At 43.5% G+C, this 67,581-nt stretch overlaps 4 protein-coding genes across 6 annotated transcripts in view; 3 read left to right on the top strand and 1 right to left on the bottom strand.

Moving 5' to 3' along the window:
* The window catches only part of abcb6b (ATP binding cassette subfamily B member 6 (LAN blood group) b), a 24,285-nt gene extending 3,356 nt beyond the window's left edge, over positions 1-20,929 (top strand). The window contains exons 4-18 of the mRNA XM_068573073.1: positions 650-765; positions 893-1,014; positions 1,307-1,416; positions 1,941-2,006; positions 2,122-2,247; positions 2,568-2,644; positions 2,799-2,862; positions 4,843-4,928; positions 5,350-5,407; positions 5,739-5,843; positions 12,617-12,791; positions 12,889-13,001; positions 13,617-13,711; positions 18,682-18,750; positions 20,775-20,929. Coding sequence (XP_068429174.1) covers positions 650-765; positions 893-1,014; positions 1,307-1,416; positions 1,941-2,006; positions 2,122-2,247; positions 2,568-2,644; positions 2,799-2,862; positions 4,843-4,928; positions 5,350-5,407; positions 5,739-5,843; positions 12,617-12,791; positions 12,889-13,001; positions 13,617-13,711; positions 18,682-18,750; positions 20,775-20,889 — 1,497 coding nt within the window. The 3' untranslated portion in view covers positions 20,890-20,929. The remainder of the gene's footprint in view (positions 1-649; positions 766-892; positions 1,015-1,306; positions 1,417-1,940; positions 2,007-2,121; positions 2,248-2,567; positions 2,645-2,798; positions 2,863-4,842; positions 4,929-5,349; positions 5,408-5,738; positions 5,844-12,616; positions 12,792-12,888; positions 13,002-13,616; positions 13,712-18,681; positions 18,751-20,774) is intronic.
* A 4,044-nt stretch (positions 20,930-24,973) lies between these two features.
* On the bottom strand, positions 24,974-38,784 carry si:ch211-67e16.11 (uncharacterized). Its single transcript, XM_068571824.1, has 8 exons — positions 37,186-38,784; positions 35,512-35,766; positions 32,006-32,248; positions 30,638-30,808; positions 28,611-28,742; positions 28,185-28,351; positions 26,186-26,452; positions 24,974-25,673 (listed from the first exon to the last, which is right to left on the bottom strand). The coding sequence occupies exons 1-8, from the start codon at positions 37,478-37,480 to the stop codon at positions 25,497-25,499; spliced, it is 1,707 nt and encodes a 568-aa protein (XP_068427925.1). The 5' UTR covers positions 37,481-38,784; the 3' UTR covers positions 24,974-25,496.
* Positions 38,785-40,026: 1,242 nt separating this feature from the next.
* Positions 40,027-53,729, top strand: ttll4 (tubulin tyrosine ligase-like family, member 4). Its single transcript, XM_068572915.1, has 21 exons — positions 40,027-40,160; positions 40,978-42,134; positions 42,406-42,877; positions 43,186-43,354; positions 43,452-43,528; positions 43,622-43,685; positions 45,108-45,232; positions 46,263-46,373; positions 46,585-46,661; positions 47,203-47,397; positions 47,537-47,619; positions 48,149-48,277; positions 48,415-48,537; positions 48,652-48,750; positions 49,314-49,448; positions 49,535-49,672; positions 49,846-49,942; positions 50,590-50,800; positions 51,096-51,163; positions 51,320-51,390; positions 51,742-53,729. Exons 2-21 carry the CDS (start codon positions 41,592-41,594, stop codon positions 51,923-51,925), a joined length of 3,171 nt encoding a protein of 1,056 aa, XP_068429016.1. The 5' UTR covers positions 40,027-40,160; positions 40,978-41,591; the 3' UTR covers positions 51,926-53,729.
* Positions 53,730-56,391: 2,662 nt separating this feature from the next.
* Positions 56,392-65,007, top strand: prkag3b (protein kinase, AMP-activated, gamma 3b non-catalytic subunit). Of its 3 annotated transcripts, none has more exons than XR_011077308.1 (13): positions 56,392-56,567; positions 57,984-58,050; positions 58,826-58,932; positions 59,050-59,131; positions 59,256-59,314; positions 59,473-59,518; positions 59,615-59,669; positions 59,841-59,967; positions 60,540-60,705; positions 61,258-61,295; positions 61,704-61,850; positions 62,380-63,022; positions 63,981-65,007. XR_011077308.1 is itself a non-coding variant. In XM_068572558.1 (13 exons), the coding sequence occupies exons 1-13, from the start codon at positions 56,472-56,474 to the stop codon at positions 64,010-64,012; spliced, it is 1,083 nt and encodes a 360-aa protein (XP_068428659.1). In that variant the 5' UTR covers positions 56,392-56,471; the 3' UTR covers positions 64,013-65,007. The 3 variants fall into 3 exon arrangements, 2 of the variants coding, with proteins under 2 accessions (XP_068428659.1, XP_068428658.1); XM_068572558.1 differs by having other exon boundaries at positions 60,573-60,705; positions 62,380-62,473; XM_068572557.1 differs by having other exon boundaries at positions 62,380-62,473.
* Positions 65,008-67,581: the final 2,574 nt, after the last annotated feature.

Here is a 67,581-nt window from a genome sequence, read left to right as displayed (position 1 = left end):
GACCCAACGAGTCCCTTTGATGAACACGAGAATCCCTTTGATTTTGGAAAATCTGATCTTTTGGGTTGAAGAAAACTCAATAAATATGTTTTCCAGCTGCGCCGATGATTCCAGTCGACACGCCGAGGTTCAATCTGTCAGATTAAACCTCCGTTACAAAGGTCAGCTGGGTTATGCATTCATATTCTCTATAATCTGTATTTTATATCCATCTATCTTATCTATCTTATCTATCTATCTATATGTGTATATATATCTCTCTCTTTCTCTCTCTATAGATGGATAGATTGATCTATATATCGATCGATAGATCGATCGATATATATATATATATATAGATAGATATGTATGTATCAAGTAGATGCAGTAAAAAGTGTACTATTTCCTCTGAATTGCAGCGTATAGAAATATATAAAGCAGCGAAAAATGTAGTTACTCAAGTGAAGTACAAGTACCTCAAAATATACTTGAGTGCTTGTACTTTCCACGCTTTGAAGACACGTTAACAAAAGTCAACGTGCAATGTCCTGGTGAGTGATGTTGTAGTGGTTGTGCTGGTAATGATGGTCTCTCTCTCTCCTCCCTTCCTCTCTTCTCCTCCCTTCCTCTCCTCCCTTCCTCTCCTCCCTTCCTCTCCTCCACACTTCAGGTGTGTTTGTTTTCTCACCTGCACGGCTTGTCTCTGCGCTGGCACCTGGACAGACGCACCGGAGACGTGCTGAGGAGCGTCGACAGAGGCACTTCCTCCATCAACAACCTGCTGAGGTCGGAGTTTCCTTCTTCTTGGTCACACACACACACACACACACACACACACACACACACACACACACACACACACACACACACACAGACGTTTAGTGGTAATCTCCTGGTTGTTTTCTGTCTCCAGCTACATCCTGTTCAGCATCCTTCCCACCGTCATCGACATCATCATTGCCATCATCTACTTCGTCTCATACTTCAGTGTCTGGTTTGGACTCATCGTTTTCACCTGCATGGTCCTCTACCTCAGTGAGTCAGAGTGTGTGTGTGTGTGTGTGTGTGTGTGTGTGTGTGTGTGTGTTTCCAACAGGAAGTGAGTTACTGCAGTCTGCCCCGTCTATTTTAACCTCAATATGAATCACTAATCATTAAGAAAAGTGGAATCTGAGCACACAGACGTGACATATAGACGTATTTTTAGGAGTCGGTGTGACTCAGGTGTTGTGTTATTGGGTTACTGTTTTGTGTAGTGTTTCAAAACCTTTACATAATGTAAAAAACATAAAAAGTCCTGTGTAAAACGTATGATATCTTGAAACAGCCTGCACCATCCTGATCACAGAGTGGAGGACGAAATACAGGCGAGAGATGAACGACCGAGACAACAACGCCAAGTCCAGAGCCGTGGACTCGCTGCTCAACTTTGAGACGGTAGATGGCGCTATATGTTTCCTATTCCTTTCCTGGAGTTATTAAAACGTCTGTAGAAACGTCTGACGAGCAAGATGTCACTGAGGAAGAGGTTGTGCGTCACAATGACGTCACCCATTGGTCTGTGTACTGACACTTTGAAGCAAAGGGTTTGCCATTTTGGCCGGCGCCATCTTGTTTTTCTGCAACCAGAGGAGACAAGAGAGAGTTGAACTAACTAATAAATCAACAGGGAAGTAGAGTCATTTATAGAGACTTCTATACAACCAGTGGAGTCGCCTCCTGGTGGTTAGGAGAGAGAATGCAGCTTTAACACATGAAGCATAGACTTCTATACAACCAGAGGAGTCGCCCCCTGGTGGTCAGGAGAGAGAATGCAAGTTTTAAGGCACTCAGCTGTGTGTCCCATGAAGTTGTACTTTATGGGACGTCCATTGTGATGTTCCAGTGTTTTCCCGATGTTTCTGGAAGGCTAAACACCTGGAATGTTTGCAGATGTTTAAGGATTTTATGTGTCTTCACAGGTAAAATATTACTGTGCTGAGGATTACGAAGTCCGCTGCTTTGAGCAAGCCATTTTGAAATATCAAGTAAGCTTGAAGAGTGACATCATACGGTCGGACAGCATTGTCTGAACCTGGCACGCTTCAGGTACAAAACCATGTGTTGTCTCTATTTCTTATTGTGTATCTTGTGTTTGTGCAGCAATGTGAGTGGAAGAGCTCGGCCTCCCTGGCTCTGCTGAATCAAACCCAGAACGTCATCATAGGATCAGGACTCCTGGCTGGATCTGTGCTGTGTGCCTACCTGGTCTCTGAGGGACAATTCCAGGTATCTGTGAAGCTGCATTCTCTCTCCTGACCACCAGGGGGCGACTCCTCTGGTTGTATAGAAGTCTATGCTTCATGTGTTAAAGCTGCATTCTCTCTCCTGACCACCAGGGGGCGACTCCTCTGGTTGTATAGAAGTCTATGCTTCATGTGTTAAAGCTGCATTCTCTCTCCTGACCACCAGGGGGCGACTCCTCTGGTTGTATAGAAGTCTACGCTTCATGTGTTGAAGCTGGTTTTACTATTGTTTTACGGCTGATTTCCAGTAAATCTTGATTTATAGAATATGTTCAGCAGATGTTTGTGTTTCCTCCCCCTCAGGTCGGAGACTACGTTCTGTTCGGCACCTACATCATCCAGCTGTACACGCCGCTCAACTGGTTCGGGACCTACTACAGGTGAGGAGCCGGGGGCCCCTGAAGGTCTTTTGTTCCTGTTCGGGCTCGGCTTAGAGGGCTGACTTTGAAACAACAATGATGTATTTAAAACAATTATGAATATTTTTTGTTGTTGTTGTGGTGTGTGTGTGTGTGTGTGTGTGTGTGTCTGCAGGCTGATCCAGAGTGCGTTTGTGGACATGGAGAACATGCTCACACTGCTGGCGGAGCAGAAAGAGGTGAGTCAGGAATAAAAGATGAATTATGTATTAAATGTACATTTTATTCTGTTCAGACTTTGTTCAAAATGTTTTATGACACAAACTATTTGGAATACAAATAGATTATTTATTATTATTATAGATTATTTGTATTTTATTTGCTTGTCCAATATCATTATTTGTCATAACATTGGGTAAATATAAAATTTAGGTTTGGCTGTTATTTTTTTTTAAATCAACACGAGAATAATCTACTATTGCAAATGCTGGAATAATAATTACAGATTAGCATTATCTGACATTAAATATATAGGATAGTGTGTGTGTATACATTTTTTTAATAAATACATTAATCATATATATATATATATATATATATATATATATATATATATATATATATATATATATATATATATATATATATATATATATATATATATTACACTAAAATATTTCTCTAGTTTTTCTGATCGCTCGGCTCAGAGAAACTCTCAGTCAGAGGTCGGCGGATTAGGAGATCAACAAGTGTTTGTCTGTGACTTTGTGTGTGTGTGTGTGTGTGTGTGTGTGTGTGTGTGGGTCCACATCCACAGAGTCTGCATGTATGTCTGTGTGTACGTCTGTCTTTGAGTGTGTGTGTGTGTGTGTTTCGGTGGGAAAAGGCGTCCTCCGGCTGCCCCACTAAAGGCTCCTGCATTCACTGGCCCTTGATATGCTAAACAGCCACATGAATGTGGACAAAAGCATTAAGAGCACCTTAAAAACACAGCGGCTCTTTTCTTTGGCTTGGGAAGCTGCGGGCGAGGGGAGTCAGGGAGTCAGGGCGGAGGAGGAAGAGGAGGAGGAGGAGGAGGAGGAGGAGGAGGAGGTCAGAAATGAGTAAGTGATCGGCCCCAAAAAAACAGTGCAATCAAACTTTGCTGGTAATATTTAGTAAAAAGCTGATGATTACGTCGCATTGTCTGCATGTAAGGGATGAAGATCTAAGGAAGCGAGGAGGTGAGGAAGGAGGGATTCATGAAGGAGGAGAGGAGGTAAAAAGTAGAATATGACAGGAGAAAGAAAGAAGAGGGAAATAATTATAGTATTACACTGTAAAAAACAACAACGTAAAAAAACGGGTTAAATGGCTCCCAAACAAAAAAATGAAGGTAAAAGATCTTCATTCAAATATTTATGGACGAGATCCATAAATGAATGGACATTTTAGTTCAGGTTTTGTAGTGAAACAATATTACTTTACTTTTTTCTGAATTTTTATGATCAAACACCTTCAGTAAAGGACCTACATGTAATTTAAGAAAGCAATAAAAAAAACTGTGTAAACTGTGCTGATAATTTTTTTCTATAAAAAATGTAATTTCCTATTAATTGTATCATACTTACAGTTGAGTTGTTAATTTACAGTAAAATGGCTTTGTATATAAAAAAAAAATACGCTAAAAATGTGGTTATTTTCCATAAAAATTCAGATTTTTTTACAGTGTAGCTTTATCGTGTAAAACGCATCTCACTTTCTCCTCCTCGCCGTCTCTTTTCTCTCATCTATCCTTCTTGTCTCCTTTCATCCTTCCCTATCTCCTCTTTCCTCCCTCTCCCCTCTTCCTTCTTCTTCATCTTGTGTTTCTTCCTCTCCTCCTCTTCAATAACAACAAAAAAATTAACCTCTGGTCCTCGTTTTATGACGTTATAAACAGCAGTTGACAGACATCTCAACCCCGCGTGCTTCCTCCAGAGCTTTCATCCGCATCACATGGTCTTCATCAAACCTTTTATCTGTGTTGATAAAAGAGAAAAGAACTCCATCTGCTGATGAAGGCCATGTGATGTGGATGAAAGCACCGGAACAAGTGAAGATTTATTTGACTGTTCTTCTGTTTTTGGCTTCTCGACTATTTTGGGAAACACATTAATCTTCCACGAATCTTATCGCTCCTGTTCCTTATCTCACTGACCCTGGTTTCTCCTCCTCTTCCTCCTCCTCCTCCTCCTCAGGTGCAGGATGCTGAGGATGCTCAGGCCTTGCGTCTCTCAGCGGGTCAGGTGGCGTTTCACAGAGTCTGCTTCAGCTACGTTCCCGGGTTTGTAGCCGACGACGGATCTGCTTCCACTTTTCCCGTTTGATCCGAGTCCGTTCCAATTTGCTCGCGACACAAAGAGCGAGGCCGGCAGAAAAACAGCTGTTTGCGTCCCGTAGCGCCATGTTGTTTTATCGTTAACTCTGTGTTTTCTTTGTTGCGTAAAACCTCCTAATCAAACCCTGAGTGTCAAAATCACGCATCTGAAAACAGTTAAACGAATAACACGATCGTGATCTGAAAAGATGTTTTTAGGGCGGAGGACATTTTGTTTTCAAACGTTTGTGCTTGATTTCTCTTAAAATCAAATAACTTTTCAAGAAGAAAAGACGCAAGACGAGAAGGGAGTTAGTTGTTGGACCTGATTGTTGCTTTTGTGTGTGTGTGTGTGTGTGTGTGTGTGTGTGTGTGTGTGTGTGTGCAGCACTGAGATTCTCAGGGACGTGTCCTTTACGGTGGAGGCGGGACAAACGGTCGCTTTGGTGAGTTGTCCTTTTGTTTACGTCTGTTGTCCATCAAATCCAATTGTCACTGTTACTAGATTTTCAAAATAAAATCTTTGTGTCACTTCCTGTATCTCCAGTGACGTTCATCAGCAACGTAAAACAAATACTACAGTAGAAATACTCTGCAAGTGAAAGTCATCCAACATTTTCAGTGAAAGTACAAAAGTACTCGCATCAAAATAAGTGTGTGTGTGTGTGTGTGTGTGTGTGTGTGTGTGTGTGTGTGTGTGTGTGTGTGTGTGTGTGTGTGTGTGTGTGTGTGTGTGTGTGTGTGTGTGTGTGTGTGTGTGTGTGTGTGCGCGCGCAGGTTGGTCCGTCTGGATCCGGGAAAAGCTCCATCCTGCGTCTGTTGTTCAGATTTTACGACTGTCAGAGTGGAAACATCCACATCGACGGGCAAGACATCACCAAGGTAAAGAGCTGTGGAGAGAGAAGCCGCCGAGCGCAAGAAAGCTGCATTCTCTCTCCTGACCACCAGGGGGCGACTCCTGTGGTTGTATAGAAGTCTATGCTTCATGTGTTAAAGCTGCATTCTCTCTCCTGACCACCAGGGGGCGACTCCTCTGGTTGTATAGAAGTACATGCCTTATGTAGTAAATTCTGGTCATTTAGAGTCAAACAGACCATAAAGCAGTGGACGCTTTAGGGGCGGGGCTACAAGGTGATTGACAGGTCTCTACCAGAGACCTCTCTCTCTCTCTCTCTCTCTCTCTCTCTCTCTCTCTCTCTCTCTCTCTCTCTCTCTCTCTCTCTCTCTCTCTCTCTATATGTATATATATATTGATGTAATAAAGTGTCACAACTCCTTTGAGTTGTGTTTTGTCTGACTTTCTATCTCCCCGATTCTGTCTATTTTCATTCTTTATTTCCTTCCTTCTCTCTCTACACACACACACACACACACACACACACACACACACACACACACACAGCTGGGCTGAGTGTGTGAGCTCCTGTCACGCTGTGAATAAATCATAGTAAAAGGCTTTTGAATATTGCAGCAACGTGTCCAGACGCCAGATGTGTGTGTGTGCGTGTGTGTGTCTGTCAAGATAACCCAAGTTATTGCCGTTGTAGCTCAAAAAATTCTGTTGATCGTAAAACAAAGGTCAATAAAAAGCACATATTTGTGTCATTACGGTCAGGTGGACGCGTCGAGGTTTACGAGGACGTCGGTGGATAATTATCCAGCAGGAGGAACGTTTCTAGTCAACACACACATGTGGTCGCCTCTTTAATCAGGATTCAGCGTTTGTTGTTCATCAGTCTCGCCCTTCTGCTTTTATTTTTTTAATGCCAGTAAGAACTATAAATATTTAGCGTCTGTCTATCCTCTTCCGCGCCTTGTAAGCGGCTCAGAGGGAGAGAGTTCTGGTGTCGGATGAAACCCAAAGAATCCGCTGGTTCCAACCAGTAACGCTCACAATCAGAGCTAATATTAGCTTCATTATGTTATTGGACTTTTTTTATTTTAGGCTGACTCACTTACAGTTTTACTATAATAATAAACAAATAAAAATGTTTTAAATAAAACAATAAAAAAAAAAATAAAAAAAAATAATAATAATAAAAAAATAATACAAAGTAATACCACCTAATAAAATAAATTATATATAAATAAATAAATTATATATATAAATTATAAAAAATAAAATGATACAAAAATATATATTAAATAAATAAATTTAAAAAAACTTTCGCCTAAAAAAACAAAACATGAAAAAGGGTTCTTTGGGTTCCCACAAATCCCTCCCTGGCAGACATTAACAATATGTTACATTAAATTTGATTTGTTTATGAATGCCCAAATCTCACGACCAATGGTATCAACCCAAAAATTGCTGCAACAACTTATGAGACATAATTGATGGACTGCCCTTCATTTACTTCCATCTAAATGTTCTGAGCCCTTATAGGTGCCTAAACAAAACAGCGTCTATCACATATGTTTGACAAGAAGACCTTTTATTAGCTGTATTCAAATGAATATTCACGTTCCCAGCTCACAAATGACCAAATCACAAACCAGATCAGTTTATGGCCAACAGGAACTTCCCCCTGACAAAAGGCGCCAATGCTCGTGTTGTTCAGAGAACAAAGCCGGTAAAGACAAAGGGAAGAAAACGGCAATAACTTTTAATGGCTTCATGAGCTGTGAGTTGTTTTTCATTCACAATGCAGGTGAAAACGAACAAACATAATTAAAACTACTACTAAACACCGGCGGTAAGTCCCTGAAACAAATAATCAGAGCTAAATAGATGCCAGAGGTGTTTGTGATCAATAAATAGAGAGAAACTGGATCCAACGATCGGTCGTGAAGGTCCTGTTACAGAACGAGGGTGAGGGAGGACGAGGAAGATGTTGCGCTTCGGGGGTTTGATGCCAGCAGTTTTTACACACCATCTGCTTCACCTTCCTGTTGACCCTTCATTTAAATGTCACGCGCTTCATGTGTTGCTCCATAAATTCTTTTTTTAACGCGTCACTAGAGCTCATTGCTCATCGGCCAGTAAAAATAAATAAAAAAGAATTAACTATGCACACCTGCTCATGAGTCCAGGGACATCTTTAAAGGAACAGTCTGGCACCTTTAGGGACATTCATTTGCAGAAATGTAATATGCATAACTATGTTTTCACTACTATATAATGGCATGAAACTAAGAATCGTTATGTTTTCGTTGGCTTAGAAAAAGCACTTAATGTCTAGAAGTCCTGGAGACCATGCGGCTTTTGGTTTGATACTGAATCTACCTGAAATAAGATCTGTACGTTTAACAGATTATAACGCTTTTCATATCTTAAATAATGTGGTTGCAACGAGTGGATAAATTAGACATGCAACCGTTTGTTCATGGCCGAACGTTAGCTCTTTAAAAATAACGTAAAAGAGAACTTCTTCTGTGAACATTATCTTGCTGAAAAACCAAAAAGTTAATATTATAAACAGATATATTACCTATATTACCTATTTTCTGTAATAATCCCAATTCCAATGAAAAAAACACCCAATGTGAAGATAAAGCTTGAGTCAGCACGTGATTAGCCTAGCTTAGCTTAGCATAACGACTGCAATCGGGGGGGAAACCGCTAAACAAGCTTTTTGTGTTTATATGAAACAAACTAGATTCAAAGAGTTGAAATGTTTTAAACTCTGGACAGTCAAGCTGTTGTTTTTTTGACATTTTGCTAAGCTGAGCTAAGCTAACACTTTCATCGAGTTTCATATTTAACATCAATCTTCTTTGTCTAACTCTCGGCAAGAAAGCAAATAAACATATATGTCCTAATTTAGAAGTAGAATCAGTCTGGTAGAAGTTTACTTTTTGCACTGAAACAAAAAAAAATCAATTTATTTCATGCAGTTTGAAAAAAATCAAGTTTTTCTTCCAACATGTGGTTGAGCGCTCACCCCTCAGGGATGCCGAGTGTTGCTTCTTCAACTGAGCGTTGCATTTTCTTTCATCCACTACGGATTGAAATGTTAACCAATTACTTTTATTGCGATGACAAAAGGCTCTGCGATGAGTTAGCTTGTTTTTATGGATGAGTCTGAGTTCCAGCTGAATCTGGGAATAGTTCCGCTTGTTGCAAACAGCTGCTTCTAGATCAGAGGAGATTTTCTTCACGGCTGTTTTAAAGGAAAGGTTTAGATTTTTACCAAAAAGGTCTTAATGCGTTCCTCACGTTGCCATATGTGCTGCATTTAGAGAGTTATGAATCACTGTTATGATGCCTCCTCTTCCCCAAGCTGGCCATGGAATGATCCTCTTGCTACCACACTAACGAAAAGGGGAGAAGCGGCAAAGTCCTGTGCAAAATTTGCATTTAGCTGAAAGCTAAAAATGAGGTAGTTTGCGTGAGCCATGTCTTTAATCTATCACAATGTTCAAGTTATTTCAATACGTCTGTTCATGTGATTTGTGAGCGTTTAAAATGATTCGAAAAAGTCTTCAAACTAAGTAAAACTTCACAATAACTCAACAACACTTTTCAAGAGAGAAAAGTAGACTCATTTTCTCATAGACTTCTACACAACCTGAGGGGTTGCCCCCGGTCAGGAGAGAGAATGTAGCTTTAAAACATGAAGCATAGACTTCTATACAACTAGAGGAGTCACCCCCTGGTGATCAGGAGAGAGAATGTAGCTTTAAAACATGAAGCATAGACTTCTATACAACCAGAGGAGTCACCCCCTGGTGGTCAGGAGAGAGAATGCAGCTTTTACACATGAAGGATAGACAACCAGAGGAGTCGCCCCCTGGTGATCAGGAGAGAGAATGCAGCTTTAACCCATGAAGTATAGACTTCTATACAACCAGAGGAGTCACCCCATGGTGGTCAGGAGAGAGAATGCAGCTTTAAAACATGAAGCATAGACTTCTATACAACCAGAGGAGTCGCCCCATGGTGGTCAGGAGAGAGAATGCAGCTTTAAAACATGAAGCATAGACTTCTATACAACCAGAGGAGTCGCCCCATGGTGGTCAGGAGAGAGAATGCAGCTTTAAAACATGAAGCATAGACTTCTATACAACCACAGGAGTCGCCCCCCTGGTCAGTAGACATAATGCAGCTTTAAGACATGAAAAATAGACTTCTATACAACCAGAAGAGTCGCCCTGTTGAGAGTAGAGAGAATGCCATTTTAAAACCCTTTGGCTTCACTCGGCAGAACCGGAGGTCGCTGTCTGGTCAATATATTCATACTTGTTGTTGTTTTGTAGTTCTTTACGTACACCCAAGGCTCTTGAGACGTCTGGGGCTTGTTGTTCTCCGGCCGCCGATCAGCCGCTCTGCTTGTCCTCGCACATGGCCGCCACATGTGCTTGAACCGTGTGACGAGTCCGTCTCCGCCGGCCCCGACACCGCAGGCCGGTGGTCGCTCACTGAGCGCCGGTGTGAGTCATCTGTGCGCTCTCCAAGGGCGTCCTCCAGGTTTTCCTTTGTTGTATTTTGGTATTTTGTATTCTAAGGCATGTAAACAGCCGGTTTTTATTTAGCTTAGTTCCTCTTCCTGTCCAGCGAGATGTTGGCGACCACCGCTCATCGCGTCATGATGTCATTCGGTGACACACCGTCCTGTTTGTCAGCACATCAAAGCAATTGGAGAAACTTTCATCAATAACTTTGAGCAGAATTGTCAGAGCGGGACGGAGAGTCGCTCCAGATCCAGGTTTGAAAAATAAGGAATTGTTGGGTTTGCTTTGCGCGAAAGACTGGAAACGAGGTGACGCTGCTATCCCGGCTGTCCCGAGGTTCACAACATCTGCCGATTAGCATCTTGGGTCCATGTTCACAGCTGTTGCGGCAAAGCCGCTGATCTCAACTTCCGAAAGGTGCGGCGACCTGAGGGTTCAGTCGCTTGCTGTTGGAGCACAGCGGCTCCTCAGAGCTCACTAAAACACGAGCTACGAGGAGTAAAAGTGACGGACTATTTCTTGATTCCCTGCAGTCCTTTGACTAATAAGTGTCGTCAATTTGTGTCATTCGTCCCGGTTTTTAAAGGTGAATGCAGGACTCAATTTTGGACTGAGGACAGATGTTTAAAACTAAATATCTGGCCAGATCTTGAACTAAATATCCAGCCAACATGTCCTTCTTTCTACTGCACGTCGTCTTTATATTTGCTTCTAGAAAGCAGGTTGGGTATGTTGTAGAAAACAGATGTAGTCATTATTGTGTTGTGTGTGAGGACAGCTGCCTCTTTCTAATATTTTGTCTTTTGTTCGACTGTTGATGTCTCAATGAAAAACATGAAAAGCATTTTTTTTTCTTCTTTCCTTTCCCCTCTCCATCTGTGCGTTTCTCTCTCTCCGACTGTCGGGTGTTGGATCTCTGTCGGCACGTCCGGATCAGAAACATGTGCCGTGTTGTTCTTCACTGGAATAAATACCAAAAAGTAAACGGCAACAATCAAATTAGGGGGAAAGCGAGTGATTAGCAGCCAAGCGCCAGGGCTGGCGCAGGAAATGGAATTTGTATTGTTGAGTCTACGGAGGAGAGCTTTTCCACAGGAAGCGCTGCTCTCTGGCCCGAGAGTCACCGAAAAACCGGAAATTATTTCTAGAGGGATCAAGAGCCAGATTTATGAAATGATGAGAAGCTTCTTCTTAAATTAGGGGAACCGAGCTGATCGGACCAAGCTGGACCCTTCCAGTCTGGACCATCTGGAGACGTCACTGCGTTTTCATCTGCAAACAAAGCCAGCAAACAAAAGTTTTGTCTTGCACAATATTTTATTTAGTTGCTCCCGATTTCACTAGTTTGCCGGAGCTTCACTCATCCTGTTACCTGATACTTTTTTCCTTCAAAATTTTAGCATGCTGCTTTAACACATGAAGCCTAGACCTCTATACAACCAGAGGAGTCGCCCCCTGATGGTCAGGAGAGAGAATGCAGCTTTAACACATGAAGCATAGACTTCTATACAACCAGAGGAGTCGCCCCCTGGTGGTCAGGAGAGAGAATGCAGCTTTAACACATGAAGCATAGACTTCTATACAACCAGAGGAGTCGCCCCCTGCTGGTCAGGAGAGAGAATGCAGCTTTAACACATGAAGCATAGACTCCTATACAACCAGAGGAGTCGCCCCCTGCTGGTCAGGAGAGAGAATGCAGCTTTAACACATGAAGCATAGACTTCTATACAACCAGAGGAGTTGCCCCCTGCTAGTCAGGAGAGAGAATGCAGCATTTAAGACACTTCCACATCCGTTTCACTTCGGCAGAAACGGAGGTTGCCGCTTGGATGTCAATGACCAGGAACTGTGTTTTTTAAGTACTTAAAAGGCTCGGCTGACTCTGCGTGGACATGTTTGACATATCGGCGTGGGTTTAGTCCTCGTGCTCCAGTGTGTGCATGATTAAACAATAAGCAAGAACACGGGGCCGTGCAACTGAAATCCGATGTGGGGAAGTGAAGAGAAGGTGAAGTCTGACTGAAGAGACGGGGACAGAAACTGGTTCAGGACGTCTGTGACCCCGGGCAGCATGCATTATATAGTGTAGGATGAATTAAGCCATGCAACATTCATACAGACGTATGCTGTGTGTATGTGTGCGAGGGAGAATAACCCGCCCGTTACAACGCGGCCCATGTAGCGAACGTGAAGTAAAGGCTGGACGCTTAATTGAAAGAGTCTTCTTTCAATGCTCACTGTCCCCGTTCCTGTGTCCCGAGGTGCGTCAGTCCTCGCTGAGGTCGCACATCGGCGTGGTTCCCCAGGACACGGTGCTCTTCAACGACACCATCGGCAACAACATCCGCTACAGCCGCGTGACGGCCGGCGACCGGGAGGTGGAGAGAGCCGCCGTGGCGGCCGACATACACGCCAGGATTCTGGAGCTGCCTCAGGGTCAGGCCGGAGTGTGTGTGTGTGTGTGTGTGTGTGTTTGTGTGAGTGTTGGTGTGTGTGTTGGTGATATGAAGACGACCGTGTTTTGTCCCGTCAGGTTATGACACGCAGGTCGGGGAGCGAGGACTGAAGCTCAGCGGCGGGGAGAAGCAGAGAGTGGCCATCGCTCGAACCATCCTGAAGGATCCTGGGATCATCCTGCTGGACGAGGTGGGTCACAACACGTATTTTAACACTCTTTTAGACACACCAGTGGCATTACTCCCACTCTGGCCGTCCTGAATATTTATTAAATAGCAATTTTTAAAGGATTTTTGAATGGATGGTAATTTAAAATATATATATTTTCTAATCTCACGTACCCCTGCAGTGCCTTCACGTAACCCCATGTGAGGACCACTGCACTAATCTATGAGAGAAAGTCATTTGACAGGTGTAAAAGTCTTGTTGCGAAAAGCACCACTATTAATTGTGTGTATGTTTTTTTTGGGAAAGACTTCTTTCAGCATTATGAAAACATTAAAAGATAAATAACCGACAAAAAAAACCTTATTGGCTGAGAGCGAAACCAAGAATTCGTCGAGTAGTCGACTAAGAAGCCGAAGTCACACACTTTCCTGTGTAGTTTGTACAAACACGAGCAGTTAAGAAAGGATATCAACAACAGGACAAACGGCAAAACCCCACATGCAAATCCAGAAATATCTCGAGAACTTTCTAAGTTCTTGGTACCTTTTTGAGTTCTTTCATGTTCTGCCTTGAGGTAGTTCAGCTGGTTGCAACCATAGACGTTCTTACGCCGATGTACTGTGTTGGTTCCACCAGGCCACGTCTTCACTGGACACCCAGACCGAGAGGAACATCCAGGCCTCGCTGGCCGAGGTCTGTGCCAACAGGACGACCATCGTGGTCGCACACAGGTGACGATGACAACAGTAACGTGACGGTGTTGAGCAGGTGATCTTCATCACCCTGAGCAGACCATTCATTTAGCATGTTAGCATTTGCGAAATGCTAATTTGGAGAGGCGTCGCCTAAAGTCTTTACAACTCATCCTCAGGGGGACATGAGTTGATAAACCACATTGTAGGGCAATCCATCCAGTGGTTGTTGAGACATTAACACTGAAGATATGAAGAATTTCCAAAATCGAGATTCAATTTTTCAGCTTTAAAGTCATATTTTCTCTTTACACTTTTGCCTTATGACAATGGTGCCTCATTATATAATGTCGTATGTAACTCATGGGTATGTATCTGATATGCAAGTGCCTTTAAAATGTGAATTTAGGAAATTATGGAAAATCAAGAAAATTACCTCGTGGTCCAGAGGGTTAAAAGAAAAACCACAGATATCAGCCTCATGGGGGCGCTAAAGGACAAGTTAGCAGATCGGTAAAGTCAGTGGGACGCACCCTCTGGGGATCATGAATACCATTAATTACCAACTTTTTAGAACGATCAGAAACGCACCGCAAATATACATAAAAGGTCCGACAGCGGTCTGTTGCATTGTGAAGAATTAAAGCTGTCATACACGACCGATAACTGAAAAGAAGCAGGAAGAAATGAATCTAATGTGAGTAAGAGAGAGATGAAAGGAAACGGACAGGTGATGGAAGCGGTGAAAGGAAAACGGGATTAGAGCGGACACAAAAGGAGGGATGGAGAGATTAAGGGAAAAGCTGATTGGAGGATATGAGGTGACGCGCGATGACAGGTCGACAAAAGTAAAAGCAACAGATGTCGGGTTATTCATCAGTCTGAGTGAGTTAGAAAAAGACTTGAAAGGCCCCCGGACTCTCGTGCTGCTGATTCCTGCCTCGGGTTTCATCATGTCCTCTGCGGTCCGGTGCACAGGGGTTATCTTTTGTTCATTAACGTTATTAAAACATGGTTTCTTTTGTACGGAAGAAGGCTGCTCGAAGTGGGTTTAAAAAGCTAAAAGCTAAAAGCGCCACCACAACAAATGAAAAAACAATTTGAAAACAACATTTTGTGAAACAGATTTCTGAATTCCTGTAAAACAGGAATTCATTGAGCTGTATTTAGTGCTTCATGTTGACCTTTGTGGCTTTAAGAAACAGTCCTAAAATTAAAAATATATATATATATATTTATCACAGCTCAAATCTATGGAAGGCCGTTTCCGGTACAAAAAAAAAGAGATAATAAAGTTGAAATTATGAGATAAAAGTCATAATGAGATTTTAAAAAAAATCCTAATTATGAGATAATAAAGTCATAATTATGAGATAGAAAGTCATAATTATGAGATAATAAAGTTGAAATTGTAAGATTAAGTCATAATTATGAGATAAAAAATCATAAATATGAGATAAAAAGTCATAATTATGAGATAGAAAGTCATAATTATGAGATACAAAATCATAATTGTGATATAATAAAGTCTAAATTATGAGATAAAAAGTCATGAAGCCACTGAAGCATATGCGCAGTTACTATTTCATAATTTCCACTTTATTGTCTCATAATTATGACTTATTTTTCGTGTTGGAAATGGGCTTCCATACGATCCTGACTAAAAACACATTTTTAGACATTTTAGTTCATCGGTTGCAAAAGAGTTTGACGTTTGCTTACATTTAACTGAAATAGTCTCACATGCGGCTTCATTTGATCTCAATAAACGTTGCTCCAGGTTACAGCTGAACTTACAGAAAAATGTAAATATACTTAAAATATGAAGCAATGTGCAACGTAATAATAATACAAATACTCACCTGTGAATAGAAGTGACCCCAGCTGAGCCGTCTGAGCTCCTCTTTATTGTTATGTTGTATTAATCGTCTCTCTTTTTTTAAAATGACTTGTCTGGTGCTCATCGTGATCTCACGTCGGCCTGCGACTCGGTGAATCAGTCGATCCTCCGGCTTCTTAATCTTTCAGCAGCAGCAGATGGAGTCTGCTCTCAGGATCAGGAATGTGTATTGACTGTATCGGCTCGGCCTTAAATGAAATGAAAACACAACGTTGAGCTGGAATTTCTCTTTTAATCATCTTCAGTTATTGGATGGAGCGAATTATTCATAGTCGGCTGGTGCAAGTCTGGATGGTAACACTTACATGAGTCGTTTTACAAATATTTCCTTTTCCTAATACGGCACATTCTTTGACTTTGATTGATTCCTGCACTCGCCCCCTAAAAATTACTTTGTCTTAAAAAAATGCAAAATGGAGTTTTGAAAACAATAACCAGAGTGTGTTGATGGATATCCTGTTTCGAGTTAAAACATTTTTTATGAGCTTAACTTTGCGCTACAACAGCATCTGTATGAAAGGCCTTTTAACAGCAGACATTTTGACTTTCTGACATTTTGAAACCAGCCCAGTCTCACTAATATAGATAAATATATAATATAATAATATATTAATGTATAAATGACACGAACATGTGTCATGTAGCCGGCAATATCCACGCCGTTCAAGCTTTTGACGTGTCAATACGTCTTCTTGTCTGTACTGACTGCGATGTGAACTAATACTAATGAGGCACGTAGAATAAAAAGTGAGAGATTAATTATGGAGGTCGAGTGTCCCAAAAAGTTGAGTTATCTTCAGGATGTTCGTGTTGGTTTTCTGCGCTTATGCTACGCTGACTTCGGTAAACATACTTAACTTTTAGCCCAACCAGAAAGTTTTTTAAAACCAACTGAGTGGGTTTATGGCGAAACAAATGGCGCGTGAAAAGCTTAAAATATATTTTTTTAAATGCTAAAATGGCGTTCAGTTTATATGAGAAGAGCTTGGAAACACACGTGTTACTAACGACACTGACAAAGGGCTTTGTTCCATCCGCACAATACCAGCGCCCCCAAGAACTAAAGCAGCTATTCAGACGTTGTGTCACCGCTGTAGCAAGCTAGCGCTCCTGCTAGCTCCCTGCTATAGCAAGCTAGCGCTTCCGCTAGCTCCCCACTAGCTGCTGCTGCTAGTGCTCGCGTCCACGCTCGACGAGTCAGCGCTGGTCCCGCTGCCTTCGGTAGTTGTCGGAGAGCTAGCAGGGAGCTAGCAACAGGGCTAGCTGGCTACAGCGGGGAGCTAGCGGTGACACCTACCGACGGTACTAACGGCTTATAACTCAACTTTTACGGTACATCTGAATGCAAATCAGCCGTCTTTAATGTCATTCAGATCCTACGATCGCTCCTTTCCGGCAATGACTTGTAAAATATGTATATTTATAGACCGAAAGGCTGAAAAACATTGTATTCACTTCCTGTTGTGCACCTCCCTGGTATTATGTAGAGGATGGGTTTGTGTCATGGACATTCACGTCCGGCATGGAAAGATGGATAACACAAGTTGAAGTGATCTTCATCCCTGGCTGCATCCCAGGAGGATGAAGAGGAGGAGGAGGAGATGCGCAGTATAAAGTTGAGCATAACCTTAAAACCAGGGCAGGGACGACTGACCGTACACCGCCTGCCCGCCTGCGCCGTTTCCTCCCAGGCTCTGAATGAGCGGGATAAAAAAACCTTTGACGTCTGCAGTCTCCGGGGAGAGATATTTCTACCTTTGACCGAGGTTTTCCATCAAATATTGAAGGTGTGGACGTCCAAAGATAGCCGCGATGAGACGGAAGCAGAGTGGTGGCTCTGCTGAAGCTTGAAGTGACGCTCAGCCGTTTGGAGAGGCATGAGCTCGACGCTTTGCAGGAGCAGTTTATTTAGTGTTGTCCTGCTCCGATCTGATCAGTCTGAGAACAAACTCACGGAGGGAAAAGAGATGTTTAGTCACATCGCAGCGTGACGAAGACTCCACAGGTGAAGACATTAACTCATAGACGTCACCATGAAACTACACCAGCTCACAAAGAGGATTTATTGTAGCACAAGTTTTATGAAATGCTATGTTCAATATGCAAATGAGGGGTGAATTTAGGAGGAATCTACAGACGCAAGCAGAGAAAGTAGTGAAATAAACACCTGCATGTTTTCTGTCCTGGAGTCTGAAAGATGACATGGTACGGAAGCAAAATAGCGCCAAAATCTCCAAAATAACCAAGGCATAAAAACTTTATTTTTCACCCCGTAGCGGAAGAAAAAACACACAATTTTCACATCCACAGACTTTAGGTCGCAATACAAAGTCGAGTCCGGAGCTGAGAGTCTTTAATCAGACTCTCCGGTCATAAATATTAACTTTAATAATTTACAGACAGGTTCATACGGAGTTCTCCAACCCAGAGTAACATACTCAGCTGTGTGCGTGTGTGCGTGTGTGTGTGTGTCGGTTTGTGGTTACTCAGGAATGACTGTACTTGTGTTTTGCTTTCATTTGACAGCTGAACATATTTAACATCTAACCGCGTTACGACTCTTTCAGCAGCGAGGAGTCTGTTTCCTCGTTTCCTCGTCTTATCCTCCTCCCTCTCGACCTGAAGAACCACATTTTAGTCCGTTAGCCTCCTTTTTCGGCTCGTTGTAAAGACGCCAGACAGCTTTTACGCGCGTCTTAAAGGAGTATTTTGTGTTTGTAGCGCTGGCCGTTAAATAAACTCTTTAATATATCGCAATAACACCGTAATTCGTAGATACTCCGAGAAACTAGTTTGTATGTTATGCAGCAGATTTAAACCCAAAACAACGGTCTTTTCCTTCACCTTACCGAGTAGTTTTGATGTCTGACGGCTGTTTTTTGGAAAATGAGAACATAAAAACAAGCTGAAATTGAAGAAATGTACGAAAAATCTCAACAGGATACGTTGCTTTGATTCATAGAAATCACACCAAAAAATTGTGAAGTTTAAAGACACAGGACTTTCACCCAGGAGACCTTTGTTGGTGGCAAACAATAACGTGAGGAATTTAAAAAGAGTAACTGTGTGTGTGTGGGGGTGTGTGGGGGTGTGTGTGTGTGTGTTGCAGGTTGTCCACCATCGTCGGAGCGAACCAGATCCTGGTGGTTCACAACGGGCAGATAGCAGAGAGCGGAAGGTACGGTTGGGTTTTTGGCGACGTCTTTAGGACATTTTGAACAGCCACTGACGCGTTTCTGTGTGTGTGTGTGTGTGTGTGTGTGTGTGAGACACACCTGAATGATTGTGTGTGTGTGTCCTAAGTGCTTCCAAATTTGTTATCTGTAGATCAAAAGCTCAGAGTGTGTTTTGTGTGTGTGTGTATGTGACCCTTAAACCTCTCTGGTGTCTCTATCAGCCCCAGAGGCTGATGGACAACATCTCACACACACACACACACACACACACACACACACACACACACACACACACACACACACACACACACACACACACACACACACACACACGCGATGGAACTGCCACTTAACTGCTGATGCGTACAGTCCTTTGATATAGGAGCTGGTAATGAAGACTTCCTTTCTCACACACACACACACACACACACACACACACACACACACACACACACACAAACACAAACACACACACACACACTCTAATACGTAAATTCAGTTGCGGATGAGCGTATTGACCCTCGTAATCGATACAAGCGCCCTGATGAGACGAGTGGGTCGCGTCTGGCTGTGGTGGAGGGTAAACACCTGCAGGGACTTTGTTTGCAGGTTCAAAGCATTCATCTTCTGATCGACGCTGTGATGTGTAAACACAACACCCCCCCCCCCCCCCCCCCATTCAGCCTCCGGTGTCTGAAGTACACACAAGTTGTGCCACAAAGTGTGGGAGTGGATCAGGACTCGTGAGACAGGAAGAGGCAGGGAAAAGTCGGACATTTTCTTTTTTTCTTTTTAATTTTGCCCTGCTGGCTTTTTATTTAACAGTCACTAAATGAGCTGCTACTGGCATTAGCAACAAGTCCTCTACCTAAACCACAGAATATAAAATATCAACTCCCAAAACGACACACATGACCGTGAGCTGGGAAACGCTCGCAGTTTTAGAGACGAGGTTAACGTTGAGAATGAGAACTGAAACAAAATGACTGTGTTTGTTGTTTTCTTTTACTTGGTTTGTTGTTTCTTTTCTTAAACAAGTTGGTTTCACAGCGGCCTCCTGGAAGAAAGTCTTTTTATTTGTTTAATTCATTTATCCACCCAGACATCCCTCTTTGCATTGTGGGTAATGTATGATCCCTCTTGCATGCGTTTTGCTTTTTTTGTGTGCCAATAGTGTGGGACAGCATTGCTTCATCAGTGGACTCTTTTAAGACAAGATGAACCTTAACGTTGTGTTTTTTCTCTTCTTCTTTTCTTTTTCCTTTTCCTTTCTTTCGTCTTTCCTTGACCTCTTGACCTCCGCCTTTCTGTGTCCATGTTTCTCTTCATTTCTCTTCCTCTTCATCAATCTGTTCTCACTCTTTCTTCGTCTATTTCCCGCTCACTTTGTCCCGTATCCTCATTTCTGACCCTCTCTCTCTCTCTCTCTCTCTCTCCGTCTGGAAGTCCAGACAGTGACACACTTGTGGTTTTTACTAATTCATAGTAAAGTTCGTCGAAGTCTGCAGGAGGATTTCGTAGCGCTCAACTTTGTTTTTAAAGCCGCTCTGGTGTCACAAGACATTACGAGTGACCACCGTCTCCTCTGCCTGCTCAAGAAAGCTCAAAGACTCAATGTCCTTTTTTGTGTTAGATAACAAAATAATAACACAAAAAAACATGTCGCAGATGGCGTAACGTCTCGTACAAATTGTATTCACGAATGTAAATTTGTTACACGTAGCGCTGAGTCTCCCCCATTGTTTTTTTAAAAGGTTAGAGACACGGTGTTAAATTTACAATTACATTTACAATAGAATATCAAATTTAAATAAAGTGCACAGACAGACAACATGACAGTAGTTTGAACGTCATAAACGTCAGTGTGACTTCCCTCTCGAGCGTCTGTATTCACATTTAAAATGTGTGTCTTAGAAAATGTGATTGGAAAAAACAGATTTATGTAATATAAGTATTTCAATTTACCGACCCTCTTTCTTTCTTTCTTTCTTTCTTTCTTTCTCATCCCGTCTTCCCTGTTGTTCAGACACGAGGAGCTGCTGGTCCGGGGAGGTCTGTACGCAGCCATGTGGACCAAACAGCAGGAAAGTCAGGACACGCAAACAGAAACGCAGTCGAACGATCAGACTCCAGGCTCTTGACTTTAAACTGAGCACAAAGTGTTTTATTAAAATGTATTCAGGAAACAACACACATTTTTGTTTGCTTGCAGATGCAAAACATCAGACATGACAAAGTCGCAGCCGTTGTTAGACGATGACATAGAAACTGAGCTGTTGGCAGCAGCTGTTTTTTTGCTATTTTTAACTTTCTCTTACTGGTTTTCACACGGTGGACTCAGTGTGCCACGTCAGGGTCAACTACTGTAAGATGGTCATATTGATTTTGTAGTGTTATAACAATAACACCAATAAATGAGTGTTTTTTAGGCAATATTCTATACGTTTAGACTTAGCCTACTATTCTCTGCAATCCCTTTTTCTTTCTGTTGGTGGCGCCAGATAACACGCATGCAAAAACACGAGAAAAAAGGAGTTTCACGCAGCGTTACTAAAACTTAAGCTGCAGAAAAACAGCAGCTAACAATTACTATACTTGCTACCATAGCGTTGGCCAGCTAACCACTACTAAAAAAATGTAACATTAGCCAGCTAACGTTCACTGAAACGCGTAACGTTAGCCGGCTAACCACCACTAAAAAACGTAACGTTAGCCATCTAACCACCACTAAAAAAAGTTAGCCAGCTAACCACCACTAAAAAACGTAACGTTAGCCAGCTAACCCCCACTAAAAAATGCTAGCCAGCTAACCACCACTAAAAACCGTACTTAGCCAGCTAACCACCACTAAAAAATGTTAGCTAGCTAACCACCACTAAAAAACTTACGTTAGCCAGCTAACCACCACTAAAAAACGTAACGTTAGCCAGCTAACCACCACTAAAAAACGTAACGTTAGCCAGCTAACCACCACTAAAAAATGTTAGCTAGCTAACCACCACTAAAAACCGTAACGGTAGCCAGCTAACCAACCACAGCTGCGATGCTAAAGACTCGACTAAATGTCGAGGCGCTTGTGAAGATTGTGTTACTGAGATTGTTTTGGCGAAAACATCCTGGATGGGCCGGTGTCAAAGGTCACTGTTTGGAGTAAATCTATATCAGCAGCCTGAGGGCCAGAGAGAGGAAGACAGATGGGCGGTCGGCCGCATCTCACGAGTATCGCTACCAATAAAAGCCTCTGAAACCACAACTGTGTCCCTGCGTTTCTCTGGAAAAGGATATTTCACTTTTTAGCGGCTCTGCTTCTGGACTTCAGACATGCACGAAACAATTTTATGTTGGTTTAATGCAGTGTGCAAAAATCCAGGAATAGGAGTTCAAATGTCTTTAATCCAGGGTCTCACAAAAAGCCACTGGATACCTTCTCTTTTTTTATTCCAAAGGTCCTTTTAGGTCCACAAACACGAGAAGACCGGCTCGCTTCCTGCCCCCTCGCGGCTCTTTCTACCTCGGTCATTTACGGCGGAAATGCACTTTTCATATTTAATGATCAAATGTTTTTTTTTGCACTTTGAATAATGAAAACTGCTGAGCATTAGTAAGCTTTAAAAAAAGACATTTTTAGCAACAAATAATTGTCTGGTCATTTTTAGAGACCCGCACCAAAACCATTCTGATAAGGAGGCTTTCAGGTCAATCAACACAACTAAAACACTTCCAGTGAAACGATGACAACTGTAAAAAATAGACAGCTTAATAGGAAACAGTTACCTCCTTTTATTTCAGTTAACATCCAGAACAGGTTTTGATATATGAAAGTATGTTTTATTTAAATTAAATACAGACAAATATACATTATGTTGTCTTTAAGTTGATGTTTTAAAAATAAAAAATATGCTCTTCCATTGTTCTTCCAACTGAACTCCGACTCTGAGTGACTTTTGATAATTTTCCTCTTTTTTTCTTGTAAAAGGTCAAACATTTTTAAGAGAAGGACTTGTGGAACCTTGGACAGCTAAAATATCTCCTTCCCTACCTTTGCTGCTTCATGTTTGATGAGTCTTCATCAATGTAAACCCGCTGTGAAAGGGTTTAAGTTGTAAGACGGAATCGCAATTATGACAATGATCTGAACACGGCATGGAAACAACCTGTCAATCACAAGGTAGCCCCGCCCCTAAAGCGTTATGGTCTGTGAAGACTTGAAACTAGAGATTGAGACAAACTCATGTTTACAATGTTTACTGAGGGAATACATCAAGAGAGAAGTAGTCACTTATATAGACTTCTATACAACCAGAGGAGTCGCCCCCTGGTGGTCAGGAGGGAGAATGCAGCTTTAACACATGAAGCATAGACTTCTATACAACCAGAGGAGTCGCCCCCTGGCGGTCAGGAGAGAGAATGCAGCTTTAACACATGAAGCATAGACTTCTATACAACCAGAGGAGTCGCCCCCTGGTGGTCAGGAGAGAGGATGCAGCTTAAAAACATGAAGCATAGACTTCTATACAACCAGAGGAGTCGCCCCCTGGTGGTCAGGAGAGAGGATGCATGTGTATTCTCTTCGCTTTTCAGCTTGCGGTCAGCATCAGTTCACGTCTCAATAGCTGGGCGGTGAAGCGAAACAGGAAAGTTTCATATTTTCTACTTCGCTCTATTTTGATTTGCACAGAAACTCCACCAGACAAATGAATCTCATGTCCTTCACTGGTTTCTAAACGTACTTTATTGACTAAATGTTGTGAATTGCTGCATGCAACTAGAAACATTTCTGCTAAATTACATCTCATATTCTGTACAGGTCATTACACCAACTGTGAATATTACGCACATTTTAACTTGCTGGACGTTTCGGTCCAGAATGTCCCACGCGTTGGACAGTTGTGTCCTCGACTCCCACCTCGAATGAAACACATCTCTAAAATGTAAAACAGATCGGTACAGCGACGGACACCAGTACAAAAACACAGCAGGGAGGGACTGGGATGTACAGCGGGGCCGTGGCGTGTGTATATATATATATATATATATATATATATATATATGGAGGAAGGACGGGATGTAATGTACAGACACACACATCACAAAGTACCACCGCACGTAGAGGACGACACGGACGTTGTTAGTGTGGAGATGGGTTAATATTAGAACATGTGCATGTTTCATGTGATGCCTGTCTATGCGATTGAGCGCACACACACACACACACGCACACACACGCACACATACACACACACGCTTGCAAGTTGTGCCCTTATTAAAATGCCAAAGCCAGTCTGTGTAGCAGTGAGGGCAGTCTCAGTGCTTCATATCTTAATCATGATCACCGCCAACCAGTTTCTGTCTCTCGTTTCATCATGGCCGCCTCTCTCTCTCTCTCTCTCTCTCTCTCTCTCTCTCTCTCTCTCTCTCTCTCTCTCTCTCTCTCTCTCTCTCAGGTTAGGACGCATTAAAAACTCCTCCATCTCCTAAATTCTTCAAAATACACTTCGGCACATCAGACACCACTTTTCTTCTTTTTTCTTTTGACATCTTCTATTTTGTTCCTGAAGGTTTGGTTTGCAGGCTTCCTGTTGAAATCTTTGTCGAGTAGCAACTTTGTTGCGTTGCTGTTGTGTCTTTCTCACGATGGCAATAGACTTCCTTATCCTTAACTTGATGTAAATTGCTACAACACCGAAACTATTGCGAGAAGAGACGTATGGTTTAAAAAAAATCAAAGTAACCGTTAAGTTTAAGTCCGAGTCCACGGGACTCGGACAGCGTTCTCCTGGGTGAAAGTCCCGTGTTTGTTCGAGCCGCCTGAAGAGGATTACCTCACACTCGTCAGTTGTAACAACGTGTGTGTGTTTATACTGCAGGATCCCTGACCTGCGCCGTGTTGTTACAAGAGTGAGAAACAGGCTCCTGGATGTGATGACTTGACGTGATTTGTCGCCCCGACTCTCCAAAAATACCGTCGGAGTTTATTCTTGACCTTGGAAACACGAGGTAATAAATAAATCTTTTGACTGTGAGATAAAAGCAGGTTACAGACAGGAAAGTGGCCTTTGAGTTTAGATTTCTGGCGGACGCGTTTTCATTCACATTTCTGGTGCACTGAACTTATTTTAATGAAGAAGATGAAAACAAAACCAAAAGAAACACCGGGAAGAAATTAAAGATGGAAGATGGAGATAAGGAGAAAACAAGATGGAGGGAAGGAGGAAATAAAGGAGAGGAAGAGAGGGGGGTGTTGGAGGAGAGGGAACAAAGAGAAAGTTGATTGGCTCTGAAATGTTTAAGTGAGCTCTGACGCACACACACACGTACACACAAACTCGCACACACACACGTACACACAAACACACACACACGACCCAGCGTAAGCGAGCAATGGTCTCAAAGTGGTTGTCCTTTTGCTGAACTCACACACACACACACACACACACACACACACACACATACACACACACACGGTTCACATGGTGTTCAGGACACTCCCGTTGGGATGGGCTGTCATCGCCATGGTTACTGTCTGAGTGAGGACACACACACACACACACACACACACACACACACACACACACCAGCGTCCCACAAGCACACGGCAACTAAAGTCCTACGTTATGTGTACGTCTTCTGTGTGTGTGTGTGTGTGTGTGTCCAGCGTTAGTTCTCTCTCTCTCTCTCTCTCTCTCTCTCTCTCTCTCTCTCTCTCTCTCTCTCTCTCTCTCTCTCTCTCTCTCTCTCTCTCTCTCTCTCAGTTGGTCCTCCGGTGTTTCTGGTGCCACAGCGCGGTCGGCAGGTTCTGGCAGCCCTGGTACTCTCGCCGCATCTCGCCGTCCGTCAGAGGCGGCGTGGCGTTGCACGGGGCGCCGGCCAGCGTCACGTTGAGGAGGCCGGCCCACGGCTCCAGGAGGCGGGACATCCCGGTGCCCTGATGACATCACGGGGAGGAGGGGTGGGAGGAGGAGGGGGGGGAGAAGACATCTTTAAACAGGGTTCATACACATTGTGACCAATGGACCTCCACGACTTATCCACGACTTTTAACCACATTTCTATGACTTTTCACCAAATTTTCATGACTTTACAAAATTTTCATGACTTTTTATAAAATTTTCATGACTTTTCACCAAATTTTCATGACTTTTTACAAAATTTTCATGACTTTTTACAAAATTTTCATGACTTTTAACCAAATTTTCATGACTTTTTACAAAGTTTTCATGACTTTTTACAAAATGTTCATGACTTTTAACCAAATTTCGTAAATGAACGTCATGAACACATGAATATAACACATGAATATAACACATTTACATACATTTTACTACACCTTTGTGATTCTATTTGTTTAAAGGACTTTTCCAGGCCTGGAAATAACCATTTTGAAACGTCATACATTTTTCCAGGAACCCTGATCGTGGTCTCAATGTGATGGATTACTTTTCCCAGGTGGTCCAGCAGGCAGCTGGACGGGCTGATGTAGGACCAGCTGCCCTCCTCCCAGCCGGCGCCGGGCCGCTGGTGGTTGTGGGTCTGCCGGGTCTGCCGCTGGATCAGAACCACGTTGATGTGTTTCTGGGACCCCCGCAGCCGCTTGGACAGGACGCCGCTGTAGCTCTGGTCCACAAACAGCAGCACGCGCGTCGCCCGGCAGCCGGCCAGGTCGGCCAGCAGCTCGTTCACGGAGTACCGCTCCTTCAGGTCAGCCTGGGAGGGGGGAGGGGGGGGGGAAGAGAGAGAGAGAGAGAGAGAGAGAGAGAGAGAGAGAGAGAGTCATTAATACCTTCCTATGTGCACTTACATCTCAGTAAAATCAACGATGTTCAATGTGCATCCGTTGGGTTTCACTTCTTTTTTTTTTAAAAGTCTCTAATGTTTATAGTATTTCCAGATGTGATATCACAAATAAACAGAATTATTAAAAACACAATCTTACATCTCGTTTACAGCCATTAACCGCAGCCCGCTGGGCCCGGTACCAGAAACATTTCTCCATAATAACGACCTTCACATGAGCTCATGGCCACAATTTTGAGAAACAACAGAAATACTTTCGCCTGGGTGGTCCTCCTGGTGTGTGTGTGTGTGTGTGTGTGTGTGTGTGTGTGTGTGTGTGTGTGTGTGTGTGATCAAAGGAATCATCTTATCAGGCTGATAATGGCTCCCATGTGTGTGCATCATTTCCTCTCTGTGTCGTTGATGTGCTTTGAAGACAAGTTTGTTTCTGTGTGTGTGACATTTCTTCTTGATAGTCTCCACACACACTCACACACACACACACACACACACACACACACACACACACACACACACACACACACACTAAACCATTGTGTGACCTATCGTAGTTACTGGAAATTCGAAAATTAAGTTGTGGAAAATGTCACAAAAAAAAAAGGTTTCATGTTCGACTGATGGTGAAAAGTTTGTGTTTGGATAAAATACACACAGTGCTATTCTGTAAATATGATTAAAATGTGCCTAATTTATTTTTTCCAAAAGTTTATAGTCAAAAGAAAAGTAACATAACATACTGACACACTATACAAACAATCACACTCAAAGACGACAACAAAAAGAACAAAACAGAGATTATCTTCCTCTATATTACAGCTGTCATAAAAAAGTATGATGATGCGAAAAAGCGGTTTGAATATTCCTTCTTCGTGTCATTTGCGCTGAGAAGCTGCGTCCGTCGTCACCGCCGTCCAGACACTCGTCCTGGAGGAGTCGGAGCTGTGTGCGACTACGGAAAATATTATGAACCCAGACACGGAGGAGTGTGATGTTACCACGTTTGTGGTGTTTCCTCAACAAGTGTAACGCAGAAATAGTTGTTTTTTTCATGGTAGATATAATGAAAACTGTTTTACAGGAACGTGACCGGGTCAGTTTAGGTTAGCTAGTGAGGCTATGTGCTGGTAGCTACAGGAACGTGACCGGGTCAGTTTACGTTAGCTAGTGAGGCTATGTGCTGGTAGCTACAGGAACGTGACCAGGTTAGTTTACGTTAGCTAGTGAGGCTATGTGCTGGTAGCTACAGGAACGTGACCGGGTCAGTTTACGTTAGCTAGTGAGGCTATGTGCTGGTAGCTACAGGAACGTGACCAGGTTAGTTTACGTTAGCTAGTGAGGCTATGTGCTGCTAACTACAGGAACGTGACCGGGTCAGTTTACGTTAGCTAGTGAGGCTATGTGCTGCTAACTACAGGAACGTTACCGGGTCAGTTTACGTTAGCTAGTGAGGCTATGTGCTGGTAATTTGGGGTAACGTAGACGCGCCGCCTTTCTGCTGAGAATGTTTGCATAAAAGCGAATTGACTACATAAAGTCAGGCGAGTAAAATCAGGCTGAAAAGTGTTTTGGTGTCAATGCACCGTTAGTCCGTCTGTCACCATGCCTCGACATGCGTGTGCGTGTGCGTGTGCGTCGCTCTTACGATGCCGTTGAGGTTGGCGTCCCACAGCAGCATGGCGCCGTCGCTGCGCGTCGGCGAGTTCAGGAACAGGACCAGCGTGTCGGCGCAGTGCTGCTTCCTGCACACGTAGGACACGTGGTTACGGATCACCGCCTTCTCCGTGGCCGAGTACACGCCCTCCACGTCGTCTGCAGCGGGGAGAGAGCGAGACACGTCAATAAATCAGGAACTTCACTGCAAAGAAATGTCATTTTATGAGAACACTTGCGTCGACGTGTTCTTGGTCATATCCATTTATTGCGCATCACGATGTCTCCACCGATGACTTCCTGGTGACTCGATGCTTTTGTGCCGTGCTTTGCCAGGAGCGAGCTATAATGTTTGAAGTGCGTGTCGTACAGACTTAAAACTTTGAGGTTTAGTGATGCCGAAGCGTCGGCGTCCTACCGGGAAGCTGCCCGCTGCTGGCGAAGAAGGTCTTGATGTGCTCCTTGTGGAAGCCGTTGTTCTGCAGCATCCTGTAGAACCTCTGAAGGTTCTCAACGTGCCGCTGGAACGTCATCTGCTGCTGCCAGCCGCCTGTACACACACACACACACACACACACACACACACACACACACACACACGTTCAGAGGGCAACGTGAACACATTCACTTTTTGGAAACCGTGCCCGAAAATCCTCCCGCGGCCATTTTAAGTCCCAGCATGCCCCATTCAGACAATCTTTAGTCATAAAATACATAATTTTTCCATTTTTGAATCAAACGACACAGTTTTTTTGACTGAAACTCCTTCCTAACAGGCCAATACTTTGTTTTATTGTGATTTTTGTTGTAGATTCTGATTCTTTGGGTCCTAATCTTTCCAAAAAGGTGTCTTATTGACGCTCCAAGAGGCATTTTTGGGGAATCTGGCTCATATGATGCTGGATGTTCATAGTTATGATCAAAATATCTTTTTAAAAGTGTTTTTTTGTTGTTGTTGCAGATATACATTTCCCCAAGACTTTGCTGAACAAATACATACGATAAACACAAGTATTGGAATTAATTTTGGGTTCCTACGACGACTCAAACAGGGAAAAAGAAGTCTGGAGATGAAATTGGTTCCAGAGTTTTCAGCGGGTTGAAGCCCGGCTGTCTTTATTGGCCGTGTGATTGTGATTATGCACCAGGCTCTGTGTCTGTCTGACATCAGCTACATGCGGTTGGTTTTATGGGTGGTGTAAAGCGGCGATGGGGTTCACACGTGTGGGCGGAGCAACTGTTCCACAGCTTCACCGTTATTACCGTCCGATGTTTGGGCCTTTTTATTATTCACGCTGCAACGTCCTCGCACTCCATAAACTTCCCAGGTCAGTCAAAGCTGAACTGATGAAGTGCCACACATTATTTTTCTTTTCAATTTAATACTTTGTAGTGTCTCCTTATTTCTAGAGATTATCCTCCAGTAATACACCGATGTGTTCCTCTCAGTGGAAGTCTGGTTTAAACTCTGTGACGTCATCATTTAGGAACAATGACAAATTGAACGTGGACCATAATAAAGAATGAATAATAAAGAAAACAGCCAGCAGTGAGTAATATTTACATTTTAAGGATAAAGTGCTACCAATGGAACATTTAACAGGTTTTATCCGGTCATGGAAAACCTGGAAAGGTCATGGTATTTTAATATTTAGGTTATTTACACATTTCCAGGCCTTGAAAATCCCAAAAGTTGTGTAAAAGTCATGTAAATGTTTTATATTCATGTGTTCATGACGTTCATTTACGCTGAGTGTGAAATAATGAATCTGCTTTTAAAAGAAAGAGGTTTAAAATATCAGCAGCATACATACAGGCATCTATATAAATGTTTATTCTTTTAATCAAACTATTGTCTCTCATTCATTTGAGTCATTTAAGGTTTACTGTATGCTTTGAATCCTCATTGTTAGTTTAAATACTACATTTTATCACTTTTTACTGTTCACACACAGATTTCACACAATGTTTGCTCATGGGCATTTGGTTTAAAGTCATGGACATTGGCTAAAAGTCATTAAAAAGTCATGGAAAATTGGTTAAAAATCATATAAATTTGGTCTACAGTCATGGAAACCCATTGGTCTGCGTGTGTATGAATGATTAATTGGACCCTGACATAACTTTCAGATGACATTACTGTCCGTGATAAAGAGCTCTGACTCATAGACTTGTAGCGTTTCCTCAGCAAAGGGAAAATACAGCAGACTTCATATCATTTTTTCAGGACATTTGACTTCAAATTGTTTTTATATGTGATTTCCAAGACAGGGAAATGTTGTCAGATGTTTCCAGGACGCTGTGCACGTCCTGTTGGAGATTGTCTGTCTTTCGTTCCATGAATAAGACATTGCGGCTTACATAGAAGTAGTATTTTGTGAATTGTTGCCTGTGTTGTGGGTGCATGTTTGCAGACGTTGGCGTCTCTTGTGTCTCGTGTCGTACCTGAGATGAGCACCGCGTGATCGCAGGTCTGGTAGAGGCGGCAGGAGAGGTGCGTGGCCAGCGGCTGCTGGTGGCAGCGCCGGGTGTTTTTGTTCAGCTCGCAGCTGGAGACGGGCAAACCGGGCGCGCCCATCGGCAGCGGCTGAGGGCAGCGCGCAAACTCAGCGTGGTCTGTGGGAGCGGATCACAATCACCAGTTAACCCCCATGAAACCTGTTCTTTAGGCCTCTGCTCAAAAAACACACACCCAAACTGAAACGGGTGCATCTCTGCAGCCAGGCGGGCCGTTTGAATGATGTTGTGTTATCATGAAAGGATGACATGTGAGATGTTGTTCAGATGTGTAAATATCAGTCTGTATGTTTCTGGTTTAGAGGAAATGAAGATGACACACAGAAAGAAATGAAAAGGTTTCAGGTCCGCCTAGAAATAGGACTCCAAAATGGCATTTGGGAACAGAAAATTTGTATTTTCTCATGTACCAAACCATATAGTTCACTTATGGCGTTCCATACATCCACATACAGCAGTTTTGGGTTGTGTTGTTCAACATATTTGCTTATGATTTACATTTTTTAATAAGAATTTTTCAGTTTCCGCCCACACCAGAGGTGTTTTTTTTTCATTTTTTTTATCCCTGTGGGTATGTCAATGTTTGCCACAACAGCACGATAACATTTTCCCAGCAGCTCTTTCTCACGAGGCCTCCAGGTTGCTGGCAGCGAGGCCGGCAGGTGTGTGGGTGGTCTTGGCTCGGACGTGAGAATAGTTGTGCGTCTCACTCGGAAAGCCTCCTACCAGGAAAAGTGAAACAGAATGCCACTCAACCCATAAAGCGAAACCACCCCAATTTAACCGAGCGAGCATGTTTTCCTCACATCCCAAACAACTTGACACACAAAATGAGCTCGTTGCGACACAACTTCAACTGGAAATTCTGTTGCTCATCTCAAAAATATTGGGTGGATTGTTGTAAAATCTGGCGTCTGATAGTCAACGAATCCAAAAGACTTTGGTGCTGTTCTTACTTCTTTACAGCAGGTTGACATTTCTCTACATTTCTGCCGTGAGGGGGCGATAGAAAAGCTCTGGATTTTACATTCAGCGCCTTTTAACATTGTCATTATACCTTTAATGTAAAAACGTGTTGTGTGCTCAATGATGCTCCGTCTTCCAGGAGTCCTCAGGTGATCAAAGTTGGATGTTGCACCTGTATTTTTCGATGGAAACGCTGTTATCATCTCGGACTGTGTTCAGCGTTTAGATCAGAATCCGGAGGACATCGCCTCAAACGAAGGAAGACCAGCGCCCCCTTCCTCCGAGTTCCTTCTGCACCTTTACATGAAAGCATTGACGCGTGAGCCCTACCGACACATCTCAGCCTCTGCGTTCGGTTGCCGTCTCCGACTCCGACCACCAGCGGGAGGAAGTGGACCTCGCAGAGCCCTCCGGCGGCGCGCTCCACCAGGCGGCTCCCACCGCTGGCGGCCATGGCGCCGCCGCCGCGCAGCCGGCCGTGTCCGTTACCCATGAGCCTCTCCGGCCCGGCTTGGCGACGCTTGAGCTGGTTCTGGCAACGACCCTTCAGGGCCAGAGTCAAACACTCCTCGCCTGAAGACACGGAAGAAAAGAAAACGTTTAGGTGGAGTGAAAGTGAGATCAACCCTCCCCTTGCCGGCTGAAAAAAGGTACAAATGTAACTGTGGTCGTGTATCGCTTGGTACATGTGACCACGGCCAACATGGCCAGAGATGAGCGAGAACACAAAGAGTCAAGTTTTTGCTGACGATGGGCAACATTGGATCGTCTCAACAACTCTTTCGTCGTCCTGCCATCACCGGGTTAAATGGGGTCTAAAGAAAGTTTCACTTTAAAAGACTTTGGTCCAAAACCATCTACAGGACCCAGCAGGGGGCCCAGTGATGTGTGTGTGTGTGTGTGTGTGTGTGTATGAATAATTGACAGGTGTGTGTTCGTGTAGCACGGGGCCAAATTCACCTTCGCATCTGGCCACAACCGCTCGCACAGCGGGAAGTCCACAACTTGCACTTTCACACACGTCTTGTCTCGCAGTCCTTGCGAGGACCAGCGCAGAGCGCGGGTCCCCTCGGACTCTTTCTACATGAATGAAGCACTTTGGAAAACGCTTCTTTTGCTCCTTTTATCCCCGGTGAAGACGTTGGCCCCTCCCCCTCCCTCACCAAAAGTGGTGCTTTTTAGAAACGCGATGTTTGATTGTCGACCCTTTTACAGACGTGACCAAAATACTCTCACTTTCATGTCACGGAAGAACTTGCCCCGTCTCTCTGTCGTCACTCGCAGCGTCGCGTTGACGACTTCTCAAAATCTTTTGCTTATTTAGTACGCTGTTGAAACATGCTACCAGCTAACCAACCCGTACGGGAATGCCTTGAGGATGCATGAGGACAAAATCAGAATACAGTTGGAGATGATTATTTCAAAGAAATTGGGGGATGGATGGAAAACCTTCACCCGTCATTGGTTTTACACCCAACTTATCCTCATACAATAGCTTGTATGTGTAGTTTTGGGGGTTTTCTATGGATACAGCCTGCGTTTTGGTCAAAAACTACTTTGTTCGGTTTAGGAAAGGATTGGGATTTGTGTTAGAATACCTACGAAAGATTAAAGTATAGAAGATACATGACAAAAATGTCAAAGTTTGATTTGAATTAAGTATGGAAGTTATGTTAATGGTCAAAGATTGGGTTAAAATAATTTTACAAGTGACTTTAATACTGAAGTGACATAACAAAGAGGTTATTAAGTATGGAAGTTATGTAACAAAAAGGTCAACGTTTTGTTTAAGACGCCATGCAAAGTTACAAGACAAATAAGTCAAATAAGTCTTCTGGTTTCGTGTGATAACGGATGAACAATGGTCTCCTGGGTGAAAGTCCTGTGGTTTTTACCCACCTGACCACCCAAACCTCCTCCATACGCAGATTTCATCACTCACAGTTATGTGGATTTTATATGACTTGATGAGGAATAATCTATATATATATATATATATATATATATATATATATATATATATATATATATATATATATATATATATATACTAGTGCATTTAAAAAAAAATCTTTAACTCTCCCTCCAAACTTGAAGGAGAATTTATTCACAATTTGGTTTTTATTTTCAAGCATTGGCCAGTTAAACTGGAACTATCCTTAAATCTAAACCTAATTTTAAAGTGAGTAAAGCCACCTAACTGTTTTAATATATGTACTGTTATTTACCCTTTTGTATCTATTATTGCACTATGTGTGTATTGTTTTATTATACGTCTGTTTATTGTTCTACCTTTCTAAATAAACACTTCTGATTCTGAAAGACTTTGACGCTGAAAGCAGCTAAACTAGTCTGTAGAGAAGTGACGGTCAATAATCTGACCTCACAAATGTCCTCTTTCTCAGTCTAAACCTCAAGTGGCTTTTCACAAAGATGTGCAAGAACACACACACACACACACACACACACACACACACACACACACACACACACACACACACAGTGCTGAAGATGTAGCTGGTCGGCCCCCCGCTGAGCAGGAAAGTGTCTCGCATCACACAATGAGCTATAAATGGAGCTTTCAGACCGCGCACATCCAACTTTAACTTTCTCTTCTGCTTCAGTTAAATGCAGAACTTTACACGCACACTCCCTAAATATGTACACACATAGGTGCACAATCATAATCACAGAGAAAGAACCACAAAAGGCATGTGGAACCTCTGTGGAAAGCTAATATTACACACACATTTCTGTCATACTATTGCATCATCAAGTTAACGTCAAGGTAATGTAATCGTTGCCTGTTCTTGTGATGATGGAAGTTTATTTTGAAAAGATGAAATGATGCTTGAGCGAACATATTCTGGCACATTGTCACCGATGTGCAAAAGTGGCGCTAGACTGGTGTAAAGTATTATATGTTGAAGCTGTAGGTGCATTATTTGATGCATTAGTGTGAGAAGGTGTTGATTTTTAAAACATATTTGGGTTTATCATACTGAAGATGAGCCTCTGTTAGAGAGAAGGACGTAGAACATTGTATCATCTGCATAAAGACGGACATTAAAATGCTGATTAGGTATGATTATTATTATTATAATTATGAATAACGGAAATTGTAATGGGCCAAGAATGGACCCCTGCGGCACCCCATTAGAGATCACTCTTACTACAACTTTTACTTCTTCTTTATCTATTTATTTGTATTACATTTTTATATTTTCAGTAGATACGGTGTGGTTCTCGACCATGGCGTGGGCAATCTAATACTTTCAATATTGATGAGGGGAAGGGGATACGAGAGGCTCCTCCCATCTTGGGTTTCTATTGAAATCTGATTGGCTCAGTCAGGTTAATTGTGAACGTGACACAATGTGAGCAGTATTTTTTTTTACTCAATTCATTGGTGATGTGCTCGTGTATAAAAGCGGAGGACGCATCCTGAAGCCTCTCGGAGGTCTTCAGCAGCATCAGACTCTCTTTATACCACAAAAACTGTGTTTGGTTTAGTAAAATTACTGCCCCAAATATGTCTGCCTGCCTAAAAGTCCTCTCTATTGGAAATTACGATAGTCTGGAAGGAAATACATTTCAATCAAAAGGTTTTTTTAAAGTGCAGTTTAGTTGTGGAAATGGAATTCAAGGATACATTGTTGCAAAATGACAAAGTCAAGACCAATCAATGGAATTCTGTGGGCTACATTGTTGCAAAGTCGGTACAATTAAAGACAGATATCTTTAAGGTTTCGATACATATGTAATGTTTGTTAATGCCAGTGTTTCCTGCACACCTGTAATGACTCAAACAGAGTCTAAACCTGGGGATGACTCACCCAGGTAAATGCCATCCTGGTGGGAGCACCTCTTCTTCGTCACGTTCACGTCCACGTAGAAGAGGACCACCGGGTGGCCGAAGTTCTCCCCCGGGCTCGGGTCCAGCACCAGCACGGCGTCGTGGGCCGTGGAGCCGGGGAAGGACGGCTGCTGCCTGTAGGGCCCGTCCCCTCGGTTCAGCATGCTGAAGCCTCCGCGGGGCTTGAAGCTCACGGAGGAGTCCGGCAGGACGGCCAGGACCTTGTCCGAGTTACCTGGAGGGGTTTGGAGGGAAAGCGTGTCACTAGTGAACAGAAAGGGAACTGAACAAACAACGACAGAACTATGACTTTCAGTTTCAGGGCCGACTTTTGCACCCAGTGATGTTATTGGTCACTGAGCCGGATTCTTGTATTTCATTCTTAGGGCTGATTTAAATGCATTAAGTCAAATGTATGAGCAGTTCTTGCTCTTACATTACGGGTTTTAATACAGTATGTATTATTTTTAATCACTTCTTAAGCATGACATTCAAACACATCTTGAAATAGTTTGACTTCAACAACATTACATAAAACAACAGGTCTGGTTAACACCTGCAGTGAGTTTTAAGTTTCTGGGTCTTTTAATGACGAGTGGAAAGATCAAAGATCCAGATTTAGGGGCCTATTTTATTACTTTGTCAATTTGTGTTTGTAGATTTTTTCTAAATTCAACAAAAGTTACCAATTCGAGAATAATGCCTCGTTGGTATTTTTTAAATGTGGAATTTAATTTGTAAGAGAACACATAATTGTCTTCAAGTCCCCAACTGGAAATGTTTCTTGGTGATGTATATTATTTAATTTATTTTACTCCTTTCACTTAAAAACATCCCAGAGACACAAAGCATGAAAAAAAACACACAAAATGACCAAAAGACACAAACGAAGATACAAAAATGACGACAAAATTATACAAAAATGACCTGTCGTGTTTCCAAATGTTTGTAACTGAACAAAAAAAGGCAGTTTTCTCTAAATAGTTTTCTTCATATATAAATGAGTGATAAATCTCCACTTCTCCATCTCTTACATCCGCCAGACGTCTTCCTCTCCATCTACATGCTTCTCCAGATTCATTCAAATATCATTCAGAGTCGGATATATACAATAATTTATGCAAAAACGTATCCACAATCCCGTCTGTAACAAACCTTTGATTCAAATACATCAACAAAGTGATTTTTTAAAATCTGGCTTCATCCAGTTTTTAGAGTTTTATTCTGGAAAAAAAGGCAAATTAGGATAATACAGCATTTCCTTATTGAATTATATGATTTAAATGACTTACCCTCTGCACTGGAGTATGTCTTATTACATATAATTGGGACTATTTAATCATATAAAAAAAACAACTATAATTTGCCCAGAATAAAATTAAAAATCCATTGTCAAGAACTTAATTTCATCTTTAACATACTTTTCTGCAGCATGTTTTTGTACGAGTTATTAGATTTGACCAACTGTAAATGCTGACGAAGCAAAAATGCATTTTAGTTGCATGTTTGAGATGTTTCAAGAGAACCAAAGAGGAACTCACATGTTCTCTTGCTGTTCCCATTTACACTGTTTTTTAACTATAAATCAATCTTTTATGTACAGACATAAACCGCCCCTCCCCGAGTGGCTTGTGACCCTCTGAGGCCTCCGTACCTGCGGCGCCGCGCGGCTCCGACGCGTAGACGGCCACGGCGGACGGCGGCAGGTGGGCGAGCCGCCTGCACTCGGCCTCGGACAGCGAGGACAAGCGGAGGCACCGGTCCAGCTGGTCCCGCTGCAGGGACTGGAGGCCCGAGCGGACCCAGCGCTCCAGCCGGCCCGGGGCCACGCCGCCCGCCGGGGCCGGAGCCGGAGGCGGAGCCGGAGCCAGGGCCGAGGCCGGGGCCACCGCCGCCACGTGCAGGACGAGGACGGAGAGCGGCGCCGCCAGAAGCACCAGCAGCCTCATGCTTCCTTTCTTTTAATCTGGGTTCTTTTCCTTCTTTTCTTTCCCTTTTTGATTTTGTTCTTTAGAGTTTTTTTGTTTTATTCTTTTGATTCGATTTCTTCCTTTTCCTCTCGGTTCATCCTTTTGCCTCCTCGAATATTCCTTTTCTTCTCCGTGTCCCCTTCCAATCAATCCCCCTCTTTTCCCCCCAGATATTTCTGTGTTTTCTTTCGTTAATCTTTTTCCTTTTTATTCCTTCGTATACTTTTTATTCCGTCCTGCGTTTCTGCAGCTTCCTCCGAGTTCGTCAGTTGCTCCTCAAAACTTTTGCTGCTGATTCTTCACCAGAAACAGATTCTTTGAGTTCTTCTCTTCCGTCACTTTCAGAATAACGGGATGGAAATCTCCAATTGAAAAGGGAAAATGTGTTTTCCTTCCATGTGTTTTGGGCTGACAGGTTGAAAGTCCGTCTTCCTCTGAACTTCAGAGGCGTCACGCAGACGCTGATTTACAACGTCTCTGATCGTTAACAAAAACTTGAGTTTCTTCTCTTTCTGCTTTCGTCCTCCTTATTGTTTTCTGGATTTCAACAACAACAAAAAGAGCAAAACTTGCGGTCGTGATTTCTGTCTTCCTAGACGCTTCTTTGTATTTGATCTCCTCCAGACACCAACATCCTCTTGTGGTCGATCTGACCCTGAAACCCTTTTTCTCACACTCTTTCCCTTCTTCTTTATTCTTCTTTTCTTCTGGTTTTCAGAGGGTTCAATACATCCAACAGTCCCCAAAGGCTCCAATTCAGACTTTTTTTGGGATTGTTCTTGTGTTTTGTTGATGGACTGTTTTCATTCTCCTCCCCCTCCTCCTCCTCTTCTTCTTCTTCTTTATTCCTCTTTTGGAAGGAAAGATTTATTTCAACCGATCCAGACGGAGCTGCAGCTTCAGGCTCGGTGCGGGTTTGGAAGGTGATGGATCATCCGGGAGTCAGAAGACGTTGGAGACGTATTCCTCAGAGGACGGATCCTGCTTCTTATCTTCTTTCTTCTGGGACGAGCAGCTCGTCCTGCAGACTCTCAGTGGCTCCTGAGACTGGAACGTCCTGCAGCTCTGCAGAAGTAGTCCTGCTCTCTCTCTCTCTCTCTCTCTCCCTCCCTCTCCCTCTCTTTATCTCCCTCTCTCTCTCTGCAAGCTCTGACATGCCAGTGGGATAGAGGGGAGGATATGAAAAGAGAAGAGTCCAAAAAGGAGAGTAAAGGATGAGTGGGAGAAAGATGGGAAGAGAGAGAGAGGAGAGAGAGAAGATGAGGACTGGTGTCAGGAAATGAGGGAGGAAGAAGAAAGAGGGTTAACAACAAGAAAAAGAGAGAGATGGACCGGACATCAAAGGTGAAGGAAAATAAAAGAGGATAGGAAACTGCAAAGAGCAGAGAAAAAGAGAAGAGGGGTTAGAAGGAGCAGAGCAAAAGGAAAGGAAAGAGTGAACGGAAAGAGGAAAGGAAACAGGGAGGAAGTGAGATGAAGAGGACAGGGCAGGGGGTGTAAATGAAATAATCAGGGTGAAAATATGATAGTCGGAGAGGAAGAAAAAGAGTAAACTATCGTGGACGGAAAAGCATGAAAGAGAGAAAAGAAGGTAAGGAGAGGAAACTGTGAGGGAAGATAGAAAGGAGCGAGGAATAGGGAGTGGAAAGGGAAGGAAAGGACATTGCAAAGTGGGTAAAGGATGAGAGGAAAAGCAAGAGAGGGGAATGGAAATGGGAAAAAAGAGAGAAGAGGAGGGAAGAGAGGGAAAGAGAGGCCCAGAGGAAGAGGGAAAGAGTGCAAAGGGAGGAAGGAAAGGATGAGCGTGAGGACGCAGGGGAGGAAAAGATTCATAAATGGGACACAAGAAGAGGAAAAAGTGAGGAAAACCAGTGGAGAGAGAGAAAGGAGGAGAGGACATGAGCGAAATGAGGAGGATGACAGGTTTGCTGTTGCAGGTCTTCCCTCCAGTGCGCCCTCTACTGGACAGATGTGTGTAGTACAAGCCTGTCTGGTCCTCAGAGGAGTCACGGGGTCATGGACTGACAGAAGCAGTTTGCAGTGCAAAGTTTAGAAATAAAACTATATGCCAACGCGATGAACACAAACATAACTATAGTTCCTTTTTTTTTTTACCACAAAAAAGAGAACATTTCCATATAAAAGTGTGTCTATTGTAACGTGAGGTGAAAGTACAACACCAGTCTTGCGCAAACATGCTTTGTGGTAGATTGTGGGACAGAATGCAAGGAAACCAATTATACTGAAGTTAAACCAGATGTCACTGTTTAGTATTACGGAATATAAGTAAAAAATAAAAAAAAGAAACAACTATTTAGAACACACAATATTTAATTAGGTATTAATTTAGTATTTTGATCAATATTTTAATTTGATATAATTATTCTGCTCTTTATTCCTGATGTTATTGCTTAACTATTTAATACCAATATATATTAAAAACGTTTCTATTTCGTTGCTGTCAACCAGCGGAGGGTCAGAAACGAACCCGGAAGTGAGACGGAAGTGCCTCTCGTCTCAATACAATAATCTTCGCTCGTGACGTTTCTCTTCGCTCGGACTTTTCGGCTAGCCGCTAGCTAAGCGGTACTTCAACGCAAGAACCGCTGCCGTCGACTGACCAGCGCAACAACATGTTAGTCACGTCACACGTGACGAAGTACGTATGAATATGTGTTCATTAACCGCTAACAAGTATGCGTTTTATTGTTGACACCGAGGGGGGAAGTCTTTGAAAACACCCAGTGTCAGTTGCTCGTTTTTGCTAAGCTAACGCTGTCTGGGCGACGGCGCAGTGGTAAACAGAAATTGACGTAAACTGACGTGAAGCTAACGAGCCCGTCATTTTACAACCCTAAAGACGAGTGTGGTGTTTTCATGAAAGAGGTTGACGTTAAAGTACGCCTGGCATCAGCTGACGTTATCTATTTTATGGGATAATTATTTACAGCAGACTTTATTAGCTAGTTAACTTTAGTTAGCTGAAGCGGGATGCGGTTGCGCGCACACACACGTGAAACTCTGGAGCCTTGAGCACCTTATGGCACTCAAAACAGCTGTAAAGTAGGAGCTTGTGTCGCAAAGCCATACAAACGCCATTAAAGTGTCAACACCGACCAAATTAACTACTCGTCAAAATGTCTCATAACTCTTCATTTAACAGGTAATCATTTAACAAGTAACATTTCAGTAAGACCTAAGCACTTGTTTTTGTCTTGTTAAATGAATAAAATCCTATTTTTGACCATTACAGACTTATTGTGAGAAGCAGCGCTTCCTAATACTAGTGCATTATAGCTCAAAAGGAGTTTTCAATATATCTTTATATCTTGAAAACCTAACATCTAATTTCTCTTGTACTTATTACACCTTGTATTAACGTTTTTTTTCCTCCACATATCTTTGAAATGGCCATCTTTCCCCATGTAGCATTGGTTTCTGTTCTTAAAATATGTTGTGCTTTCTCTCCACACAAGAGAATACTTCCTGGTCTGCTGACGAATGCCCATTGTTGTTGGACTGAATACCCCTCGGACCGACTTCTGCTTCTCTCCTCGCACACTTCCAGCGGTGAAAGTTGTTGGTTTATTGCCTCCCGTGGAGCAACCGAGGAAGCTATGAGAACTCCAATCTCCTCCGCGAGCTGACACCTCGGTGCGAGCCCGGCCTCGTCCTGAAGCCTGCACGTCTTCCCCCGGCGAAGAGGAAAGGAGTCAATCGCTTCTGGGGCTCGGTCTGCGTCAGACAAAACTTCTGACTGTGATTGTCGGTGAGGGCGGGAATCGCTTCGCCTCAAGAGATAAAAAACCTCGACGTGCCTGCCGGTGTTGCACCTGCTGTCGCCGCATCTGTGGCGGCAGTTATGTTTACTGTCAGTCAGGACTCTCCAAGAACTTGTATTCTATCGACAGCAAGCAGCGGCACGTATTCAACTTTTTTCTACTGGAGCTGACGTTTCAAAAAGTCCATACAGAAGTGCCGGAGGTGAGCTCCCAGAAATCTCCGCCCAAGACGTCTGCGCTTCAGTCGTAGCCCTCCAGAGAATCCTCCCCTCCCCCTCTCCTCCACGCAGCCTCATTTGAGCGGCGCCATGCCCACCAACCAGTCCTCTCCCTGGGACGAGGCCAAACTCCGGGCTTGCTCCACCCCTCCCGCCGAACCCCGCGCTGCGATCTGCGTCGGCACGCGTGCCAACGCCAAGACATTCGCGGCCACAAAAGTGCCTTACAGCCAGACGTCTCCAGAGCTGCCCGGGACGAAGGATCGAGCCAATGCCCTCTCCTCCGACGACGTCGCCTGGTCCACTCCCCTCTCGAGGCGGACGCCGGCAGAGAACGGGGACGGAAATGAAACCGACGCCCACAGCCAAGTCACCACAGTGCCAAGCGGGTCCACCGACTCACCGCTACAGCCCAACGGGACTCAAAAGCCACACCAGGTGCCGAAGCGGGCCGGCAGCTGCCGCCAACACCACCACGGCCGCCCAGAACCCCGCGACCCTCCTTCCGCCCCGGAGAAGGAACGTCCCATCGGGTTTAACGCCCGGCCGACGGGTGCCACGCGGCAGTGTGCGCCGCACCAGGGCCTGTTCATCGAAGGGCATGCCGCTCCGCCGCCAACTAACAAAACGACGGTAAAAACATCAGCAATGTTTAGAGCAGAAGAACAACTTTTCCTTTTTTTAAAAGTCTTCAGCCGCACTCGTCGGCAAAGTGGAGTTTGAGCTAAGCATTGTCACCATAATGTGGTTTTTCAATTTTAAAATGTACCATTCAGTAGGAGTCTTGGCCACGATTCTTTAAAAGTAAGAAATATCGAACCTTACGTGACGTTTGTTTTTGATGTCGGTGCACTTCCTTCCACCTCCTACACCTCTGACCTTATTCCTTGTTTTGTCTTCTCAGCCTGAAGCTGCAGACTGTTCCTCTTCGCCACCGGTGCCTCCTCCGTGCCTTACTCCCAGTGAACACCAGGGGGCGGCATTGAGAAAGGCCTCCTCCTGCGCCGCCGCTGCCACAAAAGTAGAGATGAGAAGAAGCACAACGAGAGAAACAACGGCAGCGAGGAGGAGGAGCCAATCAGCCAAAACGCCGAGGTGCAACCCGGCACACAACAGCTGCACCAAGAGGACCACAACGACGACCGCTTCACGCCATCCGAGGGCGGCGAGCGGGGCGACAAACAAACCCGGAGCCGTAGCGGCCCTGGACCTCAACGGGCCAACCTCGGAAAGTCGGTGTCCGCCGGGAAACGCCGCGGCGGCGTGCAGAAGGATCAGTCTTCCTGAAGCCAGTCCGCTTCCATATGTGCCAGCGCCAACAGCGCCCAGTGCCAACGCCGCCGGCATCGCACCGCCGGGCGCCGCCACCGCCGCAGGTAATCAAGAGCTGTCGGTTCACTGAGACAAATACTGCGGTAAAGCCAGGATGCTGGGATTAAATATGCAGATTAAAAGCAGTTAAGTTTTTTTTTAAAAGTATAAAATAAAAAAAACACGTGTTGCTTGATGTATTTATCCAAATCAAAATTTTCAACGTCATGAAGAGTCGCCAGGCAGAAAGACACTCGATCCCGGCCTTCACCGTCCAGCAGTCGAGGCGCGACACATTGAGCGGACGTGTGACTGTCGTCTCCTCTCCTCTCCCCTCTCTCCTATCTCCTATCTCCTCTCTCCTCTCTCGTAGCCTCCGGGCCCGCAGGAGCCTCGTTGGGCTCTGTGACGACTCCCATCTCTCCCATCCACTTGACCGGGCAGCTGGCGTCCTCTTCGTCTCCTTCCTCTTCCTCCTCCTCCTCCTCCTCCTCGCCCTCGCCAACAGAGGACCGTCTGGTTGGAGAGACTCAGCTGTCTGGGTGAGCCACAGCTGATCGCTTCGACAAATAGATTCTCTCCCTCCCTTCACATTCGCCTTCTGATTAAATGTTGTGTTCATTTGTTTTTTTCTTCCAGCCAAGACTGTGTGATGCAGGTGGACGGATTAGAGGAGGAGCTGCCCGACGAGCTGGAAAATGCATGTAGCGATGACGGTAAGATGTTCTCACACACACACACACACACATACTCCAGTAGTACTTATGTAGTACTTACAGTTTGCTGTATTCATGTTGTAAAACACACAGATGATTCAGACTGTTCGTCCATCAACGGCAGCTCATCCACAGCCTCCATCGCTATGCTTTCTGGGTAAGATGGACTTTATACTGTAACCACACACACACACACACACACACACACACACACACAGTCTGCCTGATTATTTTTGATCAATTTCGCGATTATTCATGTTTTTTTTTTTTAAACCAACATTTTTTTGAGAAACTCTGAGGAAACAGAATAAAGTAATAGTACAAATAAGTGTAGTGCAGATCAGATAATCATAAAAATTAAATAAAAAAAGTTTATTTTCTTTCTTTATATTCCTTAAAAAACGACTTTTCGTGTCAAAAAAAAGTTTTCCCCTCAGACTTGAGCATCTTCATCTTCTTTCCTCGAGAGCGCCCGACATCCAAAACTTTCTAATTGATCTGCCAACATGCAATAAATAGATTCATCAGATCCTGCGGACTCTCTCCCTCTCTCTCTCTTTCATTCTCTCTCACGTGGCAATTGTGAGAGGAGGCCGAAAGCAGCAGAGCGTGGTGGAAAGGTCCGCCGCATTGTGCGTCACATTGTCCCCTCCCTGTGAAGGCCTCGACAACAGAACGCCCCACCAAAGACTCGGAGCCGCTTCTCTGTTAAAACCGCCTGGATAGGTGCCGCTATTGTCGCTCTCTCTCTCCAACCAGCTGATTTGTCTGTGCACCCCATCACCCCCCCCTCCCACCTCTTTTTTTCCTGAAAGCTGCAGCTCCTTCGGGTCGAGCGTAGCGTTAAAGTTAGCCCGTTAGTCCAGCTGCGATGCCAAAGCGTAGCAGTCGGGTCCGCAGCAGGATAACATCCGTTCCTCCGTCCAGCGGCGCTCTCACCTTTTCCTTTCTTCCCACATGACTGTCATGTGAGTAGCTGTGCGGACATTTTCATTCACGGTCGTGTTGTTTTGGACTTGATTGCAGCTGTTTGTTTTTTTGGCGCTCTCCTCTCTCGCGTGGTGTCATTTAGTTGAGGGTTGATTGTGTCTGGCCGACTGGTTTATTAAGGTTTGTTCATTTTGGTGGATTCTCTCTGCGTGGCGTCTCTGACCTCGAGTGCAAACGGGTCGCGTCACAAACTAAAATGGCGACTTCTGCCGGTGAGGAACCCGGCGAGCGTGACTCGAGCTGCGTTCCTTTTCATTTTTTATTTTAGTTGTGGCTGATTTTGCTCGTTCAAGAGCAGCGACAAGATCTAGTTTAAAGGCAAAAATAGAGCTTTTATGTTGTGCTTTGTGGCGCTTTTTGACACATTTCCTCACCGAAGCTCTTCAGTGACGTCAGGCGGCGAAAAAAACGCTTTTAAATGTTTTAGAGAGGACACACGCGCTTGTTGTCTTTCACCAGATTTGACATTTTTACACACTTTCAGTTGACAATCACACGCAACCTTTCTCCCTTTCTCATATAAACACACAGCTCGTTCATCTGGACGTCCACGATACATTTTAATCCACTCTTTCTTCCCTCCTCTCAGTGTCGAGGAGACGATGTCGTTGGCGTTGGAGGCCGAAGACGAGCGCGAGGAGAGGCCGGCTCTGGTCCCCAGCATGTTCGCCTCCGTCGCTCCGACGCTCTACTTCAGCACCGCCGACGAGAAAGGTCGGGACGCTCGGGATCTCACGCCGCCTCTTCAGTTTGCTTTGTTGCCTAAAACGTTCTGTTTGTTTGTGTTTGTTTGCTTTTGTCTTCCCATTTTTGTTCTGTTGCGCTTGGCATTGTCTCTTGTCCACCATGTAAAGCGTCTTTGCGTATCTAGAAAAGCGCTGTATACCTTGATTATTATTATTGTTGTTATTATTAAGATCTATCTGCTTTGAGCGTCCCGACATGCGGGACAGTTTTCAGTAAAATCATCGTAAATCATTTTTTTAACCTTTTTTTTTAAACCTTTTATATAAATTAAACCTTCTTCAAACCGCTCACCTTAAACCACGTGGTGACCGAGCTTTTGAGGCGGTCGCTCCAAGGCTTTTAGACTTTTAGAAGTCTTCTAAAAACATACTTATTTACACCTCTAGGACCTGCTTTTTATACTATTATTAACACTGTTATTCATGTATTTTTCCTGACCTCTGTCTAGCACTTTGTGACCACTTGTCTGTAAAAAGTGCGGCACAAATAAACAAAACATTACTTTACACAATATCTTTTAACAATTTCCCGAAAATAAAAGGTTACCCAAGATTTTTGTTCCTCTCGAACAAAGTGACGACTCAGACTTAAATGACGTCTTAAAGGTTCAGCGAATTGGTTTAACTCGTTATTTAATTTAGAAAAAGACGTTTTTTTATGCTAATTTCCTGTACGTAAAAAGAGATTTTTAACATAATTTATTTTTTCCAGTAGATGCGGTGAAACTATTTCAGTATTTTTGCGTCATGATGTTTTGTTACTTAAATCAAAATAAGTGAATCAATCTCAAACACTCTAAATCATCACCTGGTGCAATATCCAGTACGTTTCAGTGCTTTCATACACATTTTTATTCCATTACTGTTTCATTACCGTGTTTTTAATTCACTTTACTGGATTTTTATCTTCATATTTACTTGTGAGCAGTGCTGCTGTAATCCTAATTTCCCCACTGAGGGACTGAAGGGATTATTTGATCTCTTATCTGTTCCCTCAGTGGAGCTGCTGCCGGCGGAGCAGAGGCGACTCCTGAGGTGGAAGATCACCACCGTCACCCCGAACATCGTCAAGCACACCATCGGCAGGTCGCACTTCAAAGTCACCAAGAGTAAGTGCTGCACAGCGACATCCGGTAAAATGAAACCGTCTTCGTGGGTTTGAAGCACTTGAACCTGAGCGACTCGGCCGTCCTCTAACAGACTCAAGAGATCAAGGCCGTCGAGCACGAATGAACCGTTTCACGTTCCTCGGCCTCTTTAAACGTGTCGCTTTTGTTTCCGTGTGAGTTGAAAAGCTGTTTCGCTCTGTTGTTCACGTAGAAAGCCACGACTGGTTGGGCTGCTGGGGACACCACATGAAGTCTCCTTGCTTCAAGACCCTCGCAGAGCACCAGAAGGTGAGACATTAAATATACCAATCACATTTTGACAAGAACTACACTTTTTTTCATTTCTTTTTTTAAGTAAAATGCCTCGTACAGAGGCGTGGCCAAAAGGAGCCGGGCCGAGGTCGGTGCGGTCGCGCATCGAGTGACAAAGAGCTTTTATAAAAGCGCAGTGCGAGCGGGTGGAGAAGGATTGTAGTGTCTCATGAAGTCTTGGAAAAGTCATGAAAATGTGGTTTAAAGTCATGGAAAATGTGGTGAAAAATCTTGGAAATATGGTTTAAAGTCTGGAAAATTGTATTTAAAATCATGGAAGTTTGTTTAAGTCATGGAAACAGGGTTAAAAGTCCTGGAAATTTGGTAAAAAGTCTTTGAAATGTGATTAAAATTCATTGAAATTTGGTAAAAAGTCATGGAAGTTTGCATAATAGTGAAGCTATTTTATACTACAGTGTCATTTGCAAGTGCCTGCATCATTTTAAGTGTTGATTGTAAAATAAATAAATGTTATTTCAGGTGCAAATGTATTTTTTGTTCCCTCTTCCGTTCCCAGTTGAACCACTTCCCGGGAACGTTTCAGATCGGCAGGAAGGACCGTCTGTGGAGGAACCTGTCCAAGATGCAGGTCCGCTTCGGCAAGCAGGAGTTCAGCTTCTTCCCGCGCACCTTCGTCCTCCCTCAGGACATCAAGCTGCTGCGCAAAGCCTGGGAGGACGGCGTCTCCCGGCAGAAGTGGATCATCAAGCCGGTGGGTTCTGCTCGGAGGTCACTGGAGGTTCTGCCTCGTGATGATCGGCGAAAGAGAAACCAGTCAGTTTATTTGGTAAATAATGATTGTTGAAGAATTACGTTGAAGTTCACGGACGTGTTGTGCTTGTGTTCAACAGCCGGCCTCCGCCAGAGGGATCGGCATCCAGGTGATCCACAAATGGAGCCAGATGCCCCGCAAGAGACCACTGCTGGTCCAGAAGTAAGCAGACAGGAATACATGAGTTCAAGCTTTTTTTTAGTGGAAGCTACCGCGACGTAATTCATTCATCTTGAGGATAAAAGCAGCGTTTGAAAACCTGGAAAAGTCTTTCAAGTTTAAAATGGTTATTTCCAGGCCTGGAAAAGTCCAAAAGTGCAGTAAAAGTCCTGTAAATGTTTTATATTCATGTGTTCATGTCGTTCATTCACGCTGAGTTTGAAATAATGACTCTGCTTTAAAAAGAAAGAGGCTCAAAATATCAGCAGCATACATCCAGGCATCTATATGAATGTTTATTATTTTAATCAAACTATTGTCTCTCATTCATTTGAGTCATTTAAGGTTTACTGTATGCTTTGAATCCTCATTGTTAGTTTAAATACTACATTTTATCACTTTTTACTGTTTACACACACATTTCACACAATGTTTGCTCATGAACATTTGGTTTAAAGTCATTGAAAGTCCTGTAAACCCGTTGGTCACAATCAGTATGAACCCTGATCAAACCTCTCCGCCTGTTCTTCAGGTACCTCCACAAGCCCTACCTCATCAGCGGCAACAAGTTCGACCTGCGGATCTACGTGTACGTGACCTGCTACGACCCGCTCAGGATCTACATCTTCTCTGACGGACTAGTTCGCTTCGCCAGCTGCAAGTCAGTTTCCCCCAAATACAAATCCACACGGCTGATTGGGTGACACTTGGATGTAACTTCCACGTGTGTGTGTGTGTGTGTGTGTGTGTGTGTGTGTGTGTGTGTGTGTGTGTGTGTGTGTGTTCTCTCTTCTTCAGGTATTCGTCTTCCATGAAGACTCTGGGGAACAAGTTCATGCATCTGACCAACTACAGCGTCAACAAGAAGAACTCCGAGTACCAGACCAACAGCGACGACAAAGCCTGCCAGGGACACAAATGGTTTGTGTGTTTTTGCAAAAAAAAGGGAAAACTTTTCCTCTGTGTGTGCACGTGTTGCCCAACTCCAACCGTGTGTGTGTGTGTGTGTGTGTGTGTGTGTGTGTGTGTGTTCAGGACGTTGAAGTCTCTGTGGCAGTTTTTGGGTTCAAAGGGAGTGAACACCGCTCTGATCTGGGAGAAGATTAAAGACATTGTGATCAAAACCATCATCGGGTGAGTTTGTCCCTTCAGCTTTTATTCCACTTAGATTTTAGATTGTTCTTCTTTTTTTTGCTCTGTCTTCTCGTCTCTTCATCTTCCTGCCAGTCTAACCATCTTTTTTATCTCATAATAATGACCTTTTATCTAATAATTTAGACTTTTATCTCATAATTATGGCTTTTTACCTCATAATGTCGACTTTATTATCTCATAATTATGACTTTTTTTAATTTGTTCGTGGCGGTAATGGGATTTCATACAATCCAAATGTATTTATGGAAGAAAAAAAAGTCAACCAAATTGCTTCACGGTCAAATATAGCAGACATAAAAGCGACGTAATATATAAAAACCTTGATAATAACTTCAATATGTTGTCAAAGACTAAACTAAACAATGCTTTGTAAAGCTGAATGTTGTCAAACTTGTAACACTTTAAAATTATCTCAGGAACCTTTTTAAAGCTTTTAGAGTCACTGTTTTTTGTGTGTCTTAACTCCAGTGTTGTCCCGTGTGAGGCAGTTTCTGTGGAAGTTTCAAAATAAAAGCCTCTCTTCTGCTGCGTCTCTCCATCAGGTCCGAGCCGTACGTGAACAGTCTGCTGAAGATGCACGTTCGGACGCCTTACAGCTGCCACGAGCTGTTCGGCTTCGACATCATGCTGGACGAGAAGCTCAAACCCTGGATCCTGGAGGTCAATATATCACCAAGGTAACACGCACACACACACAAACAAACACACAAACACACACAGGTTTTTAAAATTCCATCCCGTAATCGTGGTGTTTGTCGTCCAGCCTCCATTCCAACACAGCGCTGGATGTCGCGGTTAAAGGTCAGATGATCAGAGACCTCCTGAACCTGGCGGGCTTCCGTATTCCCGAAAAGGAAGACGTGGTCGCCCCCTGCAGTAGCTCCTCTAGCTCCACCAGCAGGTAGAGAGGCGGTACTACACCCAGCGGGCGGACCCCTGGGGCTTTGCAAGAAAATTTTCAAAAAAACTTTCTATACAATTCAACTCAATCTACAGCCTCAAAGAAAGACTGTTATAGATGAATTAACACTTCTGTGTGTGTGTGTGTGTGTGTGTGTGTGTGTGTGTGTGTAGTCTGTGTGTGGGGACCAGGGAGAGGACCAAGCCAGATGTGTCTGTTGACGAGAAGGTCAAGCGGGCCTTTTACCTCTCCCAGCGGTACGCCGACCAGGTAAAGGGACTGCTTCAGGGAGGATGAACAAATCTCTAAAACCTGAACATGGACACGCATGAAAGCCTTTAACGTGCACACTGGATGCTCTACGCAAACAAAACTGTTTGAGAAGATGTAAAATAGGTTAAATTTCATTCCTGTAATCTCAAAAATCTTTGCTCCGGTTAATTTTCTATTGTTTAGATCAAAAATATGATGAAAATTTAAATATGTTTCTTTACTTTTTAGTTTTTACACACTGTTTTAAGCCTTTATAACTTATAATAACGACAAACACTTGCCAGATTTTCAAAGTTACATTTCTCCCGGGAAAAAGGAGCAAAAATAATTAAGCCAAAAACAATTTTTTTTGACATATTTATGGATTAATAAGACAAAAAGCCCCAGGCGGACTGTCATCATTACAGTACTAAAAGGGTTAAATCACATTTCTATGTCTTTTTACCAATTTCCATGACTTTTCCATGACTTTAAAACAAATTTCTATGACTTTAAACCACATTCTTAAGACTTTACCAAATTTCCAAGACTTTTCCAAGACGTATTACCACATTTTCATGACTTTAAATCAAATTTCCATGACTGTAATGATCAGAGTGCATTTACTCCAGCGTACTGCGTCCCCCTCCCTCCGTCTCCGGCAGGACTTGCTCTCCACGGTGCTGGACGTCTTGACCCCGGAGGACGTCCGCGTGCTGGCGCAGAGCGAAGACGAGCTGACTCGTCTCGGACAGTTTGAGCGTATTTTCCCGTCGCCGGCGTCGTCCCGCTACCTGCGCTTCTTCGAGTGTCCGCGATACCTCAACGTCCTGCTGGACCAGTGGGAGCAGAAGTACTGCAGCAGCAGGACCAAAGGTACGCGTGATCTGAATCTTTCACCGTCACAATATCGCTCTGTGACGTTGGTTTGTTACGTATTGAAAGTGACGCTTTTTACTCCAGGGCTGCACATAAGGAAGCCCGTCTAAACTGATTGGGTCAATATTTAGTGTAAGGTAGAAGAGACATGGACGCAACCGCTTAAAGACACCTGGTGAAATGTGTCTATTACATAATTTAATAGACCATCAATGTGCATTGTTACTTATAAATATACACAGAGAAATCAGAGTTAATCCAGATGTTCTGCATCCTGTGTGTCTCCGTTCAGGAATCAGTCTGCTGACGTCTCTCTGTGAGAAAGGAGTCCATCTGGGGACCAGCCACCCTCTTCACACGGTGAGGAACCGTGGAAAGATTATTCATTATCAATATTCAGAATAAACAATGAGTGTAAAACATTTTTTATTTCATAATCTTTTGACATGTGGAACCATTCTGTCTTCTTCTTCTTTCTCTTCCTCCTCTTCTCTGTGTGTTCATGTGTCCCTCTAGTGGTCCAAGAGCAGCTACATCTCAAGTTTTGAGCCCCACAAACAAAACCTTGTTGGCCCCTCCAGATCAAGGTACACACACACACACACACACACAACCACATCAAAAAAGAGATTCCAGATTTCTTTCTCATCCCCAACAACAGATACAGAGAATATAACATATTGAAGTACAGAACTTATTGCAATACATAATATTTAGTTACAGTCATAATAAATGTTATTTATTTTGGTCGTATGTGTAAAATTAGCCGAGCTGTGTTCATCTCAGTCATTTTGCCTAACACGACATGAATAGAAAGGATTACGTTCAACTTTCCTTTTCAGGGTTAAATGTTAAAAAACGGCTTTAAACGCGTCGTCATCAGATGAATTAGCGTTGCACAGTTGAGTCACTGGATCCTCTCCCGTTCCGCTCCGCAGGGTGGTGGTCACCTATCAGCACCGCTCCCCTCCCGACGACTACGACGACGCTTCGGACGCGGCGGCGTCCGTCTCCAGTCCTGGATCCAGTGTGACCAGCAGTGCCTGTGCGAGCCCTCAGCCCGGCGGCAGTGGCGACGGCCTCGGCCAGAGCCTCCTGCCCCAGCAGTTTGCTTCCCTCTGAGACTCGAGTCCCCCAGAACCCCCCGACACAAAGCTCAGGGTCCAAGGACTCCACACTGACCTTTCATCTCGGGACGAGAAATGTACCTATTGTTGCGCAGTCTGAACTAACACTGAAGAAAAGGGGAGTGTATTGAGATTTGTTAACAGAATAGTGTGTGTGTGTGCGCTATCAGAAGGAACAGCAACGACTAAAAGGTCTTTTTGGGGGTCAGAAAATGAACTGTTTTGTCTTTTTAGTGCTTGAATCAGAACTTCACTTTGCTCTGTTTCTGCAATGCAAAGCACTTCAAAGACCATACCAGTGTTTGTTCATTTTCACCCTGTCTACTAAAAAAAATAATCTATAATATTGCCAACTTCAGTTCAAGTGTATTCTGAGCGTCTGAGCAGCCGGAGATCCGTTGACGTTGATTTCTGTGCGGTGTTGAAATAAATCGTCCTGCAGTAACTTGAAACATGCCGGAGATCCAGAATCCATCACAGCGAGCTTCACGCCCGGATTTCTTTACGTGGCCTTAAACCGGGGAACATGTCATCTACATGATTAGCACGTGAACGCGCTCATTCAGGGCGTGTGCAAACAAGATATTAGACATGATTAGCTAGGTATTTAAAAAATAAACACAAGTGGAGAAACATTCATAGGTCATCTTGTCACCGGCAACCTGTAACACTCAGCAGCCGGACAAACGCTGAGCCGCTGCGCCATCTTTCTTTGCTTTTGTTTAACTTAAACTGTGAATAAGACACACTGGGCTTCCTCATGTGCTCCACGACCACTGAGCAGCGCTAGCTTTAGCGCTAGCTTTAGCGCTAGCTTTAGCGCTAGCTTTAGCGCTAGCTTTAGCGCTAGCTTTAGCGCTAGCTTTAGCGCTAGCTTTAGCGCTAGCTTTAGCGCTAGCTTTAGCGCTAGCTTTAGCGCTAGCTTTAGCGCTAGCTTTAGCGCTAGCTTTCTGCTTCAAACTACCTGACAGAGAACAGTAATGACACTGAGATGGGGTTTTCTCAAAATGCCTTAATGGTTTGCCGTTAAGACGGTTGAGCAACTGATTGCTCAAGTTTCACATTCCTAGTCTCAGTGGAAGTAGAGAGGCGTTGAAGTACGACACGTTTAGAGATACTTGAAGGCCGAACTTGCACGTCAGTAGACAAAAACTAAAGATTTGTCATTTTAACTTGGAGCTGGTCATCCGTCATCTCGTAAAACAACTAATCTGACTTTTAAAAAGGGCTTTTGTTTTGCGTGACGAGTGATTTCACACAAATTACTGTATAGTGATAATTATTATAGAGTATTTCTTGTAAGGTGCCAAATCCAAGTGTGTCATTAACACAAAGCTTACGCGTTTCTACAATGTAGAGTCGAGTGTCTGTAACCGGAGTGTGATTTTATTTAGGCTCAAGTGTTTTGCTGTTTGAGGAGGAACCCTGTGAAGATAATCGTATTGTTTCCTCAGGACAAACATGTATCTGCTGTAAGGATACGACTTGAAGTTACAAATGTGTTGGGGGGGAACACTTTGATCTTAAAGCCGACGTCTATTGTAACAACCGGACAGGTGATGACGGGTTTGAGATGAGAAAGGTGGAGTTGTCGCATGAAAACATCTACTTTCTCCTCGCCTCTGTTTTTTAAAAATTCTCCAAAAGGACGTCCCGTTTCATATCCTCCACGGGCGTTGTTTTGAAAAGTGTTTTTATTTTTTGCAGACGTCCGCCGTGGATATACAAAGTCTACACACCCTTTTGTTACAATGCCAGGTTTTTTGTGATGTAAAAAAAATAAATGATGTCCGAACGTTTTCCACCTTTTTAATGTGATCGATAACGTGAACAATTCAATTGAAAAACTAACTGAAATCTTTTAGGGGGCAAAAAATAAGACATGTTAAACCCCTTACAATAACCTGGTAGCATAAGTGTGCCTCTAATAACCTCTAATAACCGATCACCTTCAAACTCATTTAATAGTCAGTCCACGCCTGCCATCATTTAAAGTGACTGATTAATCCCAAATATCTGTTCAACGCTTGTTCTCCATGTAAAGAGTCTTCTATGAAGCAGTCGGCTTCATGGAAGATCTGACTGTTTACTGCCTGTTTAAAATCACACATGCAAACATAAACATGCTGTAAAGTGAAGACGGGACTATTTCAGCAGTTGTAAACTATTTATATCTGCTTCTCTCTCTAAACCAAATTGATTATTTCACTTAAATGCAGTTTAACTGCAGAGTTTAAGCACAAGTGACAAGCAGTGAAAGGCATTTACACTCATTCCCACGGTGCATTTTCATTTCTGTGCGACTTTGATTTGACGGTGTGTTTTCTTGTAATTGTTGACATGTTTCACGTGTGTTTTCCTTGTTTTTTATTGCTTTTAAGGCTGCACATGAAGACATCACAAGCAGCGGATAGTCCGGTCTGCTCGGTGCATCTATAAATAGATGGACAGTGAAACCCGACCATCTCCCACACTGACACGAAGCCTTAAAGCTGCACTGGTCTAGTTTTGATTTGTTTTGTTGACAGTGATTTAAATGACTGCAATGTGAAAGTTGTGACAGGTTTAATCCCGCAGCTCAGCCCCGCGCAGCATTTTGAATTTGGATTATTTCTCGCAGCCTGTAACTTTGAGTGTACTTGACCTGCTACGACGCCAGACGACGCACAGCAGCAGCAGCAGCAGCTGGCTGCTGAACACCACGGCACATTTAGCTTTTTTGCTCCCTCAGGAGTTATGGCACAGTGTTTACTCTCACACGACCAGAAACACAACTCCAAACACTCGGTGATGCTGCTGTGTGAGTTGGAAAACATATTTCCAAACACCTTGCAAACAACGGCTTCCTTTCATGGCCCGAGCGTCCACGCAGTCACAGCGGAGGACTTATTGAAATGCAAATGTTTATTATCATTTGTTATTCTCGTTATCTGTCCCCTTTGCGGAGGGAAAAGAGGTGCTTGGACGAAACCTACATTATTCAAAATTTTCACACCAATCCGACTCGGCAAAAATCCCGATCTGATTTGGTTGTCCGACCAAAAGCTGTAAAAAATAGCTCGACAGCGCCCCCTTTAGACGTGAAAGCCCACACTTTTGGCCAACAATGACCGATTAACTTGAAATTTGACGTCCATGTCCAGGTGGGACTGCTCTTCAAAAAAGTCAATCGTGGCATTAAGCTCCGCCTACTTAGATTTTCCGCCATTTTGAATTTTGTAAAAAACACTATTTCCAACTCCTCCTGAACGCTGGGTCCAATTTTTACGAAACTTTCTGTGATCGTTATTGGTTCAATGTGATCAAACGATATTTTCATCTTTCTTGATAACTCATTGCGTTTAGAAGATATGAACCAATTAGCGCTTTAGGGGAGTGACTTCGTACGTCAATGCATATAACTGCGAGTAGCTTTGTTTTTTCCCCGTGATTTGTCACTGCTGCCATCAGGTTGTGGCCCCACCAAAAACAGCAACAAACCTTTTGTACCTAAACTTCATTAATAGTGAGCACACACATCCGCTGGGCTGCTAGTCGAAAGTAGACTCGTCGAAAAAACGTGTTTTTCGGTTCAGAAATTGGAAAATGGCCTCCTTTAAGCCTTTCCGATCTTCTGCTTGTGCTTTCAGACGAGTCTGAGGACCAATGAGATTACAGGACCTCAAAACGCTCCAAAAAAACAAAATCAAAAACTGCCTCTCAGTGCGAGACACTAACTGTTCGAGTCCCACAGTCTGGTATGTTACAGGGAAGTTACTTTGAGTGATATCCGTCGTCGTTAGAGGGACTTATGAGTGTTTTAGTGAAACGTTACAAATCACTTCGTCGTGTTTATGTTGTTTACGTAGATATTAAAATGTATCAATCTTTTTATTTAAATGTAAACCGACATATCTTCTCACAAAGGTTCAGTACTTTAGCAATTCAAATGAATTAGATCGGAACAGTGGATGATGAAATAGCACAGTTTTAGTTTAGAAAAAAACACACTTCCTCATGTCATGAGGTCAGAAAAAGGGGCGGGGCTACACCTGAATAAACCAACCGAGGAGCTGAGCTCAAGAAAACAACACAATTCACACACAGTGTCTAAATAGTAGTTAGAAGCGGCAACGATGTCCACGTTCACTCATTATTAGAACCTCTATAAAGTTGTTTTTTGCATGTTGTGGCACATGAACTCATAATAATGCATAAACAACATGGTTACAAATCAAAGTACTTTGATTACAGGATTGGACGCTTTTGTTTTTCCTACAGCTGAGGTGAGATTTGTGCGTTCTGTTTTCATTGTGTTGTTTGGTTTCCCTCCAAATGGTTCACCAAACAGATGATGAAGAAAAGTGCTTCACAATGTCTGCATACCATACTAGGGTATCACACCCTGGGTATCATGTGTGTCTGCTGGCCACCTCCCCTCCCTGTACTCTCTCTCTCACCCCTCTCAGTCCGGATTTAGACCTCTCCCCCCTCTATACCTCGTCCTCCCCTCCCGTCTCTCGGGGGCTTCGTGGGTCCGACATGGAGGCAGCGCCTGACGGATGTCCCCGCCGGCCGGCGGGTCCGGGGCCGTGAGTCCAGGGCTTCTCTCGCGGCCTCTGCGTCCTCGTCCCGGGACCATGGAGCCTCTCGCCGAGGTGAGACCTCCTCGTCGGCTCGCGTTTGAACCGAGAAGCTTGCAAAGAGAATAACATTTGAAGGTTCCCTTTTCTTTCTTTGCGTCCGTCTGAAGTCACAGAAGCTACAGAAACAACGTGCTCAAGTGCACTGATTCATTATTCCCTCAATCGGACTGTTGAGTGACCTTTTAACGTCTTCATGTTCTCATTTCGATCTCATTTGTAATTCTTCAACGTGTAATGTTTATTTAGACAAAGTTTGTTTGTTTACTGACGAACACCACGTTGAATGAGACCACTGCAGTGTGTCTGTGTGAGTCACAGACACACTGCAGTGTGTCTGTGACTCACACAGACACACTGTGACAGGAATAGTAAGCAGGAGTGTCTCTTAAATGTTCAGTAGTATTGTTGCATTAAAGTGTACGGAAGTGGCACATCTTTTATAGTTGAGGACTGCTTTCATTTAATAAGATGTAATCACGCTGTTTGTCTCCTCATGTGGACTCTGCTGGTCTACGTGTTGCTGTGTAGAAACAGAACGACCTCGATCACCAACACGGAGCTGCAGAGTTTATTCTGGTGCTCAAACTGACCCCAACATGACGGAGCGTTTACTGACAGCTTTACTGCTCTCTCTCTCTCTCTCTCTCTCTCTCTCTCTCTCTCTCTCTCTCTCTCTCTCTCTCTCTCTCTCTCTCTCTCTCTCTCTCTCTCTCTCTCTGCTACAAGCAGGGCTACAACAGCTGTCTCTCTCTCTCTCTCTCTCTCTCTCTCTCTCTCTCTCGTACTCTCTTTCTTGCAATCTCTTGCCCTCTTTTGCTATCTCTCTCTCTCTTTAGCTCTCTCACTCTCTTTTTCTCTCGTTATCGCTCTCTCTCTCTCTTTCTCTCTCTCTTTCTCTCTTTTAAAACATATGCAGCAAAATATATTTCATACGATGGCACCAAAAATTCACAAATGACCTCTTGGGTTAGGAATTCATTTGACATTTAAATATCCTGCTGAGAGAACAGCTTCCTGACGTCACATGGTGTCACCTGACGTCACCTGGTGTCACCTGACGTCACCTGGTGTCACCTGGCGTAATCTGGTGTCACTTAACGTCAGCTGGTGTCACCTGACGTAACCTGGCGCCAACAGATGTCACCTTATGTTACCTGACGTCACCTAGTGTCACCTGGTGTCACCTGGTGTCACCTCCGTGCTCTACAGATTTGCCACAGTTGTCATTCAGAAGCTTTTTCCTGTTCAAGTTGCAGCAGCTTCCTGTGCATGACACGCACCAAGAGAAGCTCCTCACACACCTGTACCTGTCCTGGAGGGAGGGAGGGAGGGAGGGAGGGAGGGATGGATGGATGGATGGATGGGGGGGTCGTTGCAGAGCTGTGTGTTCAGCTGATTCTAAGCGGTCGATGTTCTCCCTTTCCCCAGGTCCCGTTATTTGAGATTGACCAGGATGAAGAAGAGGAAGAGGATGCTCTCTCAAAGAAGAGCAAAGGTATTGTGTCAACTTTTTACTTCTCTACACAACATTTATTGTGATAATTACAAAGAAAGAAACTGCAAAGACTTTATAAGAAGTGGGCGTCGTCCCGGTGACGTCACCCATTAATAACTTTTTATGAACTGAAAACCCACTGAGAGAAAATATGGACCACTTCTATACAACCAGAGGAGTTGCCCCCTGGTGGTCAGGAGAGAGAATGCAGCTTTAATACATGAAGCATAGACTTCTATACAACCAGAGGAGTCGCCCCCTGGTGGTCAGGAGAGAGAATGCAGCTTTAACGCATGAAGCATAGACTTCTATACAACCAGAGGAGTCGCCCCCTGGTGGTCAGGAGAGAGAATGCAGCTTTAACACATGAAGCATAGACTTCTATACAACCAGAGGAGTTGCCCCCTGGTGGTCAGGAGAGAGAATGCAGCTTTAACGCATGAAGCATAGACTTCTATACAACCAGAGGAGTCGCCCCCTGGTGGTCAGGAGAGAGAATGCAGCTTTAACACATGAAGCATTGACTTCTATACAACCAGAGGAGTTGCCCCCTGGTGGTCAGGAGAGAGAATGCAGCTTTAACACATGAAGCATTGACTTCTATACAACCAGAGGAGTTGCCCCCTGGTGGTCAGGAGAGAGAATGCAGCTTCAGCACATGAAGCATTGACTTCTATACAGCCGCCTCTGCACCAGCACTAGACATCCTGTGTTTTCAGTCGTTTAGTTGTCGCCGTCTGTACATTAGCAACACATGCTCTGGCGCCCCCTGCAGGCACAGATCCTGACCCGTTCATATACATGAACTTCATGAAGAGTCACTGCTGCTACGACGCCATGCCCACCAGCTCCAAACTGGTCATTTTTGACACAACACTACAGGTATGGAGTACTTGTTAATTTTGATTTCCACGAAAAAAGACCCACAACTGCACGACTGTTCTGGGTTGTAATGATGGAAAACACTTTTGTGTGTATGTGTGTGTGTCTTCATGTCAGGTGAAGAAGGCTTTCTTCGCTCTGGTGGCTAACGGGGTGAGGGCCGCTCCGCTGTGGGACGCCAAGCTCAAGTGTTTTGTGGGTGAGCTCCAACACGCCTCTGTCTCTCTGGCATCCACACACACTCTCATCCTGACCACCAGGGGGCGACTCCTCTGGTTGTGTAGAAGATATATATATATATATACTTTTACCTGTGTTTGCAGGTATGCTGACCATCACTGACTTCATCAACATTCTCCATCGTTATTACAAGTCTCCTCTGGTGAGCCGTGTGACCTTTTGGATTAAACATTTGCAGCCTAAACATAGAGATGCCAAATGATCCAGTTGCACAAAAAATAAGCGACACAAAATGAATATATATGTATATATATATATACTGTGATCACATGCTGATATGGATGTGTGTTTTGTCTGCAGGTTCAGATCTATGAGCTGGAAGAACACAAGATAGAGACGTGGAGAGGTCTGCACAGCACGACTGTGTCCTTATGTAGTTCATGACATGCATTTGTTTTTGGTAGTTTGTGTTGATATTGTGTGTTTCTTTGTCTCGCTGCAGAGATCTATCTCCAGTACTCCATCAACAGGCTGATCAGCATCACTCCTGACTGCAGGTGAAACCAGTCTGTAAAGCCACAGTTACATTTCATCATTTAAACTGTAATAAAATCACACAGCGGTTCTCATTTCATGGAGGAGTCGAGCAGCACATCCATAATGTGCCTCATCATCCCCTCACCTGCATTGATTCTCACCTTTAATCATGAGTTTTGTCGTCTCCTCAGTCTGTTTGACGCCATCTACTCCTTGTTGAAGAATAAGATCCACCGCCTGCCGGTCATCGACCCGGCGTCGGGCAACGTCCTGCACATCCTCACTCACAAGCGCATCCTCAAGTTCCTCCACATCTTCGTAAGACTTCTTCCTTTTTGGAATAAACATTCATCCACGTAATATTTATTATCATTCTTACAACAAGAATGCATCTCTTTCTATCTTTCAAAAGACACAGGATTCGTAAAATGGCCGACAAATGCAAATACAAAATGGGAGATGGGCGTCGTCATAAAAATTTCACAATAAATGTTCTTTTATTCTGAAAAAATACAAATAAAAATACAAATTATATATATATATATATATATATATATATATATATATATATATATATATATATATATATATATAAATAATTGATTTTATTATTATTATTTTTTACGGATAAAATAATTTAATTAAATAAAAATATATATGTATATATATATATATATATATATATATATATATATATATATATATATTATATATATATATATATATATATATATATATATATATTTATATATATATATATATATATATTTATATATATATATATATATATATATATATATATATATATATATATATATATATATTTGATCAACCATGCTGATGTGTATGTATGATTTCTTTTCAATAATAATAAAACATACGCCCTCCAGGGATCAATGATTCCTAAACCCAGGTTTCTGCAGAAGCGCATCAATGAAGTGGGGATTGGAACCTTCAAACAGATCGCGACGGTCCAGGAATCGGCGTCCGTCTTTGACGCTCTGACCATTTTCGTGGAGCGAAGAGTGTCCGCTCTGCCCGTCGTCAACGAGAAAGGTAGAGTGACGTCACGCTTGACATTTGGTGCTTTTAAGAACAATATATTTTACTACTGTTGGACTGAAGGACTCCTTCCTTCAGCTCTATATAAATGTTTATTCTTTTAATCAAACTATTGTCTCTCATTCATTTGAGTCATTTAAGGTTTACTGTATGCTTTGAATCCTCATTGTTAGTTTAAATACTACATTTTATCACTTTTTACTGTTTATACACACATTTCACACAATTTCACACAAGTTTGTTCAGGGAAGATTGGTTTGAGGTGATGGAAATTTGGTTAAAAGTCATAAAAATTTTGTTTAAACTCATGGAAATCTGGTCAAAAGTCATGGAAATCTGGTTAAAAGTCATAGAAATTTGATTTAAAGTTGTGGAAATTTGGTTAAAAGTCATGGAAATCCATTGGTCACAATGCGTATGAACCCTATCTATCGTCAAGAGTGGATGCCATTGTTTTGTATTGTGTGTTTTGTCAGTAAAACTCTCAGATGCTCTTTCATGCATAATGTGTGTGTGTCCACATCTGTGTGTGTGTCTCCTCTGTAGGGAAAGTGGTGGCGCTGTACTCCAGGTTTGATGTCATTGTGAGTTACTTTCCATCCGATGAGTCATGTTATTCACTCAATCCATCGTCACACAGTTTCATGTTGTTTTTGTCCTGTTGACATTTCATCTTCCACTTTGGGAATAAAATACAACAATTTACATGGTGATTACAACTCAGAAATGGACCACTGCAAAAAGTAAATAAATATTAAAAAAATAGAAAATATAGTGGGATTGCAATCCAATCGCATAATGAATTTGTACAATCTAGAAAAAAGCCTGCAAAAGCGTAGTTTAATTAGCTCATGCAGAGGAAAAATCACCAGTGAAATAACAGTGTTGCACCTGTGGAATGAATGCACAACACAGAAAGTATACATATATTTGTATAGTTAGTCATATTGCTGCACATTTATGTTTTTTTTTTTACCTTCTCCATCATTCAGAACTTAGCCGCCCAGAAAAACTACAACAACCTGAACATGACGATGCGGGAGGCCATTTCCTCCAGAGCCTGCTGCATGGAGGGCGTCCTCAAGTGTTACCCTTACGAAACACTGGAGACCATCATCGACCGCATTGCCAGGGCGGAGGTATACACATACACAATGAATCAAGTCAGCAGGGATTTGGACTGCGATTTTAAATCACTAACTTACAAAACATGCCATTAATATGCTCTCCTCAAAGCCACCAGACTCCATTCAGACCACAGTCGTTCATGAAAACCCACTTCGTCCCAACGTGTCATCGTCTTTCCATTGTTTCCACCAACAATCACCAACTCTGGTTTGGTTGAAATCGGTTCATCAAGTTGGGTGTGAATAGAAAAACATCCGTTTATAAGCGCTGCTCAAAGTCACCAGAAGATTTAACCCACGAAACATGTTGACGGACGTTCGTGGCGTCGAACGTCATCGCCTGATTGGAAATGGGAAAGAGGCCAATCACGGATATTTTCAGTTGGTTTTCTTGCGTTTAACAAAACAACAGCTGCATTAACTCATTAATTCTGGTCTAAAACAAATGTAAGACTGTATAATTGTTACCTTTCCAGTTCCTTGTTTCTCTGAGGATACAGTTGCATCTTCAAGCTTTTTAATCAAAGGATTTTCATTTCAGGTGCATCGTTTGGTTTTGGTGGACGGTGACGATGTGGTGAGAGGGATTGTCTCCCTGTCTGACCTTCTCCAAGCCTTGGTTCTCACTCCTGCAGGTATTGACGCTCTGTACTCCTGACTCCAACCCTTCCATTCAACCTCTTGCGTCTTTCTCTGATTCCCCCGGTTGTCCGTCCATCATTGGAGAAAGCTTCCTCCTCGCCTTCGTCTTCGACTTCTTTCGTCCTCCTGAAGACGATGCGGCTCTTTCTGCTCGTCCGTGGGAATAAAGTTCCAACTCTGTCAGGTTTCCTCACTCGCCTCGAAGTATACTTCCCAAGACAAAGTGTCCTTATTGGACAAACATCCTCTTGCAACACAAAGATCAACCTATGGAACATTTTCCTAGTCCTTTGCTGTGATCAAAACGAACCAACGTCTTGCCAACCGTCTCATCTGAAACCTCACGGAGAACTAACCTCTTTACATTTATTCTAAAACTCTCATTACACATTCAAACAAACTGCAAACAAAAGGACACACCCTGCCCCTGTAGGATAAACAAAAGCCACCAAACCAATCTAGAAGTTTCCCCATCCTCCACCGTCTTCACGCTGAAATCCCTCCTCTGAAGCCACCAGCAACTCTTAGCCGACTCTTCCCAGGTAGGACGCCCAACCCGAGCTGCTGGTCGGCTGCCTGTCTGAGCTTGCATCTTTACGTTTCCTTTGAATTACAAAGTCTCCGCTTGCTGCCTGTTCTCGGCTCTTCTGTAGATTCTCCAAATGGATCACATGAGGGGGAATTGGTGTAATGAGCTAATTATACCTCAATAAAGACAATGAATCTCATATTATTTACCATCAAGTTGACCCTTTGTTATGTTGTACCATTCCCACCCATCTCTGCTTTAAGAATCTGTTAAGCACCTGGGAGACAGATGTGACGTGATGGAGCAATCAAATTGAGATTTTATTATGACATTTAAGTGGTTTTGGGGGATTGGTGCCTGTTCGGAAACAAGCCTTTTCTGATCTTGAGTTTTCTGGAATGCAGGATAATAAGAGTTTGCCTGGTTTTCCCACAAAATTCTAGTTTTCTTTCTGGGAGAACCTTTAAGACTTCAACTGCCAATGAAGATCATGTGCTTTGATCGAAAGCTGCTCGGTAATGGACCTCACATGTTGGGGGGGGCAGATCTCAAAAAGCAAACCTGCGTTATCGTCCTTGTCCCGTGTCAGCATGTCAATACGAGAATGCTGGAGTTACATCATACCAGATTTACCAGTAATACAAGCGGCCATCTTGGAGGAACTATTTTTTTTTGCCTGGGACTAGGCAATTTGATACAACATTTAGGTTGTTTGACTGCAGTTTATCAATTTTTCCTGGTTCATCTGATATGATGTGAACATGTTTCAGCCTTGATGAAGCTGTAGCATTAGACTTTGTGCTCGTTTTCACTCTACAAACACTGTAAATATGTGTTTAATTTGAAATAAAACGGTACAAGAGTGTGTTTTTTTTTAGTTGAAGTGAAGTCGTAGTTACTCGTAACACAAGTGTGAGAATTCAAACTTAGCAAAGTGAAAACATTTTCCTCTATTGTTTGATCTTTTCCAGATATTTACGAGGGATCACGCTGTCAAACCTGAAGAAAACCAGATGCAGGTTGTTCGCCACAGGTTTCAATCACAGTCCAGAGGACGAATCTGAAACGAGGAAGTGAAACTCAACCTCAAGGCACTTCACACCCGAGTGATGCGGCTCAGTGGCAGCCAGCAGAAGACTGTGGTTGTGCTGGGAAGCTACCAGTGTGGAACGAGATCACATGTTGTGGCTGGAAAACGACTTCAAACCGATGAACCACACATCCAGAGACTTCTTAAACCGAACTTGACGAATGCATTATATTGGATTTTTTGTTATTTGCTAATTATTTTTCTTGGAAATTGGAGACGCCCCCTCCCCTTCCCCCTCCTCCAGAAAGACTTATTACGGCCCATATTTCCATCTGTTGTTGCGCAGGGATCTGGAGAACCTCGGGAGCAGAGGAGGAAGTCAGGCGACGTAGCATAAAGAGCATCGGAGCCGGCTTAGAGAGAAGATCGGGGTATTTTTTTGTTTTCAAGAATGTTCTGCTTAGTCCCGCCCTATTGCGCTGTGATTGGAATTGTTCCTGATTTAGCCGCCGGCTAGTTAGCTAGCTGGCTTGCTAATGCCACCGTGCTTTATAGAGTATGACACAAGCAAAGCTGTCACTCATAATTCCAAGTCGTCCGAGTTGGCTAGTGCTAGCCAATCACAGCACAGTAGGGGCGGGACTAGACAGAAACTCTTGGATAGGAAAAATATCGTAGTCGGGGTCACCAAAATTTTGTTGTTTAAAAATTTAAAAAAAAAAGAGTTTATTGGTTTGTACTTGACTTTTTGGTCTTGATTACAAATTATTCATTCACGTATTGAAAGTATTGGATCTTGGAAATTGTGTTATCGCATTTGCGTGAGAGCACTTCTGCTCTGGTCATAATGTTCATGTAATTACTGATTAATACGATTAGTTAATGATACCTTCACATTGTTAGTATGTTACCATATTATTATCTATATTACCTTATTTCTGTTTTCTAATATAGAATCCCTGACCACACCTCACGTTGTCATGTTTTTATTACCACATTGTCACAAAAAGGAAACCACAACATTACCACTAATTAATACTAAGACACTAACATTTGGAATTACCATTAAGTTGTTCACTTGATATTGACACCCTTATTACCGTGTTATTATTAGGCTGTAACCCTCATATTTGTTCAGTGTGCACCACCTAATCTTTAATGTTCTCTGCCATATTAAAACTAAATGACGTTTTTTTGAAAAGCAAAAGTCTCTGAAGCGTATATTTATTGTAGTTGTTATGAACCTAAAAGCAAAACATTTTATTTATTTATTCTTCTTCAGAAAATGTTTACCTTAAATTATGTTTTTCCAGATATTTGTAATGCTAATGCGGTCCAGCTGGTACATAACAGAGCATGAGGTCCACTCTGTCAGGTGATCAGACAGCCGATGTGTGTCTGGATGATGAGCTATGACTCTGTTTACCAGGGGTGGGTTTGTTAACTCTACCACTCTCATACATCCTGGTCACATTACCAGTTTACACACACACAGACACGCAAACACTAGGTAAATAGCTCTGCTTCTGTTTATATCTTGGCAATCCTCCTTTATGGGCTGTAATGCAGATGACAAGGATAGAGGAGAAGTTCTGTAGTTTTGTTCTTCTTTCTACTAGTAAGGGTTTAAAAAAAGATTGTAGTTTGGTTTAAATGAAACCTTTTCTAGCAGAAAAAAACAAGCTACACCACAAACAATAGCACAAATGTTTATATATATGAGTATAAAAATAAAGCTGAGCTACTTCTGTGGAGTCTTTTGCTCTTGAGTGTTCCAGCAGGTGATAAAGTGAAAAGGTGATAACTGTCGTCCTCACGCTCCTCTGCTTAACAACTTCCATCCTCTTGAGCAAACAGTTGAACCACCAATCCCCAGCGCGAGCTGCCGAACGTCTGACTTTGCCTCTGAGCAAACACAAGCAGGCGAGATGCAGCAGAGCGCCTCCAGCTGACACAACTGATGGGTGACACGCCGACTGCAGACATGGATCCCAAACTGAGGTAGGAGGCCGCTTCTGAACCTTTGATTAGTTTGGCGTTGCGTCAAGAGGATAATTGTGTTGCTCTTACTGTGGGGAGGCTTTGTATTCTTACCAACCTGACCTGAACGCGTGTGAAGTCCGTGTAGTTTTGTGTCCGTAATCCAACCCGAGAGGCTTTCAAATATTCAAAGATGGCCGATGTTGCAGGTTTACAGAGTGCAATAAATGGGAGCATGAATATTTAGAATTAAATCTACATCAGAATATAGAATTGGTAAAAGTTAAAATAAAGTGCATGGTATGTAAGTGGTATGTGAAAGTGAGACGTCTAATGATAAAGTGGCAAGTGTATTCAAGTGTGAGGTGTGGAGTGGCGAGTAGAAAATTGTAGGAAATTGTCTGCGGGTGACAGGGTCAGTCAGTCGGGGACCCGGGCTCTGTTGAGGACTGTGGACCGATTCTGAGAAGCCTGAGCAGGTCTACAGTGATGTAAACAACCTTCAGACAAGAGAAAGTCTCTTAAGTAAAGCGAGGCGGGCGGGGCCGCCCCACCTAAAGCCACAAACTAACACAACACTTTCAAGAAAAAATCAGCTGTCGGAACCACAGCCAGGTACACACTGGGCCTGATGGGACCACAGCCAGGTACACACTGGGCCTGATGGGACCACAGCCAGGTACACACTGGGCCTGATGGGACCACAGCCAGGTACACACTGGGCCTGATGGGACCACAGCCAGGTGCACAATGGGCCTGATGGGACCACAGCCAGGTGCACACTGGGCCTGATGGGACCACAGCCAGGTACACACTGGGCCTGATGGGACCACAGCCAGGTACACACTGGGCCTGATGGGACCACAGCCAGGTGCACAATGGGCCTGATGGGACCACAGCCAGGTGCACACTGGGCCTGATGGGATTAGCGTGTGTTCTTTAGGACTAGAGGAGGTTTAATGCAGGTGTGGAGAGGGAGCTGGGTTTTCCCTGTTGAAGAATGTTTTCATAAGTCTTTATTGACAGTCATATCAATTGATAGACGACCTTTGATATATAGCTTCGTCAGAGACGGGGACAGCGTCTTACGTTTCAGTCTGAGAGAGAGATGAGGAGGCAGGAAGGCAGGAATGCAGATGCTAGTAGTTTAGTTGTTATCTGAAGGACTTGGACCCTCCTGGTGCCTTTAGTGGATCCTTTCTGGTGCCGTTAGTGGACCCTCCTGGTGCCTTTAGTGAACTCTTCCTGGTGCCTTTAGTGGACCCTTTCTGGTGCCTTTAGTGGATCCTTTCTGGTGCCTTTAGTGGACCCTTTCTGGTGCCTTTAGTGGACCCTTTCTGGTGCCTTTAGTGGACCCTTTCTGGTGCCTTTAGTGGACCCTTTCTGGTGCCTTTAGTGGACCCTTTCTGGTGCCTTCAGTGGATCCTTTCTGGTGCCGTTAGTGGACCCTCTTAGTGCCTTTAGTGGATCCTTTCTGGTGCCTTTAGTGGACCCTCCTAGTGCCTTTAGTGGACCCTCCTGGTGCCTTTAGTGGACCCTTTCTGGTGCCGTTAGTGGACCCT

The sequence above is a fragment of the Clinocottus analis genome, unplaced genomic scaffold (assembly GCF_023055335.1).
Source record: "Clinocottus analis isolate CAN_PGR_092001 unplaced genomic scaffold, fCliAna1.0.p SCAF_12, whole genome shotgun sequence".
In the NCBI taxonomy this organism is placed as follows: domain Eukaryota; kingdom Metazoa; phylum Chordata; class Actinopteri; order Perciformes; family Cottidae; genus Clinocottus; species Clinocottus analis.
This window is presented reverse-complemented; position numbering and strand designations above follow the sequence as displayed.

What these genes read in the sequence shown, in the direction of transcription:
- si:ch211-67e16.11 (XM_068571824.1), bottom strand. Translation starts at nt 37,480, where the DNA reads ATGAGGCTGCTGGTGCTTCTGGCGGCGCCGCTCTCCGTCCTCGTCCTG. An exon ending in GGAGCCGCGCGGCGCCGCAG is followed by an intron (nt 35,767 to 37,185) that starts GTACGGAGGCCT and finishes AAACCCCTCCAG; the next exon opens with GTAACTCGGACAAGGTCCTG. An exon ending in CAGCAGCGGGCAGCTTCCCG is followed by an intron (nt 28,352 to 28,610) that starts GTAGGACGCCGA and finishes TCCCCGCTGCAG; the next exon opens with ACGACGTGGAGGGCGTGTAC.
- ttll4 (XM_068572915.1), top strand. Translation starts at nt 41,592, where the DNA reads ATGCCCACCAACCAGTCCTCTCCCTGGGACGAGGCCAAACTCCGGGCT. An exon ending in TCCATCGCTATGCTTTCTGG is followed by an intron (nt 43,686 to 45,107) that starts GTAAGATGGACT and finishes CCCTCCTCTCAG; the next exon opens with TGTCGAGGAGACGATGTCGT. An exon ending in GCACTTCAAAGTCACCAAGA is followed by an intron (nt 46,374 to 46,584) that starts GTAAGTGCTGCA and finishes TTGTTCACGTAG; the next exon opens with AAAGCCACGACTGGTTGGGC.
- prkag3b (XM_068572557.1), top strand. Translation starts at nt 56,472, where the DNA reads ATGTCCCCGCCGGCCGGCGGGTCCGGGGCCGTGAGTCCAGGGCTTCTC. An exon ending in GTTATTACAAGTCTCCTCTG is followed by an intron (nt 59,315 to 59,472) that starts GTGAGCCGTGTG and finishes TTTTGTCTGCAG; the next exon opens with GTTCAGATCTATGAGCTGGA. An exon ending in CAAGATAGAGACGTGGAGAG is followed by an intron (nt 59,519 to 59,614) that starts GTCTGCACAGCA and finishes GTCTCGCTGCAG; the next exon opens with AGATCTATCTCCAGTACTCC.